The 72,089-nt window shown below is 38.9% G+C and overlaps 4 protein-coding genes across 4 annotated transcripts; 2 read left to right on the plus strand and 2 right to left on the minus strand.

Moving 5' to 3' along the window:
- Positions 1–22,983: 22,983 nt before the first annotated feature.
- On the minus strand, positions 22,984–23,445 carry LOC146873086 (uncharacterized). The gene is made up of 2 exons (XM_085655609.1): positions 23,185–23,445; positions 22,984–23,130 (listed from the first exon to the last, which is right to left on the minus strand). Exons 1-2 carry the CDS (start codon positions 23,443–23,445, stop codon positions 22,984–22,986), a joined length of 408 nt encoding a protein of 135 aa, XP_085511735.1.
- A 213-nt stretch (positions 23,446–23,658) lies between these two features.
- Positions 23,659–25,707, minus strand: LOC118450902 (uncharacterized). The gene is made up of 4 exons (XM_085655610.1): positions 25,677–25,707; positions 24,628–25,184; positions 24,279–24,575; positions 23,659–24,213 (listed from the first exon to the last, which is right to left on the minus strand). The coding sequence occupies exons 1-4, from the start codon at positions 25,705–25,707 to the stop codon at positions 23,659–23,661; spliced, it is 1,440 nt and encodes a 479-aa protein (XP_085511736.1).
- A 6,800-nt stretch (positions 25,708–32,507) lies between these two features.
- LOC118450900 (uncharacterized) lies at positions 32,508–32,966 on the plus strand. Its single transcript, XM_035886888.2, has one exon. It carries the CDS (start codon positions 32,508–32,510, stop codon positions 32,964–32,966), a length of 459 nt encoding a protein of 152 aa, XP_035742781.2.
- Positions 32,967–56,649: 23,683 nt separating this feature from the next.
- LOC146873087 (uncharacterized) lies at positions 56,650–60,265 on the plus strand. Its single transcript, XM_085655614.1, has 6 exons — positions 56,650–56,846; positions 56,961–57,167; positions 57,923–58,752; positions 58,864–59,072; positions 59,417–59,680; positions 59,738–60,265. Exons 1-6 carry the CDS (start codon positions 56,650–56,652, stop codon positions 60,263–60,265), a joined length of 2,235 nt encoding a protein of 744 aa, XP_085511740.1.
- The last annotated feature ends 11,824 nt before the right edge of the window (positions 60,266–72,089 follow it).

Consider the following 72,089-nt stretch of genomic DNA (forward strand, 5'->3'; position numbering starts at 1 on the left):
TTCACATGTAACCCGCATACCTTTCCACCGACTAGTCGGAATTTTCCAAATCCCACTGTCGCTTTGTTTTGATAAGCACTTTCTTAACTTTCCCTCGTCTAGTTGGAATATTTCCAAGTCCGAGTAATCGCTTTGGTTCGAGAGGCACTCGCACAACTTTCTCTCGACTAGTCGGTATCGTTCCAAGTCCGATAGTAACAATGGTACGAGAGGTTCTATCATAATTTTCCGTCGACAAGTTGGAACAGTTATAAGTTCGATAGTAGAATTGGTCCGAGATACAGCCACATAACTTTCCCATGACTAGTCGGAATATTTCTATAACTGATGTGCATTACTTCGATATGTACTTGCATAACTAACCCTCGACCAGTCGGAATGTTTCCAAGACCGTCTTTCGCATTGTTTCAAGAGACAAACTTATAACTTTCCCTCAAATAGTTGGAATACATCTAAGTCCGACGGTCACATTATATTACGAGGCACACCCATAACTTTCCTTTGACTCGTCGGAATATTTCTATGACTGATGTCGCATTGCTTCGAAATGTACTTGCACAGCTTTCCCTGTACTAGTCAGAATATTTCCATATACGATAGTCGCATTGATTTGAGGGGCACTCGCATAATTTCCCTCTACTTGTCGGAATATTAGCAAGACATGTAATCGCACTGGTTCGAGAGCCACTAGCATAACTTTTCATCGATTGGTCGAGATATTTATCAGTCCAACATTCGAACAGATTCACAAGGGATTCGCATAACTCACCCACGTCTAGTTGAGATATTATCAAGCCCAGCAGTCACATTAATTAACAAGTTTCTCGCATAATTTTCACACGTTTTTTAGGAATTAGTCTAAGTACGACAGTCGGATTGGTTCCAGATGCACTCGCATAACGTTCCCTCCACAAGTTGTGCTATTTCTAAGGCTGACAGCCGCATTATATCGATAGGCACTCACATAACTTTACCTTGACAAGTTGAATTATTTCCAAGTCCGCCAGTTTCATTGGTTCGAGAGACACTCGAATAGGTTTTCTCGATTATTCGGAATATTTCCATGTCCGACAGTCGCATCGGTTCACATGTCACTTGGAAAACTTTCTTTAGGCTTGAGGGCATATTATTAACTCCGACAATCGTATTGGTTCGTGGAGCACTCTCAAATCATTCCCACGAATAGTCGGAATATTGCTAGATCCGACAGTCGAATTGTTTCTTGATATACTCGCATGACCTTTCCTCGACTAGTCGGAATGTCTTCAGATCCAACAATATATAGTAAAGGTGGGAACTCGTAGCGTGCCTCCTCCTAAGCTACCCACTCCATTTGGGCATACACTATCGAACTATCTACTAGCTGCAACTACCACGGCTAAGTGACCGAACACAGAAAACATCAAAACTCCTACCGGCTGTGAAGGGTGAGTTGTTTAGCCACGACCAACTTCCTCGCTGCAACGCGTCACCTCGTTCATGCCGGCCGTGCCTACATGGAACAACGGGGAAGCCCACTCAAAGTGCAACGAGTCATAGCCCTCGTTCCGTAGGATGGAATGGGAATGGAAGAATATCAGGATATTTTGTGAGAGTTTGGTGGTGGAGAGAAGAAAGAAAAAAAAGGAAAAATAGCAAGATGAGTACGAGCATTTCCGTCCGTATTCTGTCCGAGAGTGGGCTAACCCTAGACGATAGCAGGCACCCATCCCCATCTCCGGAACGCTGACAATCCCGGCTGAACGGGATTCATGATTTAATGACCCTTTATGATGAGGGAATCTTTGCAAAATTCCGCGAATAGTGGAAGGCCTCGGCCGTGAAGGTAAGATATCTTGCTGCCAACCCTTTTTACGGAGAATTTCCTCCAGAGCCTCTCTCTGTGGTTTTAAAACCGGAATGTCGATAATCTATTGCGATCCGTGTCCTCTTCGCCATACTCGCACACTCCTTCCGTGATGATGTCCAGCGACGTCAGATTAGACTTGATGGCTTCGTGTCCTGCAAGAAGCTGACTTGTGTAGTTGTTAGGAGGGACGAAACGGGCACCCGTCCGGTTTTTGATGTTCGGGAGTAACGCGTATGTTGTCCTTCCTTTGGAGGAGTTCTCCCTCCTAGATTGCCATACCCTAGAGATTTTAACATCGACCTGTCTTGCTATCGCGCTTTAAATATTATCGTCTTCCAGTTTTCGCGTAGCTGTCTCGGTACTTCTATTTTTCTTAATGTCGTTTATTCCCCTTCGTTACAGTAACTGAAAATCAATCGTGGACTCCGCTGCGATATCGCAGAGGGATTCCGTTACAGTTCTGCGATCCCCGATGTGACCGAGATGAGGACCGATCGCTGGATCGCACTTAACTTGTCGAGATCTCATTCCGTGCAGAAATTAGACCATCTTGCAGCCTTGTCCGTGACAGTAGGTGTGAACACGCTTCGATAGATCGCAGTGAGGGTGCAGTGGCATTGTCCCCATTCTCTAGCTGCTAACCTACCTAGCTTTGCTAACTATCGGCCGACCTTGTCATTGAGGTAACGGCAGTGTGTCGTTACCCCCAGTCCTTTATCGTAATAAACCCCCAGGTATCAAACGGGATTACTAAGTTCATTATTATTATTCCCTATCTTTGTGGTTGGAGGCCTGCTTACTATGTTGGTTTCTTCGCCGTTTTCAGCTTTCTATCTGAACATTTTCCTCCTCCTCTGTCCATGGGTTTTCTTTAAGACCAACCGCCATTAAGGAAGATAGCCTCCGTCTTACGCTCCGAGATTGTCAATTGCGCAGACGTGCACTATCCGATGATACTGTTGACCAAGCGATTTTCTTTCTTTTCGAGTTCCTTCCATGTGTTTCTATCTACGATGACGAGTGCGACGCCGCGTACGCAATCGTGTTGACTTCCGAGGATTCCTCAAGGATTCTGAGGAGCTGGTCAAACATGAGTTTGCTCGGATGTATGGGCGGATAACCGATTCTTGTGGGCATCCTCTGGAGGCATACTTTGAAACCTCATTGTCTCCCAGAGAAATTGTGCGGTCTGCGAAGTAGCATTTCATCACTTTAAAGGCGTTCCTTGGACAGTCCCGATCTTGGAGTACCTTGAGAAGTAGAGACAACCAAACAATGTTGAAGGCTCCAGAGATGTCGAATAACAACGCTACGACACATCTCCATTAAGAGGCAGAATCGATTCGTCGCATCTCTACGATTGCGTCTTCTGTGGAGCGTCACTGGACAAACATAAACTGTCCGCCCGATATTTTTCTCGGCGCACGGGACGTTTCGGTAAGGCCCAGCTTCAGCAACCATTCCATCACATTTCCTATGACGGAGAGAAGGAATTTCAAACGGTAGGTCTCGAGGTCTTCCGTGTCTATGTTTTCGCCCTTCAGGAGTGCTCTCAAGGAGTCCTCTCTCCAAATAGACAGAAAGATACACCATTGAATGCATCCGTTGGAAAGGTCTACTAATTGGGATGGGATGACTGCTAATGCTTTTCTAAGCACACATATCACGATAAGATACGGCCTCGGGGCTTTCCCGTTTTCGAGGGACACTATAAACCACGCGATTTCTTCTTCCGTGAAGAGTGGAGCGTCTGCTGTTTCGAGAACGTTTCTTGAAAAATTCCGTATCGCTCGTTATTCTTGTGTGTCTTCGGTTAATCTGTCGTGCGGGACATGCGTATTGCACAGGTCTCTAACCGTTCCTTGGATGTTCGTGGTCTTCCCTCCGTCTCGTTTGAGAGTATTAATTACACTTTTGGAGCGTAGTTTGCCCGCCTGTTGTTTGTAGACATACTCCCACGGTTCCGCTTCACCATGTTCCGTAAAGAAATTCCTTCAACTAACTAATTTGGCACGTCGGACCACTTTGATGTACGCCCGCAGCATATATAGATACTCGTGCATTAACCCGAGGGGTGACTGATATTCATATTTTCTCTGGATCGCGCGTCTCAACCTAGCTACCGCATTCTACTTGTTTGTTACAGCTGATGTCCACCATGAGTTGAACTACCGGTTAGCCTTTTTCCGGAGCATAGACTGTGAATACGCGGTTTGCAGGACACTTGGGAGCATGTTCGCTCTTTCTATATTACTGATGCAGATCCTAAACTGCTTCCCTCTAGCATTGCCGCGGTGAGAGAGAGGAAGCGAAAATATCTCAGTTGGCTCTCCTGGTATTGAATCTCCTGTTCCCGTAGCCCCGAGCATCACCCCCCCCCCCGACACGGCCATCGTGGGTAGTATTGCGATGTGTTTTGAATCGTGGTAAGTGGACGTCCGCATGTTCATACTTTCCATTGAATAATAAGTCGGCTCATGGAGTGCGACGAGAGGGTTACGTCGATGTATGAGGAGTCTCTCGTGGTCTGGAATGTATGTGGCTACTTTACGTCGTTATTATCATTTAGTCCGGATGCCAGGATGAGGATTTCTAATTTAGAACCTCTTTCGTCTGTGACCTGATAATCCCAGAAAGGAGATCGCGCGTTGGCGTCCAGTGATAATATTTATTGCTCCCACCTTAGGGTTCGAAGAACTGATTCCAAGTGCCAAATGTGCTCCTCTGTTTTGTCGCTGTACTGAAAGTAGTGTGAGACGACGTCGATGGGGGAGCCGGGAGCTGACATTTTTGCACAGACGTAGTGCAAAGTGCAGAGCTGCATAATACACATGGGTTCTGTTCAACCAATCTATTATTCTAACTCGAAGGGCATATCGCGGCTGTTCTGATGCTATTTTCCCCTAAAATAATCGAGGCCGATTTAGCCTCAGTGGCATTTGTTTCACGGCCTTAGAAAATGGCCTCAGCAAACTCCTATCGCATCTTCCGAAAATTACTATAGCCTCTAGAAGACTGGCTACCATCTGAAACAGCGCGGGCAATGCAGGGGTAGGAGCGCAGCGGTGAGTCGATCGGTTAGCGGACAAGGACGACGAACGCGCACTCGCCAGACGTGTCAATAAGATCCTACACGAAGGAAGTGCATCCAACGAAGGAAGTGCATCCAATCGTCACCTTCGGGTTCGCGCTAGCTGCATTCAGCGAAGCAATGCGCGAGCTACTCCTCTCCACGCTAACCGCATCTGAGAAATTCTCCACCCGAAGATCCGAACGGGAGGCTAGTTTACCTCCGGAATATTTTCCCCATGGGCAGTAGTAATGGAATTTAAAGAGGCGATATTATATTATATTAATAAAATATAAGACATAAAGAAGCGGAAGAAAATCTTTTAAGTTGAAAGAAAACGTTTAAAAAACGTAATAATAATAATAATTTGTGAAGGAAAGTAGGACCTCTCAGCTATACTTCACATAATGATAAAGTGACGGTGCGATGATCGGACAACGGTTGAGGAACTTTAATGAAATGTTTTAAATGAAAGGGCTTAAAAAAGTAGGCGGAGATCATCTAGTCTAGCTGCTCTATTAAGAAAATTTAAGTAAAGTACTTAGGGGATTAGACAAGGAACGTGTAATCAACGTACTCTAAAAAGGGCACTTTAAGTAAGAGGGCATAGAGAAGAAAGAATGATATGAGATCCAAGTTCTTTCATAAAAGTACTTTAAGTAAAGGGATTCAGGAGGAAAATAGAGAATATATGATCAAGGTTCATATAGTATGACTTTAGGTAAGAGGGCATATTGAGGGAGGACTAGACATATAAACAAAGTTCTTAGGAAAAGTATTATGGGTAAGATGACTTGGTGCAACGAAACACATAATCAAGTACATTAGTAGAAGTACTTTGAATAAAAGGACCAAGAAGGGAAAGAATGATTTTGTAATCAAGTGCTTTGGCAACAGTACTGTGAGTAGAAGGACATAGGAACTAAAGAAAGAGCATATAGACATGGTAATTTAGTGAAAGTACTTTAGGTAGAAGAGCTTAGAAGAGTGGAGGAGGGTCATATAGACCATGTGTTTCTGTAAAAGTACTTTACGTAAGACGACTTGGTAGAAGAATAAGGAAAATATAATTATGTACTTTGGTGGAAATACATTACATGAAAGGTTTGGGAAGGAAAGAGAAGACACACAATCAAGATTCTTCATTAAAAGTACTTTGAGGGACAGGACTTGAAATGGGAGGAATATAATCAATCATAGTGGAGGTACTTTGGTAAAATACTTTAAGAGAGGATACTTGGAGTGGAACGATCATGCAATATAGATACTTTAAAAGTGCTTTAGATAAGGGGACATAGAAAAGAGAGGAAATAACACAAACAAAGTTCTTTAGTAGAAGTACATTAAGTCAAAGGACTTAGAATGAAAAGAAAGAACGTGTAATAACTGATTTGTTGCTAATACTTTAAGTAAGGGACTTGAAAAAGAAAAGAAGTACATATGATCATCGTACTCAGTAAAGGTACTTCTGGTTAGAAAGCGTAAAGAACATAACCAAGACTGTTGTATTAAGTACTTCAGTAAAAATACATTAAGTAACAGGAATTAGAAGAATAGGACAATTTCCAATCCGACAGTCGCATTGATACACACATCCTTCGCATGTCTTTCCTCGTCTAGTTGGAATAATTCTAGGACCATCAGTAGAATTGTTTCGAGAGTCACTCTCATAACTAACCCTCTACTACACAGAATATTTCTAAGTCCGACAAACTCATTGGTTCACAATTCACTCACATAACATTACTTCGACAAGACGGAGTATTGATAATTCCGGCAATCGTATTGGTTCTAGGCGCGCTCTCCACATTACCACTACTAGTCGGAATATTTCTAAGTACAGCTGTTGCATTGGTTCATGATGCACTCGCATAACTTTCTCTCGACCAAAATAAATATTGCCATGTCCGACGGTCGCATTGGTTCGAGAGGTACGCAAATATCATTCTCTCGAATAATCGGAATGAATCCAATCACTACAGTAGCATTGGTACGTGAGGCACTCGCATAACTTTCCCTTGACTAGTCGGAATATATCCACGTACGACAGTTGCATTGGTTGAAGTGGCACTCGCTCAAATTTCACTCGACTAGTCGGAAAGTTCCGAGTTTGACAATATCATTGATTCGAGAGCCACTCCCATTACTTTGCTTCGACTAGTCGGGTGATTTCTATCTCCATCAGACGCATTGGTTCGAGAGGAACTCTCATAACTCTGCTTCCTTGTGACATGTAGAAATATATCCTGGACCGACAGAAGCATTATATTGGGATACGCTCTTATATTTTTCCCACGACTGGGAATAGGTATAAACAATTACGAGTACGACGGTAGTATTGATTCGTGAAACACTCGCATAACTTTCCCTCAACCAGTCGGAATATTACTAATTCCGTCAGTCGTATTGTTTCGAGAGGCTGTCGCATAGCTTTCCCTCAATTAAGTGGTATGTTGCCGAGTCCGTTAGTTGAAATAATTTGAAAGCACACGCAAGAAAATCCTTCGACTAGTCGGAAAGTTTCGAGTCCGACATACGCGTTGGTTCGAGCAGCACTCTCACAACTTTCCCTTGACTAGTTGGAATATTTCCATATTCGAAAAACGCACTGGTTCATGAGGACGGCTCACAAAATTCTCTCGAGTAGACGGAATATTTCCAAGTCCGAAAGGTGCATTAGTTGGAAAAGCACTCCTATAACTTATTCTCGATTAGTCGCAATGTTTTGAAGTCACACAGTCGCATTGATTCGAGAGGCAATTGCATAACTTTTCTTCGACTTGTCGGAAAATTTCAAGATCTGACAGTCGCATTTGTTTGAGAACCAGTCGCATATCTCTCTATCGAAAAGTCGGAATATTTTACGGTGTAACTGTCGCAGTGGTTTGAGACACACTAGCATATCTTTCTAGAATAGTCGGAATGTTTCCAATTCCGGCAGTCGCAATTTTTCTAGAGGTCATCGGATATCTTTCCCTCGACATGTCGGAATATCTTCAATTGCGAATGTCACATTGGTTAGAGGGACTATCATATAACTTTCCATCGATTAGGCGTAATATTTCTTGGACCGACTTTCGCATTCGAGAGGCCCTAACACGATTTTTACTAAACTAGAATCCACATTTTTAAGTCCGACAGTAGCATTGGATCACAATTCACGTGGTTAACTCTCCCTGGACTAGGTGGAATATTTCCAACTACGACTGCCGTATTGGCCCGAGAGTCACTACTACAACTTTCGCCGACATGTCGAAATATTCCATGTCCGACAGACGATTTGGTCCTAGGCACTCTCATACATTACCCTCTACTATTCGTAATATTTCCAAATCCGACAGTCGCATTGCTTCGAGAGGAACTTCTATACCTCTTCCACTACTTTTCGGGATATTTCCAAGTCCGGCATTCTTTTTCGTTCGAGACGTACTCGCATAACATTCCCTCGATTAATCGGAATATTTCCTACTCCGACAGTCGCTTTGGTTCCATGGTCAATCGTATAACTTTCCCTTGACTAGTCATAGTATTTCCAAGTCCGAGAGCCGCATTGGTTCGAGATGCATTCGTATAACTTAAGCAGGACTAGTTGAAATATTTCCAAGTACGGCGGCTGCATTGTTTCGAGAGGCGCTCGCATATCTTTCCCTCGACTAGTCGGAATATTTTCGAGCACGATGATTTCATTGGTTCGGAAGGCAGGGGCATTGAATTCGCACGACTAATCGGGATATGTCCAAGTACGAGAGACGCGATGACTTAAGGATCACTCGCATAACTTTCCAACGAAGTATCGAAACTTTTCCAAGCCCGACGCTCGCATTCATATGAGAGACATCCGAGTAATCTTTTCTCGACTAGTCGGTATGATTCGAATCCCAACAGAAACATTTGTTCACAAGATACTCGCATAGCTATTCCTCGATTAGTCAGGATATTTCCAAGACAGACAGCTACATTCTTTCGAGATCCATTTGCATAACTTCCCTCGACTAGCTTAAGTATTTCCAAGCTTTCCTGTCGCATTCGATCACAAGTTACTCGCATAACATTCCCTCGACTAGTCGGAGAAATTTCATGCGAGTGCCTCTCGAACAAATGCGGCTGTCGGGCTAGGAAATAATACGACTAGTCGAGGGAGAGTTATGCGAATCTTTTCTGAACCAATGTGGCTGTCGCAATTGAACATATTTTGACTAGTCATGAGAAGGTAATGCGAATGGAACTCGAACCAAAGCTAATGTTGTACTTGGATTCATTCGAACTGAACGAGGAAAAGTTATTCGAGGGACTTAGAACCAAAGCGAATGACGAAATTTGGAATAATTCCAGTAGTCGAGGGAATGATGTGCGAGTGCGTCTCGAACCAATGCTAATGTCGCAGTTGGAAACATCCTGACAAGTCGAGGGAGAGTTATGGGAGTGACTAAAATACCAATGCGACGTCGGGCTTGGAAATATTTCGACTACTCGTTGAAATTTATTCGAGTGCTTTTCGAAAAATGCGGCTATTGGACAGGATAATAATCCGAATAGTTGAGGGAATGTTATACGAGTTATTCTGGAACCAATACGACGTTCGGATCTGGAAAAAGAACGACTTGTCGAGGAAAAGTTATTCGAGTACCCCTCGGAACAATGCGGTTGACAGACTTGGGAATACACTGACTAGCCGAAGGAAGGTTATGCGAGTGCCACTCGAAATAATACAGCTTTCGTACTTGGATATATTACGACTATTCAATAGATAGTTATGCGAGTGCTTCTCGAGAAAATGCGGCCGTCGGGTGAAAAAAATATTCGCACCTATTCGAGGGAATGTTATGCGAGTATCTGATGAACAAATGTGATGTCTGACATAAAAATATACCGACTTGACGAGGAAGAGTTTTGCGAATGACTTGTGAACGAATGCGACTGGCAGACTTCGAAATATTCTGACTAGTCAAGTGACTGTTATGCGAGTGATTCTCGATCCAATACAGCTGCTGGCTAGGAAAATTTTCTAGTAGTCCAGGAAATGCTATGAGAGTGATATTAGAACTAATGTATCGTCCGGACTTGGAAATATTCCGAATATAAATGGGAAAGTTTTGCAAGTAACACTGGTGCCAATGCGACGGTCAGACTCGGCAATATCACGATTAGTCGAAGGAAAGTTATGCGGGTTCTTTTCGATCGGCTGTTGAAGTTGGGAACATTCTGATTGGTCGGGGAAAGTTATGCGAGTGCCTCTCGAACAAATTCGAGTGCCTCTCGAACAAATGCGACTGTTCGACTTGGAAATATACTAACTAATCGTGGGAAAGTTAAGCAAGTGACTGCAGAACCAAAGCGATTGTCGTATGTGGAACTATTTCGACTAGTTGAGGTAAGGTTATTCGAGTTTCTTGTAAACCAATGCGGTTGACGGACTAGGAACTATTTCGGCAAGTCTGAGGAATTTTATGCGAGTGCCACTCGAAATAATGCGAATGACGTAATTGGAACTATTCCGATTAGTCGAGGGAATGTTATGCATTTTTTTTGTAAACCATTGCGACAGTCAGGTTCGGAAATATTCCGACTGGTCAAGTGAAAGTTATGCGTGTCTGTAGTGATCCATTGTTGCTATCGGACTTGGAAATATTCCGAATAGTCAAAAGAAAGTTATGTTCGATTCTCTCGAATCAATGCTTATGTCGGACATGGATCTATTCCGAAAAGTCGCGGAAAAGTTATGCAAGTGATTCTGGAACCAATGCGACGGGTCGGTCCTGGAATTATCCCGATTAGTCATAAATTTATCTAAGTGTTTTTCGAACCAATGCCCCTGTCGGACTTGGAAATATTCTGATTAGGCGAGGGAAATTTATGCAATTGATTCACGCACCAATACAGCTATAGGACTTAAAAACAATACTACCAGACGAGGAATAGTTATGCTAGAGTCATGTACACCAATGAGACTGTTGGCCATGGAAATGATCCGACTTGTATTGAGAAAATTATATGGGTGCTCTCGAACCAATTTGGCTGTTGGGCTTGGAAATATTCCTATTAGTCAGGGAGAGTTATGCGAAAAAAAGCGACTATCGAACTTGGAAATATTCCGACTATTCGGAGGAACTTTTAGCGAGAGGCTAGTAAACCAATGCGCTGGTAGGGCTTGGAAATATTCCTACAATTCGATTGTCGGACTTGGAAATATTCCGACTAATCGAGAGAAAGTTAAGTAGGTGACACAAGATACATTACGTCTGTCTAAAATTAGATTGTCGGATTGGAAACATTCCAACAAGTCGGGGGAAAGTTGTGCGAGAAACATCTGAAACAAAGCGACTGTCGGAATTGGGAAAATTCTCAGTGGACGTGGGAAATTCATGGGAGTGTATGTCAAAACAATGCGGAAGTCTCACTTGGAAATTTTCCGTATAGTCGAAAGAAAGTTATGCGAGTGACTCTATGACAAATGCGACGGTCGGACAACAGAAATATCGTGACAAGTCGAAAGAGAGTTATGCGAGTGTCTTGTGTACCAATGCGTCAGTCGTACATGGAAATTTTCCGCCTAGTTGGGGAAAGTTATTCGAGTTATTCTAGATCCAATACGGCGGTCTTGGAAATACAACAAATATACTAGGGATATTTAAGTGAGTGACTAATAATTCAATGCGACTGCCGGGCTTGGAAATTTTCCGACTAGTCGGGAAAAGTTACGCGAGTGCGCCTCGAACAAATACTCCTTTTGGAAAGGGAAATATTTCGACTGGTCGAGTGAAACTTATGCGAGTGCCACTCGAAACAAAGCAAATGTGGGACTTGTAATATTTCCGACTAGTCGAGTGAAAGTTATTCGAGTGTCATGTGAAACATCGTGGCTGTCGGACTTGGAAATATTCTGACTAGTCGAGAGAATTATGTTAGGGTCTCCAAAACCAATGCAACGGTCGGAATAGGAAAAATCCCGACATGAAGACAGATAGTTATGCGAGTGACTTGTGAAAAAATGCAACTGGCAATCATTGCAAATCTTTCGAATAATCGAGGAAAGTTATACGAGCACCTCTAACCACTGCGTCCTAACCACTGCGACTATCGGACCAAGAAATATTCCGAATAGACGAGGGAAAGTTATAAAAGTACCTCTAGAACCTATGCGGCTGCCAAAATTAGAAATATTCTGAATAGTCGAGGGAAAATTATACGAGTGTCGCTTGAATCAATGCGATTGTTGGACATGCAAATATACCGTCTGGACGAGGGAAAGTTGCGCAAGTGCCTCTCAAACCAATGCGATATTGGGACCTGGAAATACTCCTACTAGACGAGTGAAAAATATGCGAGTATTTCTCCAACCGATGCGACTATCGGACTTCGAAATATTCCGTCTAGACGTGGGGAAGTTATATGAGAGATTTGTAAGCCCATGCAACTGTCTAACATGGAATGTTCCGTCTTGTCGAGGTAAAAAAACGTCACGCAAGTGACTTGTGAATCAATTCGTCTGCCGACCTTTGCAAATATTCCGACTAGTCAAGGGAAAGGAAATAGAGTGCCTGTCGACACAATACGAATGTCGAACTATGAATATTGCGACTACTCGAGGGAAAGTCATGCGAGTGTCTCAAAAATCTTTGTGACTATCGGAACTAGAAATATTTCTTCTATCCGAGGACAAGTTATGCGAATGACATGTAAACCAAAGCGACTGTAGGCCTTCGCAAATATTTCGTTTGACCATGGGAGTGTTACGCGAGTTCCTCTCGAAAAATGTGATTACGAATATGAAAGTATTCCTTCTAGTCGAGGTTTTATTATGAGAGTGCCTTTCGAACCAAAGCGAAATTTAGACTTATCAATATTCCATCTAGTCGTGGAAAGTTATGCGAGAAAAATTAAAAACCGAAGCGACTGTCGGACCTAGAAATATTCCGACATGTCGAGTGAAATTTATGCGAATGCCTCTTTAACCAATGCGACAGTCGAACCCAGAAATATTGCGGCTATACTAGAGAAAGTTATCAGAGTGCCTCCAGAACTGATGCGAATGGCAGAATTGGAAATATTTCCTCTAGTCGAGGAAAAGTTATTCGACTGACTTGTGAACCAATGCGACTATCGAACTGGGAAATATGCCGACTTGAAAAGGGAAACTGCTAGTACCTCTCGAAACATTGCAAATGTCGAAACCGCAAATATTCCGATTAGTCGAAAAAAATTATATGACTGCATCTCGAAACAGTGCGTCTGCCATACTTGTAAATATTCCGAAAAGACAATAGAAATTTATACGAGTTCTTCTCGAAACAATGGGATTTCAATTATAGAAATATTAATACTATTCGAGCAAAAGTCCTGCGCATAGATTGTGATCCAATCTGACTATTGGACGTGTTAATATTCAGACCAGGCAAGGGAATGATACGCGAGTGCATTTCAGATCAATATGAATATTGCATTTGGAAATATGCCGACTAAATGGGGCAAATTGTTAAGATTTTTTTATGCAGACGTAATGCAAGATTTGCCTCTTACACCGATGCAACCGTGAAGTCTTGAGTTTGGAAGTATATATATAACGATAAGAATAACGACAATAATAATAATAATAATAATAATAATTATAACAACAATACTAATAATAATAATAAAGATAACAATAGTAACAACAATAACGATAATAAAGATTATAAAGATAATAACTATAATAACGATAATAACGATTATAACGGTAATGATAATATTGATAATTATAACAATATAATAGAAAGATGGATAATAATAAAAATTACGATTATAATGATAATAACGAAAATAATAATAACATTAATAATAATAACGATAATAACGACTATAATAATAATAATTATAATATCAATAATATCGATAATAAAATTAATAACAATAATATCGGTAATGGCGATAAAATCAATAATGAAGATAATAAGAATCATAATGAAACTATTAATAAAAACGAAAAAATGAAAATAATGATAATAATGATGATAATGACAGTTATTATCATAGATACAATAATAATGATAAAGACGATAATAGAGATTGTAACGATAATAACGATAATGACGATAATAACGATTATAATGATAATAACGATAATAAGGACAATAACGATAACAAATATATTAATGATAATAGTAAAAATAACAGTAACTATAATACAAAATTTAACTATAATAATTAATAAAAAGATAATATATAAAAACGATAACAAAGATAATAACGGTAATATAAATAATATTAATAATAACGATGGTAAGGTTAATAATGATAATAACTATAAATATGAATATAATAGTAATAGCGTTAATTACGACAATAAGAACAATTATAATAACAACAAAAGTAAAAACTATAATAATAATAATAATGATAATAATAATATTGATAATAATAGTAAAGATAAGAGCGATAATATCTATAATAAGGATTTTAACGATAATATCTAAAATAAAGATGATAAGTATTATAATGATAATAACGGTAATAATAATAATAAAATGATAATAGCAATAACTTTAATAATAAAGATATTAAAGATAATAACGTTAACAAAAATAATAACGATAATATCGATAATAATAATAATAACGATAATAACGTTAACAAAAATAATAACGATAATATCGATAATAATAATAATAAGAATATAATAACGGTAATGGCGATAGTATTGATTATAAGGATAATAATAATAATAAAAATTTTAATAATAATAATATCGAAAAAATTAATGATAACGATAAAAACGATAATAACGATAATAAAGACGATAACAATAATAATAATGATAGCAGCAATAATTGCGATAATAACGAATGTAACGATAATGTCGGTAATATCGATGATAAAGTTAATAACGATAATCGTAATATTAACTCTAATAACGATAATAGGGTTAACGACGACAATAATGTTAAAAAAGATAATAACGGTAATAATAATAATATTGATAAGAATAACATTAATAATAAAAATAGCAATAATAACAATTGTAAAGATAATAATGTTTATAAAGATCAAAACTATAATAACAATAATGACGATAATAAGGATAATAATATTATTAAAGTTATTAATAACAATAATAATAGTAGTAGAGTAGTAGAATAGTAGTAGTAGTAGTAGTAGTAGTAGCAATAATAATAATAATAATAACAATAATAATAATAATAATAATAATAATAATAATAATAATAATAATAATAATAATAATAATAACAATAATAATAATAATAATAATAATAATAATAATAATAATAATAATAATAATAATAATAATAATAATAATAATAACCATAATATCCTTAGTAACGATACTGACGGGAAAACCTATTATAACGGTAACAATAAAAAAGTTATTAACGAGTATAACGAATATAACGATAATTATAATAATAATGATAATGACGATAATAAAGATAATATCGATATATGTGTTAATAACTATAACAATAACGATAAAAACAGTAATAACGATGTTAATGTTAATAATAATAATAATGATGATAAAGATAATAACGGTAACAACAATAGTAATACGCATAATTATATTAATGACGATAATAACGTAGATATTAATAATGACGTTAATAACGATAATTACGATAATGACAACAATAACGATTATGAATTATTATCAGTATGAAAATTGTTCATTAATGAAAATAATAACGGTTACAAAAATAATAAAAATATTAACGAAAATAACGAAATGTACGATAATAATGTTAGTAACGAAAATAATAATAATAACAATGACAATAATAATAATAATAATGATAATAAATAACGATAATAAATTCAATAACAGTGATTACTATAATAACCGTTATGACGATAATGACGATTATAATAGCTATCCAAAGATAATAACGATAATAATAACATAAACAATAATGACGATAATAACGATAATAACGATTAGAAGGATAATAAAGATAATAACGGTAATAAGATAATAACGATAAGAACGATGATAATAGTAATTACGATAATAATGATGGTAACGAAAATAACGATAAAAACGATAATAACGATAATCATAATAATATTGGCAATATGATTAATTATAATAATATTAATATTAATAGTAACAACGATAATTACGATAAAATTAATAATAACAATAATAACAATAATAATGGTAATAACAGCAATAACGTTTAAAACGTTAATAACGATAATAACAATAATAAGGTTAATAACGATAATAATAACTATTATATTAATTATAACGATAATAACTATAATAACGATAAGAACGATACTTACGATAAGAATAATAAAAATAATACTTACAATATTATCGATAATATCCACAATAAACCTAATAACGATAATAACGATAAAAGCGATGGAAAGGATTATAACAATAATAGCGATAATTGAGATAATAACGCTAATATTAATAGTAACAATAGCAACAATTATAATGAAAATAACGATTATGACGTTAATAATATTAATAATAATAATAAGAATCAGAACAAAAATAACGATAATAACGGTAATAACAATAAGCAAGGTAATAATTATAATTATAGTAATATTATTAATAATGATATTAAAATTAATATTAATGGTAACAACAATAAAAACGATAATAATAACATTAATAATAATAATAAAAATAATAATAATAATAATAATAATAATAATAATAATAATAATAATAATAATAAGAATAATGGCGATAATGGCGATAATAACTAATACTGATAATAAATAATACTGATAATAAATACTGATAATAAACAATAATAATGGTAATAACGATATTAATAATAATATTAGTAATAGTAACATTATTAATGTTAATAATATTAATAATAATAATTACAACGATAAAAATGGTAATAAACATAATAACGATAATAAAATAATAATAATAATAATAAAGATAATATCAATAATAGCATTAATAGCGATAATAATGAAAATAAGGAGAATAACAATTAAAACGAAAGTACTAAGGATAATATTAACAATAATAATAATAAAAACAACAAAGGAAATAACTATAATAATAATTATACCAATAATAACGGTAATAAAGGTAATAAAAACGGTATAAAGGTAGTTAGCGCAATAATGTTAATAACGATAATGGTAATGATAATATTAATTATAACGGTAATTAAACAGTAACGATAATAACGATAATAACGATAAGAATAATATCAATAATAATAATAATAACGGTAGAAACTGCAATAATAATAGTAATAATAACAAAAATAATAATATTAATAATAATAATAAAAATAATAATAAAGAAATAATAATAATAATAATAATAGTAATAATAATAATGATAATAAGGCTAATCGTGATCAGAACGACAACAACGATAATAAGAATAATAACGACAATAGGTATAATATCGATAATAGCGATAATAAAGAAAATTATAATATTAACTAAAATGATGAAAATATCGTTAACAGCGATTATAAGCATACAAACTATAATAATGATAACAACGATAGTAACGATAATAACGATAATAACGCTAATCATAATAATAATAATAATAATAATAATAATAATAATAATAATAATAATAATAATAATAATAATAATAATAATAATAACGATAAGGACATTGATAATAATAACGACAATAACGTTAATGACGGTAAAAATGATAATAACGATTGTAACGATAGTAACGACCCTACCGATAATAACGATAATAATAGTAATAATAGTAACATTATTACTAATAATAATAATATTAATATTAATGGTAACATTGATAATATCGAAAATATTAATAGTAACAATATTAACAATAACAAAACTAATAACGATAATATCGATAAAAACGATAATAATGATATTAACAATAATAATAATAATAATGGTAATAATAGCGTGTATAACGATTACAATATCAATAACGTTAATGACGAAAATGACTATAATAATTATTATGACGATAATAACGATAATAGTGATAATAACGATAATAAGATTAAAAACGTCAATAACCATAATAATTATAATGATAAAAACTGCAATAATTATAATAATTGGAATAATAATAATAATGATAATAATAATATTAATAATATTAATAAGGAAAACTACTTCAATAGTAGTAATATCGATTATAGCGATGATGATGAAATAACAGTAATAGTAATATTGATAATAATAACGATAATAATAAAAATAACGATAATAACGATAATATATGTAATAATGTTTGCAACGATAATTACTATATTAATGATAATAACGATAATGGCGATAATAGGGATAATGAAATTATTAACGATAATAAGAACAATAATAATAATAATGATGATCAATACAATAATAATAATTATAATAATAATAATAATAATAAAATAATATTAATAATATTTTAAAAACGACAGTAACTTTAATAATATTAGAAACGATTATAACAGTAATAACGTCAATAACGATAATAATTGTAATAACGATAATAACGTTAATAACGATAATAGCGATAATAATAATTATTATAACTAAAATAATAGAAATTATAATAATAATAATTACGAAAATAACTATAATAACGATAGTAAAGATATTAACGATAATTATAAAAACATTAATAATAACTATTATAATGGTAATGACAATAATAATACGATAATAACGTTTAAATATATAATAACCATTATAAGGATAATAACGATAATAACTATTGTAACAGTAATGATGATAATAACGATAACCATAATCATAATATTAAATTTAACCATATTAACGATAATTTCGATAATTACGGTAATTACGTTACTAACGCTAAGAACAATAATAATAGCAATAATAATAAGAGTGACAGTAAAAACAATAAAACTAATGTAACTATAATAATAGTAATAATAATAATATTAACGATAATAACAATATTAGCGATAATACCGATAATTATAAAGATAATATTTATAATAATAAAAATAATAATAGTAATAATTACGATAATGACTACAATAACGATAGTATAGATAATAACAATAATTATAAAAACAATTATAATAATGATTATAACCATAACATGGAAAATAACAATAATAATAATAACAATAATAACGATAAAAAAGAAATACTGTTATTAACGGTAATAACGATAATAACGATTATACAGATAATAACATAAATAATTATAATAATAATTATAACGATAATAACGCTATTAACGATTTTAAGGATAATAGCGATAATAAAAATAAAAACGATAATAACGATAATAACGATAAAAATAATTATATTAATAATAACTATAATAATAAAGAAAGAGTATAAAACGATAATAACGATAGTAACGATAACAACAATAATAATATTGATAATAATAATAACAACAGTAATATCGATAATAGTAATAAATTTATAATAATAATAATAATAATAAAAATAATAATAATATTAACGATAATAATTATTGTAAAAATACTAATATTAAGAATAATATTAATAATAATAAGTGTAAAGATGTTCATAACGATAATAATGATAATAATGAGATATGATAATATCGATTAACATAATAATATTAATAATAACGATAAAAACACAAATAGTGATTATTAGGATAATACCGATAATAACGATTATAACAATAATAACAATAATAACGATAATGATAATTATAATAATAATAAGAATAATAAGAACGATATTAACGATAATAACGATAATAATAACGATAGGATAATTTATAATAACTATTATATCCAAGATAATAAAGGTAAAAACGATATTATCTACAATAACGATGACAAAAGTATTAATTGTAATAATAATAACGACAGTAACGGTAAAATTTATTAATAACTAAAATAACGATAATGACGCTATTAACGATTATAATTATAGTAACTAAAATTACGATAAAAACGGTATTAACGAAAATAACGATAATAACGATAATAACGATAAAAATGATTATAACGAAAAAATGAAAATAATATCGATAAAAAAGATAATATCGATAAAAGTAATATTAAATATAATAACGAAAATAACGATAATAGCGATTATAAGGATATTAACGATTATAACGATAATAACAATACTTACTCTTATAATAATATTAACGATAATAACAATATCAGAGATAATAATATTATTAACTATAATAACGATAATAACGACAAAACGATTTATGATAATAATAATTATAACATTAATATTAATAATAACGATAAAAATAAAAAGAACGATTATGACAACATCCGTAATAGCGATTATAACAATGATAGTGATAATAACGATAATAATATTAATATTAAAAGTAACAATAATATCAACTATAATAACGTTAATAATAATAATAACAACAATAACGACAAAAACGTTAATTACAATAATAACGAGATAACTATAATAACAACTAAAAGAAAAATAACAAAAATGACAATAATAACTGTTGTAACGGAAATATTGATATTAATAATAATATTAATAATAAAATCGATAAGGATGTAAATAGCGAACATAACGGTATATACGATAATATCGATTATAATGATAATAACGATAATAAAAATAATAATTACAATAATAACGATAATGACGTTATAATCGAAAGTAACCTTAATAACAATAATAACGATAATAACAATTATAACGATAATAACGTTAATAACAGTAATAATAATAATAAGTAGAAGAATATTAATAATAATAATAATATTAGTGGAAATAATAACAACGATAATATCTACTATAATAATAGCAAATATAACGAGAATAACGGTTGTAAATATAAGAACGATATTAATAACGATAATAATGATAATAAAGACAATAATAGTAATAACATTAATAATAAAAATAAAAGCGATTTTAACGAAAATAAGTATAATAATAAGACTAATCATAATAATAATAAAAATAACGATAAAATTGATAATAACGATAATAAGGGTAATAATAATAATAATATTAATAATAAATCAAATATAATACGATACTAATAGCCCTAATAGTAAGAACATTGATAACGATAATAACATTAATAACGATAATAATAATAACAACAGTAATAATAATAACAATAACATGAGAAAAAGTGATAAAAATGTTATTAACAATAACAGCGATTATAATGGTATTAGCTATAATAACGATAATAACGATAATAACGATAACAACGATAATAACTATAATAATAATAACAACGATTATATCGATAATAACTATAAAACGATAATAACGATAATAACGGTAATAACGATAATAATAGACAATAACGAAAATAAATATAACAATGATGAGAATAAAATTAATCATAACGAAAATATTAAATTTAACGATAAATACGGTAATATCCGTAATAGTGACAGTAAAGATAATAACGATAAATATAATAATAGTAATAATAAAGATAATAACATTAATGACGATAATATCGTTAAAAATAATAATAAAAATAATAGCAATAATAACGACAACAATAAAAATAGTGATAATGACGGTAATAACGACTACAACGAAATTCACTGTAAAAACGATAATAACGCAAATGACGACAAAAGCAATAGTAACGATTAAAACGATAATAACAATAACAATAATAATAATAATAACAACGATAATAACGACAATAATAATAACTATAATAATGATAATAACGATAATAACGATTGTAACGACAATAGCGGTAATAACGATTATAGCGATAATAATCATAATAACGATAATAGAAAAAATAATAATAATAACGATAATAACGATAATAACTGTAATAAAGGTATAACGACAATAATGGTAATAACGGTTATAAGGAAAATAAAGCTAATAACGATAATAATAACCATAATAATAATAATGATGTTAAGAAATATAATAATAATAATAATAATAAATGTAACAATATTAATAATAATAATAATAATAATAATAATAATAATAATAATAATAATAATAATAATAATAATAATAATAGTAATAATAATAATAATAATAATAATAATAATAATAATAATATCGATAATAATGATAATAATAACAAAATTAACGATAATGACGACAATAACGATAAAAACATTAAAAACAATAATAACGATAATAACGACAATGACGATAATAAGAATAATAATATTATTAACGTTATTAATAACAATAATAATAATTATAACGGTAGGAACTATAACAATAATAATAATAGTAATAATAATAATAATAATAATAATAATAATAATAATAATATCGATAATAATGGTAATGATAATAATAAAAAAATTAACGATAAAGACGACAATAACGATAAAAATGTTAAAAACGATAATAACGATAATAACGATAATAATAATAATAGTAAGGATAATTATAGTGATAATAACGATAATTATAATAATAATAACAATAAATATAATAATAACGATAATGACGATAATAACGATAGTACTTTTTTTCTGATGGTCTGAGAATGCCAAACTTTACGCACTCACCCCGGAACCATGCCAACAAAAGAACCCCTCATTATTTGGTTTCCCCATTAAAGTCCCTGGAGTGTCGGGCTCAGCGGTGTAATACGCATTATCGACTAAACTCATATCCATCCTAGTGGCATAGTGTTACCATTCCGGCACCGCCATGTGGCATTATGTCGGGATGGAGCCACAGCATCAGGTCCCATTATGGGACTCTCCCTTCGGCTCTATGGAGCAGGAGCCTGCAGCAACGTTGGGGGCAGGTATATGTGCCACCGATCCCCATCCTTTTTCTGCGCAAGGTGGTCCTGACGTACTGGGCCACCTAGTTCTACTCCTCCTGACCTCGGAGCATTTTCTCGACAATGTTGTCTGGCGAGATTTTTCCGAGGTCTTGCTCCAAGGCGAGTCGTTCGACGCTCTATCTATCACATTTGAAGAATGTGTGGTGGGCATTGTCGACGGCCATAGGGGCATTTGGCGTCTGCTACTGTCCTCATTTTTGCGAGGTAAGAGCAGAACAGACCATGCCTTGTCAACAATTGGTTGAGGTAGAAGTCGATTTCTCCCGCCTCCCGGTTTAGCCAGCTTTCTAGCCGACTGATGAGTCCGGCCGTCCATCTGCCCCTAGGCTCCCGTTTCCATCAGCTTTGCCAGGTATCGGTGCTGGTAGCCCAGGCGAGCCTTGATGCCTCCTCATTTCCCAGAACGGGCCTTTGCTGGAGGATGAATTGTTTCTCCTGGGCTAGTAAATCGATCGTAATTACCCCCGCGACCACCAGTACAGCGGGCTGAGAGACCAAGTGGTAGGAGCACGCGATTCAGAGAACGCCCCTCCTGTATACCGCGTCTATGCGCTTGCGGTATTTTTCGTGTAATAGCTCCTCGGAACAAACATACGCGCCGTTCAACATCACTGCTTCGGTAGCGCGCATCAGAGGTCGTCTTATGCACGATCGGGGACCGTTTACGTTGGCCATCAGTATGCCGAGCATGGCTACTACTTTTGCCGCCTTTTCGGTCGCCCTAATTATGTGCTCTCCATAATTTAGTTTGTTGTCAAGCATTACACCTAAGTAATTGACAGCCGACTTAGGCTGGACCATCGTGACTCCTACAATGAAGCTGCAAAAGTTGTAATTGCCATTCGTCGTCTTAGCACGATCTATGTCATCTGAGCTGCTAGAGATAGCCCGTGGTCATCCATCCTGGAGATTACTCTGCGTATGACCTGGTTGAGCAGCTGTTGTGCTCACTCGGTGTCTCTTGCAGTTATGACAACTGCAGTGTCATCTGCGTAACAAACCAAGAAAGCACCTTCAAGGACTGCCAGGATGCCATCGTAGAAAATATTCCAGATCCATATCCGATCCCATTATGGTGCCCAGGGCTATCCCCGATATCAACTCCAAGCTTCTCGGACTATCGCCAGTATTGTGATCTAGGAAGCGCTCGTTTAGGTAATCCCCGAGAATTCGGAGTAGGTACTCCGGGACGCTGAAATTGTGTTCGAGCGCTTCCATTGCCAAGTCCCACCTGTCGGAGTTGACAGCATTTCTCACGTTTACGGTGGCCAGCGGACACAAAGGACGAGTTAGATGATTCCCTCGCTCCGTCATTTTAGCGGCCGCAAAAACCTCCTGGACTGCCTGGATGATGGAGAGGCCGGATCGAAATCCATACTGGCGAGCGAAAAGATCCCCCGCTGCCCCGACGGCTGCGTGCAGCGGTTGCCGAAGCAGCTTCTCCAGGAGCTTAACAGCAATATTGATGATACAAATAGGCCTGTATGATGAAGCGGCATCTGCTGGACAATTGCCCTTGCTTATGAGCACAAGTCTGACTTTCTTCCACAGGGCTGGGAGATTCCCATCCTGCGGCACATGTTGTACATGTTTAGTATGGGCTTGGGGTGACTCTACGCGACAGCTTTTATTACTTCCACCGGAAGGCCGTCTGGTCCTGGATTTTTCGTGTCCTGCATGGTAGGTGCGGCCCTGAATAGCTTCTCCTCTGTAAATTGTGGCCATTCTGGTCTGCTCATTGGCTCAGGGGAATGTTTTCCAAAGTCCTCGCGTCCTGCGGGAATCCTTGAGTGTGCGTCACTAGCTTGCGAGTGACAATCTGGTACCCTAGTCCCCACGGCTTCTGGTCGACATCCAGGCACAGCTCCTTCCTGCACCGTCTCTGGTTGCCCTTGAAGGTCCACTTCAGTGTTTTTTGGCCACATGGTACTCTGCGGCCAAGGGAGCACCGTCGAGATGGCATTTCTCGCTCGTTCTACACACCGGCAAATCCTTAAGCACTTCTTGCAAAGATCTGCGATCTCGTGCATCCACCAGTATAGGACGACTATGCCGTTTCGTGCTCTTCTCTGGTACCGCTATCGCACAAGACTTTTGGATGAGCTGCATAGTTGCTGCAATAATCATTCTGGCTTGTGCAGTTGGCGATGTACTCGCGGAAACAATTTGATGGAGTCTACAACCTACATCTATGACAGAAGACAGCCTCTCTCCATCCATTTTTGCGATGTTCCACCGGGGGGATGGAGCTCCACTTGTCACGGCTGGCCTCCTATCGTGTACGTCGAGTAGGATGTACTGATGAACGCTCCCGATGTAATCGATTACCCACCAGGCTGCTGATCTTGCCGCAATGTGTTCGCTGGCTAGGGAGACTTCCAGAATAGCCTCTCTGTAGCCAGGCCTTCGGAAGGATGACGTTGAGCCTTTTCTGGTTTCGTCAGAAATATTTACCGTAATAAGCCCCCTACGAGCGATACTCAGGGGAGTGTCGTATTCAGCCCGTCTGAGAATACTCCCAAGGTCGGATCGCCTACCACCTAAAAAATCTCACGATTCTTATAACAAACACGCTGAGATGAAAGGGGGTGGGTGGGGAGACGCAAATGCATATTACAAATTCACCCAGCAACCCTCCTCGTTGAGCCAGGCCGATATTCGCCTTGCCCTCATTCATTCATTCATCTCCATTCACATCAATACGCCGCACACGACAAGAGCCCACGAGCCCCTGGTATTATAAATACTCCCTAACTATATACATATTAGCCCGATTCCCACTCCATGGAGCTCTGACCGGGCCCATTCACGTTTGTATACACACATTCACGTCTAGAGGGAAGTGACGCTTGGGGAAGGCATCGCCTGTGGCGCTCGGAGCCTTGCCCGAGGTAGCTGCATTGGATCTACTCTCTATCCGGCCTATTGCTCGCAGTCCTGTCAATGTACACACCCGCACGTTCACTCACACATCCTTCTTCTCTTCGCGACCGTTCCCTGCGCTTCTCAGCGTCCTCCTCTGCACGCGTTACCCGTCCAGCGAAGGTCCGACAGGCCACCCATTCTCCCGGGACAGTATATTGTAAAGGTGGACAACCGAAGGGTGCCTACATCTATGCTACCTCGCCCATTAGGCCATACGCTGTGGAACTACCTACAGACCGGAGCCACCACAACGAAGACACTGGAATCGGAAAGAACCAAAACTCATGCCGGCGGGCAAGATGAGCAGTTTAGCCACGACCAATATCCTCGCAGCAACGAATCACTGCGCTGATACCAGCCGTGCCAACGGGGAACCACGGGGAGGCCCACTCACAGTACCACGACCATTGACAATCGTTTCGTAGGATGAGATGGGATTGGAAGGATATCAGGTTCTCGGAGGGAGATGGATGATATATGAAAAATAAAATAGGGAGCTTTTCCGACCCTATCCTGTTCTAGAATGGGCTTTTCTGAGAAAATTACAAACACCCACATCCAGCGCCAATACTCCGACAGTCCCAGCCGAACAGGACTCACGATGTAACATCGCTTGACAAGGAGGGTTTCTTTGCAAAACTCCCCGAAGAGGGAGAAAGCCTCGGCTGTGGAGAAAAAATGTCTCGCTGTTTCCGGCTAAATCCTTTCGCCGAGAATTTCCTCTAGAGCCACCGTCTGGGATTCAAAAACCGGACAGTCGACGATGTGATGCAAAACCGTGTCTTCCACGCCACACTCGTACGTTCCTTCCATGGTGATGTTCAGCAACTTCAGCTTGGCCTTGAAAGCTCCGTGTCCTGTAAGAAACTGAGATATGAAGTGATTAGGAGATACGAAACGAGCACCCATCCTTTCCTTGATGTCCGGGAAGTACGCGTACGTATTCCTACCTTCTGAGGAGTTCTCCCTTCTGGACTGCCATACCCTGGAGATTTTCACATCGACCTGTCTTGCTATCGCGCGGTTATGCTTCGTGCCTTCCAGTTTACACGTCACTGTTTCGATTCTCCTATTTTTCCTGATATCATATAGTTTTCCACGCTTCAATAACTGGAGATTTATCGGAGGTTCCTATGCCACGACGGACAGGGATTCCGTAGTTGTTGTACGATACGCGGATGTAACCGAAATGAGAGCTGATCGATGGATCGTGCTTAACTTTTTCAGAACTCCTTCGGTGAAGAGATCCGACCATCCCGCTGCGGCGTACGTGACCGTGGGGATGATTAGGCCTAGATAGATCGCCCGTAGAGCGCAGAGGCGGAGTCCCCATTCTCTGGCCGATAATCTACCTATTTTCGCGAACAATGGCACGACTTTGTCCTTGAGGAACCGGCAATGCTTCGTAACTCCCAGCCCTTTATCAAAGTATACCCTGAGGTATCTAACGGAGTTCCTAAATTTTACAGAATTATTCCATATCTTAATAGTGGATGGCCAACTAGCTAAGTCGGTCTTTTTTGATGTTGTTTTCTGCTTCCCATCCGGGCGCTGTCCATCTCTTCTACCTATGGCTTTCCTCTTAACCCAATCACTTTTCAGGACGATAGCCTCGGTTTTACGTTCGGAGATAGATTATTTAGCAGTTGAGCACAATCCGGTGATGCATTTAACCGCGCGATTTCCCTCTTCCTCTAGTACCTTCCTAGAATCTCCATCTAGGACGATGAGTAGGTCGTCCGTGTACACGATCACGTTGATTTCTGATGATTCCTCGAGTATCCGGAGGAGTTGGTCAAACATGATGTTCCAGCAGGAGGGGCCAAGGACCGTTCCTTGTGGGCATCCTCTCGAAGCCTGCTTAGAAATCTCATTATCTGCTAAAGCGATTTTTACCTTACGGTCCGCGAAGTAGCTTGTTATAACATTGAAACCATTTCTCGGATAATCCCTATCCTGGAGTTCCTTAAGAACTAAGAGCCAACAAACATTATCGTAGGCTCTCGATATATCGTATTACAGTGCAATGACATATCTCCGTGAGGAGGCAGAAACGATTCTGCGCAACTCTACTATCGCGCCCACAGAGGAGAGTCCCGGGGCAAAGCCATAATGCTTGTCCGAAAGTTACCCGGTGCGAGGGAATATTCATTAAGCTGCAACTTAAGCAGCCTTTAAGTGATGCTCTTAAGGAGCCCTCTTTCCAGATGGATGGGAATATACCCCACTAGAGACATCCGTTAAAGAGATCGACGAATTGGGATGGGATGGTGGCAATTGCTCTCTTGAGCACGCATACCTCGATAAGATCGGGCCCCGGGGCCTTCCGTTTCTAAGGGATCCCATTACTCACGAGACCTCTTCCTTCGTGAAGAGAGTGGCATCCTCGGATTGAGGGACGTTTGGGAAAGTGCTACGCACCGCGCGCTGTTCCGTCGTGTCTTCGGACACCCAGTTATCCGGGACATACGTGTTGAGGAGGATTCTTGCCGTATCGCGAACATTCGTAGTCTTTCCGCCTTCTCGTTTGAGGATGTTGATCACCCTTTCGACGCGGAGTTTTCCTTCATGCTGCTTATAAATGTATCCCCACGGTTCCGCGTTACCATGCTCTATAACGAATTTCCTCCAAATCTCACAATTAGCACGTCGTACTACTTTACTATATTCTCGGAACGAAGAACGGTATTCACGCATTAACCCAAAGCGTACCTGGTGGTCTTTTTCTTGCTGAAACGCGCGCCTTTGTCGGGAGTCCGCTTTCTTCTGTGTCGTTACCGCAGACGCCCACGTCGGGTTAGACTCCCTATGGGTCTTTTTGCGGAGCATCGATTCGGAACACGCAGGTTTTAGGACACTGGTAAGCACATTGGCTCGTGTCTCTACCTCTAAAGCGGATCCTAAACTGCTTCCCTTCAGCCTTGCCGCGGAGAGGGAGAGTAGATGCTCGGCGAACAGATCCCAATCAGCTCTCTTTGTATTGAACCTCTTGTTCCCCACGCCACGCGCGCCCCCCTCGACCCGACTCAGCCTTCGTGGGATGAATCACGATATCAATCGAGTTATAGTCACTGGACGTCCGTCCTGTTCTTATTTCCATTGGCCTATGGATCTGCTCATGGATTGTGACGACAGGGTTTCGTCAAGAGGAGCCTCTCGTCGTCCAAATCGTGGGTGGCTGCTTCACGTCGGTAATTACTCTTAACCCGGATGCCCGGATGAGGGCTTCTAATTTCGAGCCTCCCTCATCAGTGCCCTCAGGGCCCCAGAGAGGAGATCGTGCGTTGGCGTCCAGTAAAATAATTACTCTCTCCCCCCTTAGGGCAAGCTTTATTGATTCCAGGTGCCTAAGGTGCTCCTCTATTTGGTCGCTATACTGGAAATAATAAGATACAACGCAAAGGGAAGAGCTGGGTGCCTGTACTTCCGCAGAGACGCAATGTGGAGTGCTGAGCTGTGAGATGAAATGCAACGCGATGTTCGGATTGGTTGCCGCAACCGCTGATCAAGGTCTTTCGTCGCGAGTGGCAGCTATCCTTGTTCCACTGCCTCATTCTACGATTTCGTAACCCGTCCCGTACCTTTGGACGTACGGCTTTTGCAAGAGCAGCACGTTTAGGGTCTTCTGACTAATCAATTCGTGAACTTCGCCTTTTACCGTTCTAGAACGCCCCATGTTGAGTTGCAGAAGTAGGATTTTCGAGAATGCGCAATTTGCCGGGAGGGGGAGGTATCGGTCGAGAACGTGTTGTTGCCACAGATTGATACGCAGGGTTCGGTAAAGGTAACTCGAGGTGCATTCATTTCGATATCCACGCCTATCGCGTAAGTTGTGTCAGGGAATACACGTGAGTCGTGTTCTTCAAGGGTTTCCGATAGTGCGATGTCTACCTTTCCTGCCGCTTCCGACAGTGGGGGGTTAGCTCGTGCTACCTTGCTCAGCGTCTAGCTCAGTAATAGGTGGTAGGGGAATATTTCATCGCGTTATTTGAGACCTATTGTTACGGGGGTTGCGCTATCCCTAGGGGCAGGGAGCAAATGTTCTCTTTTCGTGGAGGATTCTACAGATTGCATACGAGAGTATGTGCGCTATCGCGGTCGCATGGTAATCGGTAAGCACTCTAAATTCTGTTCGGCCTGTCTGTCACCCGAATTAGGACATATCGCTCCTAATCCGGTATTCACGACAGATGGAAAATCCACGGCATTCGCTTGCGTGGCCATTAAATATGGCCTTGGTAAATTCCTATCGCACCATTCTAAAGCTACTATAGCCTCTCGAGGACTGGTTATCACCTGATGCAGACCGGTTTGTGCGGGAAACGGAACGCAGCGGTGGGTCGCACGGTGAGTAGCCTTGGACGAAGTTCGCACAATCGATCGGCGCGCTGTTGCGTTCCTATGCTGCCTACGCCGAAAATGCATCTGCTCGTCACCTTTGGGGTCGCGCTAGTTGCATTAAGCGAAGCTATATCCTCTGTTTTTCACAAATAAACGTGAACGACGCGCGCCATGCACAGAACGTGCAGGAGTAACGCATGCGCGACGACAGGGTGAAGCTCGCTGACATTGCGGAACCATGGTGGTTTCCTCCGGGGAATGAGAGGTGGTTTTCATCCATAGGAGGGACTCCACTTTACGCGGTTCTTGTGGGCGAGTGTAGAGGAACCTGTAGCCTGGTTCGTCGGGTTTTCTTACGTAGCCGTTAACTGGGTGGACTCGCTGGTAGTTTCTGTCAACTTTCCTCCCAGCGAGAACATGATCATGCTTAGTAGTCTCCTTGATGAGATTGAAGAGCTCTTAGGAACATTCCCCGCTCTCTCAGCGCAGGTGGCTGGCGATTTTAATGCACGGTCCAGAAGATGAGACACGGTAGGCAGTAGTAACCATAGGGGTGAGTTGCTCTGCGTCTGGGCCAACTGAATGGACCTGGAGCTGCTGTACCGGGTTGGCTGTCCCACGTTCGTTCGACTGCAGGGTTCGAGCGTAATAGATTTAACGTGGGGCACGTCGGCGCCTGCCGTCCAGCTCCCGTACTGGAGGATGGAAAATGCTGAGTCACTATCGGATCACCTGTATGTTAGTTATAGCTACTGGCACGAGGCTGCAGGGGTCCGAAATTCTCCCCCGCAAGGTAAGAAGCTCCCTCGCTGGAAGGTTAACTACCTGGATGAGGACTACTTGGCTGCGACCCTTATTTCATGGGAGTGGATGGTCGGAACTAGGTGCGGAATGAGTGCGGCCGGTGCGGACTGTGTGGACAAGATTGTGAAGTGGGCACAGTCTACACTGAAGCAAGCGTGCGACATGGTTTTGTCCCGAGTGAGGAGACAGTACCACGGTAGAGAAAGTACTTATTAAGGACGGTTGCGACGGCCACAGTAAGGAAACTTCCCAGAGTCAGGAAAAAAAGAACAGTGAGGAAATAGTGCGGTGCCTGGACGCTCAATGGGACGCAAGATGGGTACTGACTATGGCTATTAAGGTAGCCAAGAAGACCTCATGGAGGGACCTGCAGGACTCCATAGAGGAGGATCCATGGGGAAGGCCCTACAAACTGGTCATGCGGAAACTAAGGCCTAATGCCACAACAGTCACTGTAACCATGGAGAATGAGGTACTAGAGAATATCCTCTCTGAGCTATTCCCAGAAGGTCCGGGAACTAATGAGCCGCAGGAACGCTTTCAGTGGTGACTGTCTCTGCGGAGGAGATCTTGACCGGAAAGGAAAAGGAAGAGAGGCTCCTGGAATGGATGGAATATCGGCTGTGATTGTGTGTGCTGCGTCGACACACTGTGGAAAATGGTTGGCGCAGTACTTCGCCTTATGCTTGAGGATAGGAAGGTTCCGGACAGCGTGTAAGATAGCAAGGCTCATCTTGATCAAATAGAAAAGGGACGCGCACCCGGATTCACCGGGATAATATAGACCTATATCCGTGATTGGGGAACTGGGGAAACTATTCGAGCGGGTAAATGTTGACTGGATCAACAGCTTCTTAGAGGAGACTCGGACCCTTTCGCCATCACAGTATGGATTTAGGTCGGGAAGATCCACCGCGGATGCTGTCCTAGATGTTAAAAACTTCGTGGTGGCATCGACGCGGTTCAGGAAGGTGGTTATCCTGGTGAGCCTCGATTTCTCGGACGCTTCCAGATCCTTGCCGTGGGCCGTTATCGTTAGGGCGATGGAGCGTGAAAATTGTCCACGCTACCTGGTGAACATTATCAGGAGCTACATGGAAAATCGCGCCATCGCGTTTTCGGACAAGTATGGACGCGCTGTGGAAAGACACGTGTATTGTGGGGTCCTATAGTGATCCATTTTGGGCGCTACGTTGTGGAACATTACCTATGACAGTTTCCTCTGAACCTCGATGCCAGGTGGCTCCCGTGTTGTCTGCTATACGGACGACACTGCCCTCCTGTTATCAGGATGGGATCTGTCTCAGGTAATTATGAACGCCGAGCGGGACTTGGACGTTTTGGTAAGGGAGATCAAGGGATTGTGTCTTAAAGTGGCGCCGCAAAAGACGGAGGACATGGCCTTCCCTGCCTCTATCTTCTGCAGACGCAGGAATGTCCCACCCCCTAAAATTTGCTTTAAAGGGGTTTGCGTAGAGATTAGAACCAGTGTTAAATACCTGCGCATAGTGATAGACCCAAGGATGTCGTTCAGGCCCCACTTTGAGGCCCTGATCCCTATAGCCGAGGGTATCCTCCGGAACCTTAGGAGGTTCCTTCCGAACCTTCACGGACCGGGAGAGAGGAAGCGGCGCCTCTATGGCGGCGTGATCCACTCGGTGCTCCAATATAGGGCGACGGTGTGGTATCGCGCCCTCGTGGAGAACATGATCGGGTGGGCTGTTCGAAGCTTCTAAAGGAAGGTGGTGGTCCGGGTGTGTTGTGCATATAGGACGGACACCTTCCATGCGGATATGATGATTGCGGGGATTATTCCTCTCGCTCATTTGGCACCCCAGCTGGCGGCGTCGTATGAGACTGTTAGAGACGCGGAGGAACCTGTTCCTCCGCGTGTTAAGGCTGTATTGCGTGCTCTTGCCAGAAGGAGGGTAATGGAAGCTTGGAGGACTGAGAAACTAGAGCACGTAGGTGCACCAGAGGCAACAGGAGTGCGCACGAGGGCAGCTATTGCCGAATGGTTGGCTGATTGGATTGGGAGGACGTTCTCTATCGGAGCGACATTTCACACCACACAGCTGATGTCCTGCCTATGTTGTTTCTCGGAATATTTAAATGAGATAAAGAAGTTTCCCTCCACACGTTGTTTCCACTGCGAGGGGAGTGAGGACACGGCGGAACACAACCTGATTGACTCCCCGGCGTGGACAGATGCCAGGAATGAGTTAATCGACGCGATGGGGGAGGACAGTTAATCCTTCCAGTGACAATCAGGATTTCACTGACTGTCCCGGGAGGATGGGAAAAATATTCAGAAGGTAAACTATCCTCCCGTTCGGATCTGCGGGTTGAGGCTTCCCAGGGACTTCCCAAGATGCTCGTGCGCTGGGGGCGAGTAATCTCCTCTCCTTGGACCTTAAGGCCTCCGCCAGCAGGTCGGCCTTCTGAATTTGCCCCTTTGCCTCGTACCTGCGATTTAATGGCAGCCGTGAGGCCTCTCCTACAGGACATTGTAACGATTCCCAAGTCATTGACGTTGATCCTCTCCGTGGCCCGGACGAGTGCGTCTTTGTACGTCGGCTCCTCGGTATAGGATAGGGAAATTGCAGCTACTTTTCCTTTCCTTTGCATTCCCAGCTTTATTCGCTGCGCGCCGCTCCTCCCCTTCCTTCTTTTAGAAAAGACAGGCTGGGCGCCTGTCCCCGGGAGGGTTAAGAGCTGTTCATCCTTTGATGTAGCCAGGGAGAGTGTATTCGCTTCTCTCCTCTGGACCCGTCTCCTCTTTCGGACAAGCAACTGTAGAAAATCATTTTGCGGGGTTAGTGTCTTACCTACACTTACCTGTTATGCAGGGGATCTAGTGGACCCAGCACGGAATGTAGGGCCTTTGTGCGGTCCACTAGCTCCTGTCGATGCGCCACTCGATGTCTGATGCCGCTGTTGCTGTTCACGCTGGTTTTGCTGTTGCAGTTGCTGCTGTACTTGCTGCAGATGTTGCTAATGCTGCTGCTGTACTAGCTGCTCCGGTTGCTGTATACTGCGGACACCCTCTGCCAGGATCCTTACCGACTCGTATGAGTGGTTTGGTTTCGGGGACCTTTCTTGGTTTTTCACATCCAAGGGATTTTCCAGAATTTTTTGTCTCATCTTAATTACCATTTTGAGGCGAATGTCCTCCTGCGTGATTTCCCTATTGCGCAGATCCACGGCCCTGAGTTCCTCCTTCAACTGCTTAATGGTCTCCTTGGCTGACGGAGGATCATCTGCTCGGGCTTGTAGCCTCACCCTTAGAGTCTTGATTCCCTCCATGGTTACTCTATGGGAACGTTTAATGATCACCGAGATGTACTCTTTAAGTTTGCGACCTCTCACCCTAGCACTTTCGACCTTTATGGAAGCTCCCCTCAGAGTATCGATCACCCTACCAGTCACTACCTGAGACTAGGCGGGGGACTCCGCTGGTCTTCCCTCACCCAGCACGGTTCAGTCTAACGCGACTTTTCCGTCTCGTACGTGTAGACCACGGCCCTCGCGTTAATTCTTCCTCAATTGCTTTGGTGAATTCAAGCCGGAGAGCCTTGTGCTCTAACGGCCCTGGCAGCCTTCTGCCACTCTGCTGTGAGGCACCCTTCCCTTCCTACACTTCCTGGCGCATTAGATACACTTCAGGCCGGGTCGTCTACCTGTGGTGCCCTTGCTGACTCATTCAAAGCTGGGACCAGGTTGCCTACCACGAGCTCCTGGCAGTCGTTAGTTGGCTACGGCAGGTGTCCTGTCCTAACACCACCTGACACTGCCGTGGCATTGGTATCCCTCACACGCCAGCTTATTCCTTTGGTCGTGTTATGCATGTTAGATTGAATAAATGTTAATGAGAGCCGGTCTCCCCAATGAAAGTGAACGTAATGGAAGGAAGCCAGAGAGAGAGAAAGAAAGAATAGAAAACGATATGACAGAAGAGCAAAGAAAGCGACGGCCATGCAAGAACATTCATAAACCATTCACATAATTCCTTTTGGTCGCTCCTTACGACAAGCAGGGAGTACTGTGGGAGTATTTTACACCCCTACTCAGGGGGGTGGTTGACATTGAGGCTGTGTTGAGCGCTACAAGCTCCAGTCTCGACACCACCTCCATGATTCGCCTTACTCTGGAGTCCGGCTTGGCCTCCCCCTATTCGAGAGCTTTGGCATTGAGGTCTCCAACCACAATGAGATCCCCTTACTTACCCGTAGTGCGATTTCGAAATCGAGCAGTATGTTCTGGAAGTCGTCTATCCCGTCGTTCGGGGTGAGATATACGCTGACATATGTCGTCAAGTTATTTCTCACCGAAACGTAACCGCGTCCGGATCGTTGATCCGACAAATGTATCTGTCGGGTATCTGGGATCCAGATGGCCGCGGTGCCCAATTCGTCTGCGTACCATCCTACTCCTGCTCTGTCCTGGTACTGTTCGCTGATTAAAACAATATCAGCTTTTTTCTCAGAGCAGAGCTGGGTCAGTAGGTGTTGTGCCGTTCTTCTCCTATTGAGGTTACCCTGAAGTACTCTCATCCTTTTTTCCACTTGTTGGCTGTTGCAAGGCCCACCTGGAAAGCTTTGCAGGCCCTTGATCCCGCCAAGTTCTTCTTAGGTTCAGCAACGCTATTGGAGCACTAGAGGCAAGTAGGCTCGCTGATCATACAGTCTTTGATCTTGTGCCCCGTGCCGCCGCAGAAATGGCAAAACTTACTGCAATTATGGTCCTTACACGAAGCGCTATGGTGTCCATAGTCGAGGCATTGGTTGCATCGCCTCACTGTTCTTCGCCTGACCCTGCAGCTGTCGAAGCCGACCAGCACTCAGCCAGCCTTCAAAAGCTTCGCAGCTGCTTCCTCTTCAATTTTGGCGAGGGCCAGGCGTTGTTGTCTTGCGTTCGGTTCGGTCATTTTAACTTCGAAATTCCCCGCGTAGTCTGGCAGGGTCCTTTTTAGGGCCTCCTCAACTTCTACTAACGATGTGCGGCAGTCGCATTCACGTATCTCCCGTTCTGATCTGCCGGACCGATCCAACGTGTACCCCTACAGCGCTGGTCTTGATACGCTGGTGGATGGCTCCGACTACGTCTGCACAAGTTTATCTTGCACAAGCTTCAGGAGGATCGCGTCCGGCTTCGTTCTCTTTCTCGACCTGTCCACCAATTTGCTCGGCTTCCTTTTCTCCTGCTGTGGATTTATCGTCCCCTTCTTCGCTGGTTGTTCCTTATTTTTTCTCTCCTTGACGACCTCCGTCCACTTGGTGGCTTCAGTCGTCGTCGCATCTTGGCACGGTTCTTTGAGGCTTTCAGCAGGCAACTGTGGCGGACTTGTGGTTACTCTCTTAACTGCGCCAGCATCTTTTATAGAATTTGCCCAAAGGATCAAAGAAACTCGGGCAAGGGTCTTCGTTCCCTTATTGACCTTTTTTCGAGATTTACACATGAACTCGAGACTGTCAATGATGTCCTCCATTTCTGGGAGACCTTGCTTAATAGCATTGTTTACGTTTGGCTGTTTAGTAACAGCCAACCTCATTTTGGCAATGAGGATTTTTGCTTGCGAGAGTTTCTCTCTCTCTATATCTTGTTGTATCTCCTTCGCAGGCTGGATAGGTGACGTCAGGCCGGAGTAACAAATGCTATCAACGGCACTGGCAGCCCTTTGCCACTCCACCAAGTGTCCTTCCTCATATCTTACCTTTCCTAGTGTTTTCGTCATACTGTAGGCCAGGTCGCCTACCTGTGGTGCCCTTCCAGATGAATTATCTAGAGCTGAGTCCAGGTCGTCTAACCCAAGCTCCTGGCACTTAAAGAATGAGGACGGCAGGTGGTCTGCCCGCCCACCACCTGACACCGCCGAGGAGTGGGTGTCCCTCCCACGCCCGCTTTTGCCTCTCGCTGTACTATCCATCATGAGTAATATATTTATGCTAGGCAAGTTCCACAAAACGAACCCCTGAAGGGAACGGAAGGAAGCTTGAGAGTGAAAGATAGAATAGAGAGAGATATGACAGAAGAACAAAGGAAGGAATAGCCGTACAAGGACATTCATACACCATTCACACAGTCCCTTTTAGACGCCTCTTACGACAAGAAGGAAGTACTGTGGGAATATTCTACGTTCCCCTACACACTTGGTGGGATAAAAACGATAATAAGAATAATAATGATAATATTAATAATAATAATTATACCGATAGGAACGATGATAATATTAATGACGATAATTAGGATAATGACGATAATAACGATAATAACGATAAGAATGATAATATTAATAACAATAGTAGTATTATTAATAAAGATCATAAAATTAATTTTAATGGTCACAACGATAATAACGTTAATGAAATAATAATAATAATAATAATAATAATAATAATAATAATAATAGCGATGATTATAAAAAACGATAATGGCGATAATGACGAAATTAACGATAACAACGATAAATATAATAATAACGATAATGACGATAATGACAATAATATCTATAATAACGTTAATGTCGATAATAATGTCGATAATTTTAATTTTAACTACAATTACAATAATAACAATAATAACAATAATAACAGTAATAATAATAATATTAATAATAATAATAATAATAATAATAATAATAATAATAATAATAATAATAATAATAATAATAATAATAATAATAATAATAATGATAATAATAATAAGGATAATAACGATGATAATCATGATAACGATAATAACGATAATAACGATAAGAACGATAATATCAATAATAACGATACTTGCGAGTATGACGATAATAATAACACATTTTTATTATTTTTTATAGTAAAAATAACCACAATAACGGTGATAATAATAATAACGATAATAACGATATAGACGGTTATAACTATAATAACTATAATAAAGGTTATAAGGATAATAATGATAATATTAATAATATCGATGATAATGGAAGTAATGAGAATAAATATAATAATGATAATCATACTAATGATAATGGTAATAATTAAATTAACGGTAATAACGAGAATAATGATAATGAAGGTAATTAGGATATAATAAAAGTAATGATAATGATGATAATAACGTTAATAGCGATTGTAAGGTTATATACGGTAATAACGATAATATTGATGATAACGATAATTGCGATAATGATAACAATAATAATAATAAATACGATATTAACAATAAGAATAATAAGAACGATAATAACGTAAATAACGATAATAACTATGAAAACAAAAGTAATAACGATAGAAATAACAATAGTAATTAATAACATCAACGGATATAATCATAATAATAATTATAACAATAAAAGCTATAATAACGGTAATAACGGTTGGAACAATAATAACGATTATAACGATAATATTAACAATAATAATAATTATAATGGTAATATTAATAATAACAACAGTAATAACGATAATAAAAATAAAAATAATAGTAACGATAAAAACGATATTAAAGTTAAATACGATAATAACATCAATTAGGATAATTATAACGATAATATGAGTTATAACGGCAATGGCAACAATAATGATAATAACGTTGTTAAGGGTAATAATAATGTCAATAATATTGTAACAAAAATAACGATAATAACGATAATGACAATGATAACGATAATGACGTTAATACGATAGTAATATTAATGACAATGATAATAACGGTAGAAAATATAATAATAATAATAATAATAGAAATAATAATAATAATAATAATAATAATAATAATAATAATAGTAATAATAATAACAATAACAATAATAATAATAATAATAACGATAATAAGAGTAATGGTGATCACAACGATAATAACACTATCAAGAATAATATCGATAATAGCAATAATAACGATAATACCGATAATAACGATAATAATATTATCTATAATAACGATAATAACGTTTTTAAGGATAATGGCGATAATAACGATGATAATAATAATAACGATAGTAAAAATAATGATGATATTAACGATAGTAACTATAATAAAGACGATAATATTAATTATAACGATAATAACGATAATAACATTAATGATAACGATAATAATATTAATAATGATGATTATAATAATGATAATAAAGGTAAAAACGATAATATCGATAACAATGACGATAAAAAAATTAATAGTTATAATAATAACGATAATAACGCTAATAATGTTAATTACGATAATAAAGATAATGGCGATAAAAACGATAATAACATTAATTTTACAATAATATCAATACTAATAATAATGATATTAGAAATTATTAAGTTGGTGTGAATGAATTATCGGATACTTAAGTAAATATATTAAACTGCATTTCTTTTTTCAAAAGCAGCTTATTTAATCAAAATATGCTCCATTTACTTCAATACACTTTTCCAAGCGAGATTTTAATGCATAGATGCCTGTCTTGAAGAAATTCTGGTCTTTAGAATCAATGAACTCTGATATGGCATTTCTCAGTCTGTCTTTATTTTCGTACTGTTTAGCCCGTAAAAACAGTTCTAAATGGTTAAATAGATGAAAGTTGGTTGGCGAAAGATCCGGTGAATAAGGTCGGTACTGCAAAATTTCATATTTTAATTCATTTAATTTCGCAATTGTTTTGTACAATATATGCGATCGAGCGTTGTCGTGGAGAAGTACTGGGTCATGCCGATTAACAAGTGATGGTCGTATAATTTTAATTTATCATGCATTTCTTCAATGTACTGGCAATACTTTTCGGCTATAATTGTCATTCCAGTTCGAAGGAATGAGTAGTGTATTACTCCCGTCACATTCCACCAAACTGTGATTCAAATTTTCCGTGGATGAAGTGATGGCCGTGGAGTATGAGCACAAGCCTCATCCCCATCAACCCACCGAGCACACCTTTTTCTATTGTCGTAAAGAACCCATTTTTCATCACAAGTAATGATCCGATCGAAAAATGGATCTCGATTAAATCGGCTAAGCACTGATGAGCATATGTTCAAGAGATCCAGCTTATTTCGCACGGTTAATTCGTGCGGTATCCACTTATTGTTATATGGTCAACTTCCTTTCTGGCAGCAAGTTCCCTTGAAGAAACAGTTGGATTCGTTTCCACCAATGCATTCAGAGCATCATTTTTCACAGACGTTTAGGGTCATCCACGCTGTTAATTTTGCAGGGAAAAATCACCAGGCCGAAATTTTTCAAACCAATGCTGCACTTTTCGATCGTTCACAGAATTCTCCCCAAACTCCTGTCTTATATTACGTGCAGCATTTGCAGCATTATTACCATGTATATACTCATAAGAAAATTACACGAATTTCAGTTGAATTCATATCGGTGCAAAATTAAATGCAAATAACAAAATGGAACACTTTTGAGAAATTCTTCTTTGCTAAAATGGGACTCTAGCAATGGACAGTAGGACTATAAATCAGATTATGTCAGAAACAAAAGGATAACAAAAACAGGGAAACAAACGTTCACATTTAGAGAAAATCGGACATTTCATACGCACCAAATAAATATTAACGATTAAAATATTGATAACGATAACGATAATTATAACGATAATTATAATGGTAATAATTACGGTAATAATAGCGATAATAATTAGGATAATAATAGCAATAATAATAACAACTAAATTAACCATAATAATATTAATAACAATAATAGTAATGATAATAATGGCGATAATAATAACAATTATAATGAGGATAACAATAAACACAGTAATAACAATAGTAATGAAGATTATTAAAAACGATAATAATAACGATAGTAATGAGGGTAATAAGAACGATAATAACAACAATAATAATAATTATAATAATACACATAGTAATAACGATAGCAATGAATATTAATACTAACGATAATAATAATAACGATGATAAGTAGGGTAATAAAAACGATAATAGTAGGGTTAATAAAAATGATAATAATATCGGTAATAATAACGGAAACAATAGCGGAAATTATAACGATAATAATAACGATAATAACAACGATTTTAATAATTACAATAATACACATAGTAATAACGATAGTAATGAATATTAATAATACTAATAAAAATATCGATATTAATAGCGGTAATAATAATGGTAATAATAACGGGAATAACTACAATAATAATAACGGAAATAATAACATTCATAATAACGGTAATAATAACAGTCATATTAACGGAAATAATAATGATATCAATAACGATAACGATAATCAATTTAATCATAGTAATATTCATAATAACGAAAAAATCATTCTAATAACCATTATAATCATTTTAAAAATCATAATAATCAAGATAATCGTAATAATATATAATTATCAAAATAATTATCATGATGTTCATACTTATAATCATATTGACTATAATACTAATAATTGTAATCATAATATCAATAATAGTAGTAATAATAGTCATATTGATACTCGCGATAGCCATAATAAGCTTAATAATAATCATAATAATATTCATAATATCCATGATAATATTGATAATTCATATAATAATAATAATAATAATAATAATAATAATAATAATCATAATAGTATTAATTATAAAATTTATAACAATAATAAACATAATTTTAATCACAATAATCATGATAATAAACGTAATATTCATAATAATCATACTAACAATCATTATAACCATTATAAAAATTATAATTAGCATAGTAATCGTCATAATAATCATAATAATCTTAGTAATCAAAATAGTCATAAGAATAATTAAGATATCATAATAATCATGATACCATTATTAGTAATCATAATTATCTAAATAATATTCTTAATAATATTATAATCATAACCACAATGACGATATTCATAATAATGATCATAATAATAGCAATAATAGTCATAATAACCATAATAATAATCCTAATAATCATAATGACAAACATAATAACGATAATATTCATTTTAATTATCATAAATATCATAGTAATTATAATAGTAATCAAAATAATAATCATAATATATATAATCATAATAATAATCATAATAACCGTAGTAATAATCATAATAGGCATAATGATAATTATAATAGCCTTAATAATCATAATAATATTCATAATAACCAAAATAAATACCATAATAAACCTAATAATGTTAATAATAATGTTAATAAACATAGTAAATATAATAATCGCATTAATAATAATAATTACATTAATAACAATCATAATTACCATAATAATAATGATAATAACAAAAACAAGAATAATGATAATAATAATAATCATAATAATAATCATAAGAATCATAATGACAGGAATAATAACCTTAATAATAACCATATTATTAATCATAATAATAATCATAATAACCACGATGATAATAATAATCACAATAACAATCATAATAACCATAATAATCATAAAAACATCCATAAGAGTCATAAAATTAATCATAATAATAATCACAATAATTCACATAATAAAAATAATAATAGTCATAAAATACTTTATAATAAACATAAAAACCACAATAATAACCATAATAATCATAATAGCAATCATAACATGCAGAATAAACTTTGTAAAATTCTTGATAACCATAATAAAAATCATAATTTCCATAATAATTGTAATAATAATCATAATAATCATAGTAATTAAAATAATCATAAAAATTATCATAATAAAAATAATAATAGTTATAATAATAATAAAAATGACTATAATAATCATAATAATTACAATAAGTATAATTATCATAATTAATGACATTCATAATAATATTGATAAGATTAATAAAAATCATAATAATTATAATAATACTAATAATAATCATAATAATCATAATCATAATCATAATGATCATTACTAGAATCACAATGATTTTGTTAATAATAATGCTGATAATAATCATAAAAATAATTATAATTAATATAATAACTTTAATAATGTTGATAATGATAATAATCTCAATAATCATAATAGTTATACTAACAATCATAATAATCATAATAAAAATCATAATAACATTAACACTAATAATTATAATCATATGTACCATTTTAATCATAGTAATAATCAAATAATCAATGTAATCAAAATAATAATCATTCTAACAATCATGATAAATATAATAAAAATCATAATAGTCATAATAATAATCATAATAATCATAATAATAATAAACATAATCATAATAATAATAATCATAATAATACTCATAGTAATCATAATAATCTTAATAATAATCATAATATTAATAATAATTACAATAGTGTTCATTATATTCGTAATCATATTCATAAAAAAAATAATAATATTCATAATGTTCTTAATGATTGTAATAAATCTGATAATTATAGAAATAATAATCATAATTATAATCATAATAACCATATTATTTATAACATAACCATAATAAATATAATAATAATAATAATAAAAATAATAATCATAATACTCATAATAATAATTAGAATAATCATTATGTGCAATATAGTACTAATGGTAATCTTATGATCATAATAATATTTATAATGATAGTAATTATCATAATAAACATAATAAAAAAAATGAATTGTCCATAATAATCCACATGAGTATAATAATAGTCATAAAAATTATAATAATCACAATAATAATCATTATTACCATCAAAATAACCATAAAAATCATAATAATATTTATAATAACCATAATAAACATAATAATCAAAGTAATAATCATAATAACGATAATAATTATAATAATAATTATAATAACTACAAAAATGTAGGTAATAATAATACTAATCTGAGTAATAACAATAACCATGATAATAATCATAATAATAATGTTGATATTGAAAAAAAATCATAATTATTGTCATAAATAATAAAATAACCGTAATAATCTTAATAAGAATAGAAATAGTCATAATAATTATAATAATAAACATAATATTCTTAATAAATATTATAATAATCATTATAATTATAGAAATTATCAGAATGGACATAATAATAATTCTAATATCTATAATAATTATAATAATACTCATTATAACTATAAAAATCCTAATAATCATATTAATAGTTTTAACGATTATAATAATCATAGTAATCATAATATTCATAATATTGTTCAACGGAATCACAATAGTAATCATTATAAACAGAATATTTACCGAAATAATAATAATAATCCAAATAAATATAATAAGAATCATAATAATTATATTAATAAACATAATAACACCACTAATCATAATACTAATCGTAATAATGATAATAAATGCAAAAATCATAATAATATTAAAAGTAGTCTTTATACCCTTAAAAATCATAATAATAACTATAATAAACACAATTATAATATTAAAAGTTATAATTACAATCATAATCTTAATTATAATTATAATAATTGTAACAAAATAATAATAATCATAATAACCATATTAATAATAAAATATATATACTAATAATCACATTAACAATAATAATCATAATAATCATAATAGAAGTCATAATACAAATAAAAATCACAATAATAACCATAATAACCACAATAATAATAATAAAAATAATAATTACAATTATAATGATAATCTTAATAATAGTTATAATAATAATCACAATAAAAAGCATAATATATGTAATAAACTTAATAATTACCATAAAAACCATAATAAACATAATATTGATAACAATTATCATAATAAATATAATAATTGTAACCATAATCATGCTTAACATAGTAATCATGACAATAATCATAATAATCATAATAATCATTCTTATAATCATAATAATAATAATAATACACACAATGTTAATAATAATCAAAATAAACATAATGATTATCATGAAGGTTATAATAACCATAACAATGCTAATAAGAATAATATAACTCATAATAACTTTAATGAACATATTAATTATCATGATAATAATAATAAGAACAATAATCATGAAAATAATAAAAATAATCAAAGTAATCATAATAATAACCATATTAATATTAATAATCTTATTACTAATCGTAATAATATTTACAATTACCCATTGAGTCCCAGACGGTATTGAAGAAACATTGTCGAAGAATCCCAAACGCAACCGCACTGTCCCTATATATGCTTGAAGATATCCAAGCAGCGTGATGGCGCTAGTTTAATTTTATGTTGAGAAATACCGAGCAGCGCGATAGCGCTTCATGTTTGAGGTAAGAAACGTGATTCTCGTATTTTTTTCATCACTTTGAAAAATTTGACAATCCCCACCGTCAGTTGTCCACAATGATCGAAATATGCTGGGATTTCTCGACATAAAATCTGTACAGCGCTATCGCGCAGCTTGGTTAAACATAATATAAATAAAAGCCATAATAATGATCATAATATTATAATAATCATAATTATAATCATAATAATCTTAATGGTCATAATAATGATCACAATAATGATAATAATCATAATAATAATTATCATTATAAATATAATAAAAGAAATAAGCTTAATAAGAATAATAATAGCTATAATTACTATAATAATCACAATAGTAATCATAATAATCATAGCCATAATAATAATGATCCTAATAATAATAATAATGATTTTAATAAGCGTAATAATACAGATAATAGATATAATAATAATATTAATAGTAATCATTATAACCATAATAACCATAGTAATATTCATAATAACAATAAAATTCAAAATAGCATTCACACTAATAATTATAATAAGCATAATGATAACCGTAATTACCAACATAATAATCATAATAATCATAATAATGAATATAAAAACCATAATAAACATAACTTGGGACTGTCAGATTTAGAAATACCCCAACGTGTCGTAGGAAAGTCATGCGAGTGTCTGTTGAAACAATGCAACCCTCGGACTTGGAAATATTTCAACTAGCCGAGGGAAAGTTATGCGAATGACTTGTAAACCAATGGGACTATAAGACTTAGAAATATTCCAACTAGTCGAGGGAAAGTTATGCGAGTGAGTTGTGAACGATAGCGTTTGTCGGAGTTAGAAATGTTCCGACTAGTCGAGGGAAAGTTTTATGAGTACCTCTGGCAACAATGTATCTAACGGACCTAGAGATATTCCACTAGTCGAGGGAATGTTATACGAGTGTCTCTCAAACTAATGCGACTCTCGGAATTGGACATATTCCTATTAGTCAAGTGAGAGTTATACGAGTGACTTGTAAACTAATGCGACTCTCGGATATAAAAATATTCTGACTTGTCCAGGGAAAGTTATACGAGTCCCTCTCGAACCAATGTCGATCTGGGAAATATTCCAACGAATCAAGGGAAAGTTATGCGTGGCTCTCTTGAACCAATACCACATTCGAACTTGAAAATATTTCGACTAGAAGAGGTATAATTATACGAGTTCCTCTCGAACGAATACGACTGTTGGTATAAGACATATTTTCTCTTGTCGAGGGAAAGGTATGTGAGTGATTTGTGAACCAATGCGACTATCGAATTTGGTAATATTCCTACCAGAACGGGGAAATTTGCAGGAGTATCTCACGATTCAATGCGACTGTCGTACTTGAAAGTTTCCGACAAGTCGAGGGCAAGATATGCGACTGCCTGACGACCCAATGCGTCTGTGTAAATTTGAAATATTCCAACTAGTCGAGGGAAAGTTATGCAAGTGCACTCAAATCATATTCACTATCAGACTTGGAAATATATCGCCTAGCCAAGGGGAATTTATGCGAGTGCCACGCGAACTAATGCTACTGACGGATCTAGTAATATTCCGAAATAGTCGAGGAAGATCTATGCGCTTGACTTGTGAACCGACGCAAAAATCGGATATGGTAACATTTCGACTGGTCGTGGGAATGTTATGCGAGAGCATCTCGAACCAATGCAGCTGTCGCTCTTGCAAATATAGCGACTAGTAGAAAGATAGTTATACAAATGCATCGCTATCCAATGCGTCTTCCGGACTTAGAAGTATTCTGTTAAGTCGTGGGGATGTTGTACGCGTACCCCTTGAAACTGTGCATCTTTTGTACCTGGAATTAATCCGACTTGTCAAGGGAATGTCGTGCAAGTGCCTCCCAAAACTATGCGACAGTCGGTACTAGTTATATTCCGAATTTCCATGGAAATTTATACGAGTGACTCGTAAAACTAATGCAACTGTCCATCTTACAAATATTCCGACTATTCGAGCGAACACTATGCAGCGTCTCGCGATTCACTGCGACTATCGGATTTAAACATATACCGTCTACTTAAGGAAAATATATGCAAGAGCCTCTACAACTCCTGAGACTGTCGGACTTAGAATTATTCCGACAAATCGGGGAAAATTATGCAAATGCATCTCGAATCATTGTAGCTGTCTGGACTTGAAAATATTGCGACTAGACGAGGGAAAGTAATGCGAGTGCATCCCGAACATATGCGACTATCGGATTTGGAAATATTCCGTCTAGTCGAGTGGAAGGTATACGAGTGCTACACGAACCATGCCACTATCAAACTTGAAAATAATCCGACTAGAAGAGGGATAATTATACGAGATCCTCTCGATCCAAAACGAATTTTGGAATAAGATATAATCCCACTTGTAGAGGGAAAGATGTAGGAGTGTCTCTCAATCTAATGCGACTGTCGGACTTGGAGATATTCCGATTAGTCGACGGATACTTATAAATGTGCCTCTCGAAACAATGTGACTGTCGAAGCTATACACTTTCCCCCTTGTCAAGGAAAAGCTCTGATAGTACCCCTCGAACAAATGCGACGTTCGGACTTGACAATATTTCGACTAGTCAAGAGAAAATAATGAGAGTTCCTCTCGCACCATTGCATCTTTCGGTCATGGAAATATTCCGACTAGGCGAGAGAAAACTATACGAATGCTTCTCGAACTAATGCAACTGTCGAATCTAGAAATAATACGATTACTCGAGGAAAGATATGATAGTGCCACTCGAACCTATGCGACTTTCGGGATTGGAAATATTCCGACTAGTCGAAGGAAAGTTTTGGGAGTTCCAGTCAAACCAATGCCACTGGCGTACCTATAAATATTACAACTAGTTGACGGAACATTATGCGAATGCCTCTCGCACCATTGCGCCTTTCGGGCTTAAAATTGTAGCGACTAGTCGAGGGAAGTTTAGCGAGTTCCTCTCGAGCGCATTCGACTGTAGAAATGAGAAATAATCTTACAAGTCGAGGGAAAGTAATGAGAGAGAACCTCGAACCAGTAAGACTGTCCAACTTAGATACACTCCGCCAGGTCGAAAGAATGTTAAGCGAGTGCCTCTCGAACCAATGCGACTGTCGGATCTAGTAACATTCCGATTAGTCGGTGGAAAGTTATGGCAGTGACTTGTGAACAAATGGGTGTGTGGGATTTGAAAATATTCTGAATTGACGATGGATAGTTATACGAGTGCCCTCGAAACATTATGACGGTTGGACCAAGATATACAACGACTAGTCAAGAGAAATTCATAAGAGTGTTTTTCGAATTAATGCAATCATCGGACTTGGAAGAATTCCGTCGAGTCGAGTGAAAGCTTTAACCGTGCTTCCCGAACAAATGAGACTGAAGACCTTAGATATAATCCGACTAGCCGGGAGAATGTTATGAGATTGTCACTCATCACAACCAATGCACCTGTCAGACTTGAAAATATCTCGAGTAATGGAGTGATAGAAACACCTATGCCTCTCGAACTAATGCTACTGTCAGACCTAGAAACATTTCAACTAGTCAATGGAAAGTTATGAGAGTTCAATTTGGACAAATGCGACTATCGGACTTGGAAATATTCCGACTAGACGAGGAAAAATTATGCGAGTGCGTTTGGAACCAATGCGACTGTCGGACCTAGAAATATTTCCACTATACGATTGAAAGTTATGAGTGTGCCACTCGTACCAATGCGACTGTAGGACTTGGATATATTCCGACTAGGCGAGTGATTGTTATACGAGTGTGCCTCGAACCAATGCGAATGTCGTACTTAGAAATACTCCACCTGTTAGAGAGGATTTTATGGGAGTGATACTCGAACAAATGCGACCGTCGGAAATAAAAATATTTAGACCAGTTGAGAGAACATTATGAGAGTGCATTTCCTACCACTGAGATTGTTGGACGTATAATTGTTGTGTCTATTGTCGAAAGGCTTTGCGTGTTCCACTCGGATCTGTGCGTCTTTCGGGCATGGAAATATTCCGACAAGTCGTGGAAAACTTATGCGAGAGATCATGGAGCCATGCATCTGTGGAACTCCGAAATAAACCCACTAGTCGGGAAAAGTTGTGCGAGTGATTCTAGCACATATGTGACAGTCGGACTTGGTCATACTCGTAATAGTCGGGGATATTTATGCCAGTGCCTCTCGAACAAATCCTTCTGTCGTACTAGGAAAATATTCCGACTAGTCGAGAGAATGTTATGCGATTGCCTCTCGCACCAATACGGCTTCCGGTCTTTAAAATATTCCGAAGTGTCGATTGAAACTTATCCGAGTGCCTCCCAAACCAATGCGGCTGTCGGACATGGAAATATTCTGGCAAGAATAGTGAAAATTATCTGAGTGACTTCCGACCGTTTGAGACAAGGAAGTAACCCGACTAGTCAATAGAAGGTTATGCACTTGCCTCTGGAATCATTTCGAATGTTGGACTTGAAAATTTTCCAACTAGTCGGGCAAAGTTACATGAGAGCCACTAGAATCAATGCGGCTGTCGGACTGAGAAATATTCTTACTAGCCGAGAGAAACTTATGAAAGTGCCACTCAAAAAAAGCGACTGTCGGATTTGCGAAGTTTCCTGCAATTCGAGGGAGACTAATGCGATTGACTTGTGAAACAATACGACTGTCGGGATTGGTAATACTCCGACAAGTCGAATGAAAGTTATCTGAGTCATTTGTGATCCAATGCGACTGCCGAGCTTGGAAACATGTCGACTAGTCGATAGAATATAATGCGGTTGCTTCTCAAACCTATGCGACGGTCGCACTTGGATATATTCCTACTAGTCGGGGTAAAGTTTTGCGAGTGACTATCGATCCAATGCGTCTATCAAGCTGGGAAATATCCTAACTTGTGGAAGGAATGCTATATGAGTGCCGCTCGAATAAGACTGTCGAACTTCGGCATATTCCGACTAGTCGTGAGAAAGTTATGCGAGAAACTTGTTAACCAATGTGACTGCCCGCTTTGAAAATATCCCTCCTAGACCCGGGTGAGTTGTGCGAATAACTTGTGAACCAATGTGACTGTTGGGCTTATAAATATTCCGACCAGTCGAGGAAAAATTTATGCAAGTGGCTCTCGAAATAATGCTGTTATCGGACTTGCAAGTATTCCGAATAGTCGCGGGAATTTTATGAGAGTGCCCCACAAATAAATGTGGATATCGGTCTTGGAAATATCCCGACTAGACGAGGGTATATAATGCGATTGCCATTCGGATCATTATAATTGTTTGAATTGGAAATATGCTTCGTAATCGAGGGAAAGTTTTGCGAGTGCCTATCGAACCAATTCGTCTGTCGAACTTGGAAATATACGGAATCGCCGAGGAAAAGTTATGCTAGTGACACTAGAACTAATGCGACTGCTGGACTTGAAAATATCTGACTAATCACGGGAAAAGTTTGCGAGTGGCCCTTGAACCAATGCGGCCGTCGGTCTTGGAAATATTCCGGCTACTCGAAAGAAAGTTATGGGAGTGCCACTCGGACTAATAAGACTGTCGCACAAGAAAATATTCCGACTAATCGAGGGAAATTTATCCGATTGACTCCCGTACTTTTGCGACTGTCGGACTTGGAAGTAACTAGACTAGTCGTGACAAAAGTTATGAGAGCACTACACGATACTGAGTGACTGTCGATCTTGGTAATATTCGGACTAGTCGAATTATATTTATTCAAATGATTTGTTAACCAAAGCAACTGTCGGGCTTGAAAACATTCCGACTAAACGTAAGAAAGTTATACGATCTCCTCCAAACCCGAAGCAGCTGTCGGACTTGGAAAAATTCCGACTAGTCATACAAAAGCTGTGCAAGTGCCTCTCGAAATAATGCGGCTGTCGGACTTGAAAATTCTCCTACTGGTGCTGGTAAATTCATGCGAGTGTCTCTTGGAACAATGCTCGGACTTGGAAATATTCCGATTAATCGGGTGAAAGATATGAGAATGACGCTCAAATCAAAGGGACTGTCGGACTTGGTAATATTCTGATACGTTGAGGGTAAGTTATAAGAGTGACTTGTGAACCAATGCGACTGTCGGACATGGAAATATTCACACTAGCCGAGTGAAAGTTTTGCGAGAGACTCTCGACCCAATGCGACGATCAGACTTGGAAGAAACCCGACTAACCGTCGGAAAGCTATGCAACTGCCTCTCGTACCAATGCGGCTGTCAGACGTGGTAATATTTCGACTTGTCTAATGAAAATTATGCGAGTGTATACCGATCCATTGCGACAATCGGACTTGGAAATTACCCGACTAGTCTGCGGAGAGTTAAACAATTGCCTCTCGAACTAATACGGCAGTCGGAATTAGATATATTTCAACAAGGCGAGGTAAAGTTATATGAGTTTCCTTGGAATCAAAGCGCTTATCGGTCTTGGAAATATTCCGAGTAGTCAAGGTAAAATTATGCGAGTGCCTCACGGGACTATACGACTGTCGGGCATGGTAACATTCCGACTAGCCAAGAGAAATTTATGCAATCGAATAGTGAACCAATGCGACTGTCTGGTTTGGGAATATATGCACTAGTAAAGGAAAAGTTAATCGAGTGCCTCTCGAAACAAAGCGACTGTCGGACTTGGTAATATTCCGACTTGTCGAGTGAAAGTTTTGCGAGTGACTCTCGAACTAACGCGACATTCGGAATAGGTACTATTCCGCCTAGACGAGTGAATGATATGGGAGTGCTTATCGAAACAATGCGGCCGAAGAACTTGGAATTATTCCAACTAATCGAGGAAAAGTTATACAAGTGACTCTGGAACCAAAGCGGCTGTCTGACTAGGAAAAATTCCGACTAGTCGAGATAAAGTTATGCAAGTACCTCTTAACCGATGCGGCTGTTGGACATGGAAATACTCCGATTAATAGAGGAAATATTATAGGAGTATCTCTCGAACCAATGCGTCAGTCGTACTTGCAAACATTGCGACTAGTCTGGTGGAAGATATGCGAGTACCAGTCGAAACAAAGCGACTGTCGAACTTGGAGTTATTCCGACTAGTCGAGGGAAAGTTTTGCGAGTGACTTGTGAACAATAACGACTTTTGGTACTGGAAACATTACGATTAGTCGAAGGAAAGTAATACGAGTGACTCTGGAACCATTTGGACCGTAGGATATCCAAATATACCGACTAGTCTGTGGAAGCTTATGGGAGTGCCTCTCGAACTAGTATGGCTGTCGGTCTTGGAAATATTACGACTAGTCGAGGGAAAGTTATGCCAGTACCTCTTGAACCAATGCGGCTGTCGGTCTTAGATACATTCCGAATAGTCGAGAAAGATTATGCAATTGCCTTTCGAAACAAAGCGGCTGTTGCACTTGGAATTATTCCAGTTAATGTATAGTTATGCGGGTGATTTGTGAACCAATGCGATTAACAGAATTGGAAATATTCTGACCGGTCGAGAGAAAGTCTTGCGACAGTCTCAAAAATCAAAGCGGCCTACGGATTAGGATGTATCCCGATTAGTAAACAGAGAGCTATGTGATATACTTGTGAATCAATTCGACTGTCGGGCATGTAAATATAACGACTAGTTGAGGGACAGTTATGCGAATGCCTCTCGTCCAAATGCACCTGTCGGAATTGGAAATATTCCAACTGGTTCGGAGAAAGATATAAGAGTGACTCTCGGACTAATGCGACCGTCGGACTTGGAAATATTCCGACGGCGCGGGACCGTTATGCGTGTACCTCTCTTATATAAAAGACTGTCGGAATTGGAGTTATTCCAAATAGCCAAGAAATTGATATGTCACTTGAACCACTGCGATTGTCGGACTAGGTACTATTCCGACTAGTCGAAGGAAAGTTATGTGAGGGACTGGAGAACAAATTCGATTGTCGGTCTTGGAAAAAATCCGACCAGCAGTGGAGAATTTTTCGATTTCCTCTCGAACCAATGCGACTGTCGGAATGCAAAGTATTCCGACTTATAGGGAGAAGTTATTGGAGTGCCACTTTTATCTATAGGACTGTCGGACTTAGAATTGTTCCGATTAGTCATGAAACAGATATGCGAGGCATTATTAAAACAATGCGGTTGCCGGGCTTGGAAATATTCCGACTAGCCGAATGCGAATACCACTCGAACCAATTCGACTGTCGGACTAGGTACTACTCCGACTAGTGGAAGGAAAGTTGTGCGAGTGGCTTATGAGTTAATGCGAATATCGGGTTTGGAAATATTCCGACTTGCCGGGGGAAGTTATTCGAGTGCCTATCAAACAAATGGGGCAGTCCCGCTAGTTACTATTCCACCTAGTGGAAGGAAAGTTAGGCGGGTGACTTGAGAATCAATGCGGCATTCGGACTTGGAAATAATTAGTCTAGTCTAGGGAAAGTTTTTCGAGTACCTCTTCAACCAATACGAAAGTCGGACTCAAAAATATTCCGTCTAGTCTCGAAAGTGTTGAGCGATTGTCTCTCGTTCCGATGCGACTGTCGAACTGGGAGAGATGTCGAATAGTCGACGTTATGTTATGCCAGTGCCATTTGTACCAAAGCCACTTTTGTACCTACAAATATTTCGACTAGTGAAAGGAATGTTGTGCGAGTTCCCCAACATCCAATGCGACTGTCGCAATTGGAGATATACCGACTAGTCGAGAGAATGTTATACTAGTGAATTTCGAATCAATACGACTCACGGAAATAGTAATATTCCGCCTAGTCGAGGGAAAGTTATGCTCGTGACGTGTTAACAATCGCGACTATCTGATCTGGTAACATTCCGAATAGTCGAGGGAGAGTCATGCGTGTGTCTATCGAACCAGTGCGACTGATGCACCTAGAAATATTCCGAATAATCGAGGGATAATTGTACGAGTGCATTTCTAACCAGTGCGTAAATCGGACCTAGAAATATTATTACTAGTCGAGGGAAAGTTGGGCGAGTGCCTCACGAAACAATGCGATTGCCTGACTTGGAAATAATGCGCATATTTGAGTGAAATTTATGAGTTGCTCTCGAACCAACACGACTGGCGGATTTGAACCTTTCAGACTAGTCGAGGGAAAGATGTACGAGTGTTTCTTGCACCAATGGGACTGTTGCAATTGAACATATTCCTATTATTCGAGCGAAAGGTATGCAAGTTCTTTTAGTACAAATGCGACTGTGGGGCTCGTTACTTTACGACTAATCAAAGGAAAGTTGTGCGGTGCCTTTACAAACAATGCGACTGTTGGACTTGGAATTATTTCAAATAGTCGTGGGAATGTTAAGCAAGTGCCTCTCGAACCTGGAAATATTTCGACTAGTCAAGGGAAAGTTATTTAAGTGTCTCTCCAACCGATGCGGCTGTCGCAATTGTTATTATTACGCATAGTCGAGAGGAAGATATCCAAGTGCATTTCGAACAAATGCGACTGTCGGACTTGGAAATATAATGACTAGTCAAGGGTAACTTATGCGAGTTCCTATCGAAACAATGCGGCTATCCGACTTGGAAATATTCTGACTAGTCGAGGAAACGATAACCGTGTGGTCTTTTAAACAAGGCGACTATCGGACATGAAAATATTCCAACTTGTCGGGGGAGAGTTGTGCGCGTGTTTATCGAACAAATTTAGCAGCCGAACTTGGGAATATTCCGACCAGTCGAGAAAAAGTTATGCAAGTAACACTGGAAATACTGCGACTGCCGGAGAAGGAAATGATCCGCCTTGACGAGGGAACGATATACAAGTGCATCTCTAAACAATGCGGCTGTCGGACTTTGAAGTTTTTCGACTAGTAGAGGGAAAGATATGCGAATGCCACTCGAACGAATGCGACTATCGTACCTAGAAATTCTCCGACTATGCGAGGGAAAGTCATGCGAATAACTTGCAAGCCAATGCGAATTTGAGACTTGGAAATATTCCGACTAGTGATGGAAAGTGATGCGTGTGTCGTTGGTACCAATGCGACTGTTGGACGTAGTAATATTCCGAATTGAAGAACGAAAATTATGTGAGCGCTTCTCAAACCAAGGTAACTATCGGACGTGGGAGTATAACGAAGAGTCGAGGGAAAGTTATGCGATCGAATTGGGAACCAATGCGACCTTGGGACTTTGAAATATTTCGACTGGTTGTGGGAAAGATATGCGAATGAAATGCGAGCCAATGAAAATTTGGAACTTGGAAATATTCCGACTATTGAATGGAAAATTATACGTGTACCGACTGCACCATTGCGACTGTAGGACCTATAAATATTCGTGGGAATATTACACGAGTGCCTCTCGAAACATTGCGAAGGTCGGACCTAGAAATATTCCATCTCATCGAGGGAAAGTTCTGCGAGCGACATGTGAACAAATTGGACTATTAATCTCGAAAATATTTTAAAAGGACGAAAAAAATTTTGCATGTATCACTCGAACCAATGCGACTGTCGGACTTGGAATTCTTCCGACTAGTCGAGGGAAAATTATACGCGTGTCAATCGAACCAATGCGACTGTCGAACGTAGATGTACTGCGAATGGAAGAACGAGAATTATGTGAGTGCCACTCGAACGAAGACGACTCTTGGACTTAGAAGTATATAGCATAGTATTAGGAAGGTTATGCGAATGATTTGGGAACCAATGCGACTTTGTCAATTGGAAATATTCCGACTAGTCGAGGGAAAGATATAAGAGTGCCGCTTGAACCAATGCAACTGTCGTACCTAGAAATATTTCGACTAGTCCAGGAAAAGTTATGCTAGTAACTTGTGAGATTATCTGATTGACGTGCTGGGAAATATTACGAATAGTAGAGGAACAGTTATTCGAGTTAATTTTGAAACAATGCGACCACCGGTCTTGCAAACATTGTGACTAGTCGAATGAAGGTTATGCGAGTGCTTCCCGGACCAATACGATTGTCGGACTAGGTACTATTTCGGCTAATCAAGGGAATTATATGCGAGTGCTTCTCGTAGTTATGCGACTGTAGATCTTGAAAATATTCTGACTATTCTGGGAAAACATATACTAGTTAATCTGGATTCTAGCGGCTGACCGACTTGGAAATATTCCGACTAGTCGAGGGAAGGTTATGCTAGTACCTTACGAAACTGCGCCTGTGGGGAGAGTTTTAGGATACTTCCACAGTACACCCTGCAAGTCATAAGAGGCGACTAAAGGGACTGTGTGAATGGGCTTGTACGGCTATTTCTTTCTTTGTTCTTCTGTCATATCTCTTTCTATTCTTTCTCTCTTTCTAGCTTCCTTCCGTTCCTTTCCCTTACTTTGAGGAGCTTGCCTCCTACATATACTGCTTTGTAACCATGGACAGTATAACTAAATATATAAGCGGCCTTGAACGGACACCCACGCCACGGCGGTGTCAGGTGGTGGTAGTGCATGCCACCGGCCGTCGTAAACCAGCAACTACCAGGAGTACGGGGTCGGCAACCGGGTCCGTGTGGCAAGCAACTCTTGATACTGCATCAGGAAGAGCACTATAGGTAGGTAACTATGCCTGCGGTGTACCTTATGCGCAAGGAAGGTTAGGAAAGAAGGAAGCCACTTGTTGGAGTGGCAGAGGGCTGCCAGGGTCGCAGAGAGCTCGCAACGATCCGGCTTGAAATCACCTACCTTGGAGAGAACGCTGAATTGTGCGAGGGCCCTTATCTACTCATCATAGGAAAATGAGTTAAGGGTAGACATGGCCTGGTAAAACAAGGTTGTACCGGCAGAGATCACCTTGTCTCAAGTGAAGATGTGCAGGCTACTGGAAATCGCCACCTATCGTATCCTAGTAGCCGATAATGAGAGGAGAAAATCTACCAACATTGAAGGCTCTGTTTCACGAAATATGAAACGTTCCCATAATGATGTGCTAAAAATATTGGAAACTATAATGGAGTGGTTTCAAACTGGAGTAGGAGATCCTCACTCAACCAAGGAGGCCATGGCGTAGTTATAGGCAGAACTCAAGTCCTTGGAACTGCGCAATAGCTAATTCACGGATGAAGTTACCCGTCTCAAAAAAGATAAGAGGAAAGCACGGGTAAACCTCTTGGCTGAGAGGAGCCAAACAACGACTCCAGAAAAACAGCAGCTAATCGAGTCGGTGAGAATGATTACACAGGTCCATTGCATTATCCAACAACAACTGCATCAGCAGCAGCAGCAGCATCGGCTGCAGTTGACATCGGGTAGTGCAGCGACTGCGGCTGGTGTTCTACAACAAGGCCCCACATTCTGTGCTGAGTCAATCGACCACCTCCTAAACAGGTCAGTGTGAGGAAAGCACAAATCCCGAAGGAGAATTTTGTGGAGATTATAAGCCGCAAAAGGAAACGAGTCCAGTGGAGGGAAGCGAATGCACCCCCATGGCTTCATCAAAGGAGGGTGACTACGACCCACAACCATTGCGAAAGCAGGTGGTCCCCAGGAAAAGGGGAAGAGGAGGATTGACGCACATGGAAGAAAGAAGAGGAGGCAAAGGAAAAGGGAGGTCGCTGCATTTTCCCTATCCTGTGCCGAGGAGACGACGTACAGGGACACACTCCTCCGGGCCAGGAAGAACATAAACATTAACAATTGGCATGCGGGTATTCTTCGCCGTCAATTTACGCCCGCAGCGGCCGTTTTTTCCTGAATTGCGCCGATATTTGGTTATTCAGAAAAACCAAAGTAAATCGAAAACAACTTCGTTTTTATGAACTAAACTTTTTTTATTTTATACATAAATGTATACTGTATGATTATTTAACAAAAAAAACGATATTTTTACAAGATCACAAAAATAAACGATTTTCGAAATTTTACAATGTATTCAAAAACAAAGCAAACGACTTAAACAAAACGCATACGTATATTTATACGCATTTAGTAGATTTATGGTGGTTGGCGGGTATTATCCCTAAATCTTGTAAATACGAATTTTTACGTGACCCGCACTCCCGTGACAGAATGCAAAAAACATAAAAATACGTTTCGCTCATGCCAAGTGTTAAAGACCTAGGGATTGGCGGCATGTCGTGCAGGAAGGGCCTCACGGGTGCCTTCACCTGGCAGGTACGAGGCAAAGGGGCAAATGAGGAAGCTGACCGGGTGGCAGAGAGATTGAGGAATACCGTCCCGGGAGCAAGGGTTACGCGCCTTCTACGCACAAGCACCATGAAGTTTGTAGGACAGAATACGGCTACAAACAAGACCGTCATCGGGAACGAGCTGATGGAGGTGCATTCCGGAACGGACCTCAACCTCATAAATGTAAGGGATGTAAGAATATGTAGGGGTAGATTAGGCAAGGCCACTGTCTCGGCTCAAGTGCCCATCATCCGGGCTGCCCTGGAAAAGGGCAGAATAAACGTGGATTGGACATGGGTGAGATTGCACGGACTCAGGCAACAATACCTCAGATGCCACCGGTGCCTGGCGCGAGGACATGTTGCTGTAGTGTGCCCGGCCACGAAGCATAGAACAGAGCTATGCTATATTTGTAGGAATCTGGACCACCTGGCCAAAACTTGCACGGATATACCTGAGTGTCCAGTTTGTGCAGACGCTGGTCGGAAGTCGACCAACCACCGTGCCGGTTCTTGGGGGTGCCCGGTAGTGCCTCCTAGAAAATGGTTAGACAAGATTTTCGGGAGGGCACCAAATGTTTGTCTTGAGAGAATCCAAGAAGACCCGCATAAGGTCGTTGAAAATACTGCAGCGAGGAGAGTGAGAGTGACCGAGAGGAGGGGAGTGCATGAAGACATGGAGGTTGAACAAAGTGAACCAAGCTCCTCAATAGGTGTAGAAGCAGCAGAGGGTCAATGGACAATGTCCTCTGCTATTCTACAGATAAATATAAACCATGCTCAACGTGCGTAGCACTTGCTAGCACAGCGCATACACGAAGACAGAGTGGAGATTGCGGTCATTGCGGAGACATATTGGGTTTCTCCTGGGGATGAGAGGTAGTTCTCGTCTCTAGGAGAGACATTGATCTCAGCGGTGCTTGTGGACGAATGTGAAAAGCCCTGTAGCATGGTGCGTCGGGGTCTTTTTTATGTAGCAGTTAAATGGAGGGACTCGCTGGAAGTTGCGGTCTACATTCCTCCCAGCGAGAACATTAAGATGTTTTGTAGAATCCTTGATGAGATCAAAGAGCTCTTAGCAACATTTCCCACCCAACCAGAGCTGGTGGGTGGCGACTCTAATGCCCGGTTCAGCAGATGAGTCCTGGGAGGCAGGAGTAACCGTTGGAGTGAGTTGCTCTGCGTCTGGGCGAACAGAATGAAACTGGTTCTGCTGAGCTGGATTAGCTGTCCCACGTGTGTTCGACTACTGGGGTCGAGCGTTAGAGATCTAACGTGGTGCACGCCGACAGCTGGCGACCGTCTCTCGGACAGGACGGTGGATGATGCTGAGTTCCTGTCGGACCACCTGTATGTTAGATTTAGCTATAATCTCGAGGCCATGAGGTCTGAAATTCTCGCCCACAACATAAAAAGCTCCCTCGTTGGAAGGATAACTCCCTTAATTAGGACTACTTGGTTCCTGTCCTCATTTCAGGGAAGTGGACGGATGGAAAGATGTGCGGGGAGAATACGGCCAGTGCAGACTGCGCAGACAAACTTGTGAAGTGGGCACAGTCAATATTTAATCAAGCGTGCGACACGACCATATCCCATGTGAGGATACAAATGTTCTTACTGGTGGTCGGACGAATTAACGAACCTTTGGGCCGTTGCAAGGACCACAGTAAGAAACTTTCCAGAGCCTGGAAAAAGAAGAATATGGAGGAAATTGTGAGGTGCCTGGACTCCTGAAGCAATGCAAGGAGGGCACTGACTAGGGCCATTAAGGAAGCCAAGGAGAACTTCTGGAGGGACTTTTTGGAAACTGAGGAGGATGATCCATGGGGCAGAACTTACAAATTCGTCTTGGGGAACATTATTCTTTATGCCCCACCAGTAACTGAAACCCTGGAGGATGAGGTACTAGAGAATATACTCTCTGAACAATTCCCAGGAGGACCAGGAACTGATGAACAACAGGAACCTCCACTCTCAGAGATGACTATCTCTGCGGAGATGTTCTTGGCTCCTGTCAGGAGAGGAAAAGGATGGAAGGCTCCTGGACTGGATGGGATAACGGGTGTGGTTGTGCGTGCTGCGTCGACACACTGTTGGAAATGGTGGGCGCAGTGCTCCTCCGCATGCTTGAGGAGTGGAAAGTTCCCGACAACGTGGAAGATAGAGAGGCTTGTCCTGATCAAAAAGAAAAGGGATGCGCCCTCAGACTCACCAGGATCATGTAGTCACATACGCGTGATTGGTGAATTGGGGAAACTATTCGAGCATATAGTTGTGGCCGGATCAACAGATACTTAGAGGAGATTAAGACCCTGGCGCCATCACAGTATGGATCTAGGATTGGCAGATCCACTGTAGATGCCATCTTCCATGCTAATAAATTTGTGTAAATATCGATGTGGGACAGGGAAGTGTTTATCCTGGTTATTCTGGATATCTGCAACGCTTTCAACCCCTTGCCGTGGGCCATTATGGTTAGGGCATTGGAGCGGAAAAACCTTTCAAGCTACCTGGTGCACATTACCAGGACTTACTTAGACAATCACGCTGTAACATATACAAACAGAAATGGACGCGCCATGGAAAGAGAGGCGTATTGTGGGGTTCCACAGGGTTCCGCTTTGTCCCTACGTTATTCAACATTGCCTATGACAGTGTCCTCCGAATTGCGATGCCAGGAGGCTCCCGTGTTGTCTACCTTGCGGATGACACGGTCTTCCTGTCATCGGAATAGAACCTATCTCAGACTATCATAAACGCTGAGCGTGGCTTGTACGTTTTGGTAGAGGAGATCGATGGGTTGGGTCTTAACGTGGAGCTGCAAATGCCGGAGACCGTGGCCTTCCTTGCCTCTGCCTTCTGCAAACGCAGAAATGTCCCGCCCCCTAAGATTTGCCTTAGTGGTGTTTGCGTACAAATTACTACAAGCGTTAAATACCTGGGCATAGAAATAGATTCAAAAATGTCGTTCTGGCCCCACTTCGATGCCCTAATCCCTAAAGCGGAGGGAGTCCTCTGGTCCATTAGGAGGCTACTTCTGGTCCTTCACGGACGGGGGTGATGAAGCGACGCTTCTACATCGGCGTGCTCCACTCGTGCTCCGTTATGAGGCGCCTGTGTGGTGGCGCGCCGTCGTGGGAGACATGAGAATAGTGCTGGCTGTTCGATGCCCCCAGAGAAAGGTGGCGATCCGGGTGTGTTGTTCCTATAGAACGATCTCCTTCCACACGGCTATGATGATAGCGGGGATTATCCCTCTCGCACATCTAGTACCCCGGTTGGCGGAGACGAATGCGGCTGTAAGAGACGCGGAGGAACCTGCTCCCTAGTTTAGTAAGGCTGTATTGGGTACTCCTGCCAGAAGGAGGGCAATAGAAGCGTGGAAGTATTGGGAACTTGTGCTCGTAGGAGCACCAGCAGCAACGAGAGTGCGTGCGAGGGCACGTATTGCTGAATATTTAGCTGAACGGATTGGTAGGCCGCTCTATATCGGAACGACATTTCACACCACACAACTGATGATTGAACATGTCTATTTCCCGGTGCACTATAATAAGATAAGGATGAGTCATTCCGCATGTTGTTTCCATTGCGGAGAGAATGGGAATATGGTTGAGCACAACCTGGTTGGCTGGCCGGCATGGGTGGATGCCAGGTATGAGCAGATCGGTGCGATTAAGGTAGGGCAGCTAACCCATCCCGTGATTGTCAGGGTCTCCCCTGTCCCGGGGAGATGGGCGGCCTTCCAGACCATCGCAGGGTGGATCATGCGTGCAATGGAGGACGCTGATAGACACAGGGAACGGACGCAAGAAGAAGGAAGTATGAGTGAGTGTGCGGGTGTGTATGTGGCCAGGTACGATAGGCCGCATAGAAGTGTAGCTCCTGTGCGGCGACCTCGTGCAAGGCTCTGAGCTGCTCAGGCGGTGCCTGGCTTACGTGTCGCTACTTTCTAGGTGTGAGTATGTGTCTACATACAGTGTGTGTATACGGGCGTGAATGATCCTGGTTAGGGCAAAATGGGGTGAGGATCGGGTCAATATGTACATAGTTATGGTGTAATTGCGTCTCCGGGGGCTCGAGGGCCCCTGTCAAGTGTGCCAGATTTGTATGAATGGCGATGAAATGATGAGATCAAGGCGAATACAGGCCTAGCTCACCGAGGAGGGATACTGGGCGTATTTGTAATACGCTTATGCGCGACCCCGCCCACCCCCTCGCTCCTCAGGGTGTTAGTAATAAGGATCGGGAGGTTTTTGATTGGAAGGCGATCCGAATTCTCAGGCGTGTTAAATCCAACATTTCCCTGTGTATCGGGCTCTGTGTGTCTAAGCAGGATTTTCATCCTGACGAAACAAAAAAAAGTACTTTGCGTACCAATGCGTCTGTAGGACTTCGAAATATACACAATCGTAGCGTGAAAGTCATGGGAGTAACTCTCGGTCCAATGCGACTGTCGGTCTTGGAAATATCCCGACTAGTCCGTGATAAGTTTTGCGAAAGACTCTCGAATCAATGTGGCTGTCGGACTTGGAAATATTCCGACTAATCGAGAGAAAGTTAAATAGGTGACACAAGAAACATTACATCTGTCTGAAATTACATTGTCGGATTGGGTACATTCCGTCATTTCGGGGGGAAGTTATGCAAGAAAGTTCTGAACCTAAGCGACTGTCGGAATTGGGAATATTCCCAGTGGTCGTGGGAAATTCGTGAGAGTGTGTATCGAACCAATGCGGAAGTCCCACTTGGAAATTTTCCGTATAGTCGAAAGAGAGTTATGCGAGTGTCGTGTGTACTAATGCGTCAGTTATACATGGAAATTTTCCGACTAGTCGAAGGAAAGTTATGCGAGTGTCATGAGAAACAACGTAGCTGTCGGACTTGGAAATATTCTGACAAGTCGAGAGAGTTATGTTAGGGTCTCCAAAACTAATCCAACGGTCGGAATTGAAAACTCCCGACAATAAGATGGATAGTTATGCAAGTGACTTGTGAAAAAATGCAACTGGCAATCATTGCAAATCTTTCGAATAGTCTAGGAAAGTTATGCGAGCATCTCTAACCACTGCGTGCTAACCACTGCGACTATCGGCCCTAGAAATATTCCGAATTGACGAGGGAAAGTTATAAAAGTGCCTCTAGAACCAATGCTTGTCGACGCAAAAAAACGTCATGCGTGTGACTTGTGAATCAATTCGTCTGCCGGCCTTTGCAAATATTCCGATTAATCAAGGGAAAGAAAATAGAGTGCCTGTCGACACAATACGAATGTCGTACTATGAATATTCCGACTACTCGAAGGAAACCCATATGAGTGTTTCAAGAACCTATGCGATTTTCGGAACTGGAAATATTTTATTTATCCGAGGGAATGTTATACGAGTGCCCCTCAAACAATGTGAGTTACGAACATGAAAGTATTCCTTTTAGTTGAGGCTATATTATGAGAGTGCCCCTCGAACCAATGCAAAATTCTGACTTATCAATATTCCGCTTAGTCGTGGTAAGTTATGCGAGAAAATTTAAAAACCGAAGCGACTGTCGGACCTAGAAATATTCCGACATGTCGAGTGAAATTTATGCAAATGCCTCTTTAACCAATGCGACAGTCGATCCCAGAAATATTGCGGCTATACTAGAGAAAGTTAACAGAGTGCCTCCAGAACTGATGCGAATGGCGGAATTGGAAATATTTCCTCTAGTCGAGGAAAAGTTATTCGACTGACTTGTGAACCAATGCGACTATCGAAGTGGGAAATATGCCGACTAGAAAAGGGAAACTGCTAGTACCTCTCGAAACATTGCGAATGTCGAACCCGCAAATATTCCGATTATTCGAAAAAAATTATATGACTGCATCTCGAACCAGTGCGTCTGCCATACTTGTAAATATTCCGAAAAGACAATAGAAATTTATACGAGTTCTTCTCGAAACAATGGGATTTTCAATTATAGAAATATTAATACTATTCGAGCAAAAGTTCTGCGTATAGATTGTGATCCAATCTGACTATTGGACGTGTTAATATTCAGACCAGGCGAGGGAATGATACGCGAGTGCATTTCAGATCAATGTGATAATTGCATTTGGAAATATTCCGACTAACTGGGGGAAAATGTTAAGAATACATCTTGCACGAATTCAACTGTGAAGTCTTGGATTTGGAATAATATATATAATGATAAGAACAACGATAAAAGTAATAATAATAATAATAATAATTATAACAACAATACTAATATAAATAATAAAGATAACAATAATAATGATAATTACGATAATAAAGATTGTAACGATAATAACTATAATAACGATAATAACGATAATAACGGTAATGATAATATTGATAATTATAACGATAATAATAAAAAGAACGATAATAATGAAATTAACGATTATACCGATAATAACGAAAATAATAATTACATTAAAAATAATAACGATAATAACGACTATAATAATAATAATTACAATATCAATAATATCGATAATAATACTAATAACAATAATATTGGTAATGGCAATAATATCGATAATGAAGATAATAATAATAATAACGAAAATATTAATTATGACGAAAAGATGGTAAGAATATTAATAATGACGATTATAATAGTTATAATCATAAATTCAATAATAACGTTAATGAAGATAATAACGATTGTTACGATATTAACGATAATAACGTTAATAATGATAATAACTATAAATACGATTATAACGGTAGTAAAGTTAATCCCGACAATAATAACAATTATAAAAGTAGCGACCATAAAAACAATAATAATAATAATATTAATAATAAAATTGATAATAATAGTAACGATAATAACGATAATATCTATAATGAGGATTATAACGATAATAACGAAAATAACGATGATAACGACTATAATGATAATAACGATAATAATAATAATTATAACGATAATAGCGATAACTATAATAATAAAAATATTAAAGATAATAACGATAACAATAATAATAACGACAATATCGATATTAATATTAATAACGATAACGGTTATGGCGATAATACCAATTATAACGATAATAATTATAATAATAAATATAATAATAATAATATCGAAAATATTAATAATATAAAAATAGTGATAAAAACGATAATAATGATAATAATTACTATAATAATAATAATAATAATAATAACGGCAATAATGGCGAAAATAACGTTCATAATGATAATAAAGATAATATAACGATAATATCGATAATATAGTTTATATCGATAATAATAACTGTAATAATAATAATAACGGTAGAAACGATAATAATGATAAAAGTGAAAAAAATAATTGTAGCAATAATATAATAATAACAATAATAACGATGATAAATATAATAACGATTATATGATAATTACGATAATAACGATAAGAAAGATAACAATAATAATGATAATAATAATAGTAATAACGGTACTAATAAATTAAAGGATAATAGCGATAATAACGATAATAACGAATATAACGATAATAATAACGGTAATAATGACAATAATAATAATAATAATAATTATATGAACGATCCTAACAATAATAATAATGATAACAATAATAACATTCATAATGATAATAGCGATTGTAAAGACAATAACGGTATTAACAATTATAACGGTAAAAACTCTAACAAAAATAATAATTATAATAATAATAATAATAATAATACTAATAGTATTAGTAATATCGACGATAATAACGATGACAATAATAATAAAATAACATTGATGATATCGATAGTAATGATAAAAACGTAAAAATAGATAATAACGACAATAACTCTATAAATAATAATAATAATAATTATAGTATTAATAATAATAACGGAAATAACGATAATAACGATATTAACAGTTATAACGATAATAACTTTAATAACGATAATATCTATAAAAGCGATAATAACCATAGTAACGTTAATAACGATTATAATAGTGAAAATAATAATAATAATGATAATAACGATAATAAAGGTAATAGAGATTATAACGATCTTTTTTTGATGGTCCGAGAATGCCAATCCTTACACACTAACCTGAGGACCCCGCCCGCCAGAGGAACCCTTCACTATTCGGTTCCCCCATTAAGGTCCCTGGAGTATCGGGCTCACCTTTGGAATAGGCACTACCGACTAAACACATATCCATCCTAGTGGCATAGTGAAACCATCCCGGCACCGCCATGTGACATTACTTCGGGATGGCACCACAGGATCAGGTCCTTTTACGGGACCCTCCCTTCGGCTCTACGGGGTAGGAGTCTGGAGCAACGTTGGGGCAGGTCTATGGGCCCGCGCATCTCGTTCGTTTTTCTGCGCAATGAGACCTTGAAGTACCGGGCAACCTTGTTCCATACAGGGACAACCCTGTTCCTTGTTCCATGAGCTCAGAGCATTTTTTCGACAATGATGTCTGGCGAGATATTTCCGAGGACTTGCTCCATGGCGAGTAGTTCGACACTCCACCGGGCACATTTGAAGAATGTGTGGTGGGCGTCGCCGACGGTCGAGTCGCCATACGTGCAATTGCCGTCTGCACCCTTCCTAACTTTTGCGAGGTAGGAGCAGAAAAGGCCATGCCCTGACAAGATTTGGTTGAAGTAGAAGTTGACTTATCCCGCCTCCTGGTTTAGCCAGAAGTCTAGTCGACTAAAGATTCGGGCCGTCCATCTGCCCCTATGTTCCTGTTCACATCTTCTTTGCCAGTCCTCGATGCTGCTAGACCTGGCGATCCTTGATGCCTCCTGCTTCCACAGAACGGACATCTGCTAGTGGAAGAATTGTCTTTTCTTGGCTAGTAGATCGTTCGGGATTGTTCCCGCGAATACCAGCACCGTGGGCTCCGAGAACGTACGGTAGGGCACGCGATTGGGAAAGCGCCCCTCCACAGTATAGCAGCTATGCGCTTGCAATATTTCTCGTGTCGCAACACATCGGCACAGACTTCAGCGCCATAAAGTACAACTGCTTCTGCGAGATGCATTAGTAGTCGCCACATGCACGTTCAGTGACCGTAGACGTTGACCATGAGAGTGCCAGGCAGGGCTACTACTTTTGCCGCCTTGTCGGCTGCCCTAATTATATGCTATACGAAATTGAGCTTGCTGTCGAGCGTTACTCCTAGGTATTTTGCCGCCGATTTAATCTGGACCGTCACGTCTCCTACAGTTAAGCTGCGCAAGGTGTTGATGCTCCTCTTCGTCAGTAGCACGATCTAAGTCCTCTGGACTGCTAGTGACAGCCCGTGGTCCTCAATCCAGGAGATAACGCTTCGTATCATCTGTTTGAACAGCAGCTCAGCCTCCTCCGTTTCTCTTGCGGTTATGACAACCGCGATATCATTAGCGTACTCCACCATGAAAGCAGCATCAGGTACTGCCATACATAGGATACCGTCGGAGAAAATATTCCACATATCCGGTCCCAGTATGGAGCCATGGGCTGCCCCTGATGTTAACTCCAAGCTTCTTGGACCATCGCCAGTATTGTATTCTAGGAAGCGCTCGTTCTGATAGTGCCCGAATATTCGGAGTAGGTACTCCGGGACTCTGAAATTACGTTTGAGCGCTTCCATTGCCAAGTCCCACCTGACGAAGTTGAAGGGATTTCTCACGTCTAAGATGGCCAGCAGACACAAAGGGCGATTTAGATGGTTCCCTCGCTCCGTCATTTTAGTGGCCGTGACGACCTCCTGGACTGCCTGGGTGTTGGAGAGGCCGGATCGGAATCCATACTGGCGGGCAGCAAGATTCCCCGCTGCGCTTAAGGCTGCGTGGAGCCGGCGCCTAAGCAGCTTCTACAGGAGTTTGCCAGCTGTATCGAGAATACAAATAGGCCTATATGACGAAGCCGCATCTGCTGGACCCTTGCCCTTGCTTATGAGCACAAGTCTGGCTTTCTTCCACTGGGCGGGGAAGTTGCCTTCCCTAAGACACAAGTTGTAAATGTTTAACAAGAGCTTGGGATGACTCTGCTCGACGGCATTCATTTCTTCCTCTGGAAGGCCGTCAGGTCCTGGAGCTTTCATGTTCCGCTTGGTAGATGCGGTTCTGAGTAGCACCTCCACCGTGAATTGTAGCGCTTCAGGGCTACCAATCGGAGCCGTGCCAATCTCTCTCAACGGCTGTGAGGCGAATAGGGTATTAATTAATTTATCCATCGTCCACGCATCCTGATGGAATCCCTCAGGATGCGTGGACGATGGATAAGTGCGAGTCCCCCGCTTGCAAGTGACGATCCGCTATCCTAATCCCCACGGATTCTGGTCGAAATCCAGGCACAGCTCCTTCCCGCAGCGTCGTTAACTGGCCTTGATGATCCTCTTCAAACCTTTTCTGGCCGCTTGATACTCTGTGGCCAAGGAAGCAGCGTCGAATTCGCATCTCTTATCTCGTTGTGCTAAACGACGAAGCCTTAAGCACTTCTTACGAAGATCTGCGATTTAGTTTGTCCACTAGTATGCAGGACGCCTCTGCCGTTTCTTGCTCTTCTTTGGCACCCCTATCGCGCAAGCTCTCTGAATTAGCTGCATGGTTGCTGCAGTAATCTTCTTGCCTTGTGCAGGTTGCGGTAGACTCGCGGAAGCACTTTTTGGGATCTCCATCCTTCCTCTACGGCCGAAGACAGCTTCTCTCGATCGATTCTTGTAATATTCCACAGGGGGGTCGCTCTGCACTTGTCGTGGCTGGCTTCCTATCGTGTACATCGAATAGGATGTACTGATGGTCGCTGCTGGTATAATCCTCAATTACCCGCCACCCTCCGACTCTTGCCACTAGGTGTGCGTTGGCTGGAGAGACATCGGGATCGTCTCTCAGTGGCCAGGTCATCGGAAGGTTGAGATCGAGCTTGTGTTGAGTACTGATAGTTTCAGTCTCGACGCTACCTCCATGTTTCGTCTTCCTCTGGAGTCCGGCCTGACCTTCCCCCACTCGAGAGCTTTGGCATTGAGGTCTCCAGCCACAATGACATCCCCTTGCATTTCCCGCAGCTCGTCTTCCAGATCGTCCAGTTTGGTCAGGAAGTCGTCTATCCGGTCGTTCGGGGTGAGATATACGCTGATATAAGTCATCGACTTATGTCTCACCCAAACGTAACCGCGTCCCGATCCTTGGTCCGATACATGTATTAGTCAGGGATCTGGGATCCAGATGGCCGTGGTGCCGAATTCGTCTGCGTACCATCCTACTCCTGCACTGTCCTGGTATTGTTCGCTGATTAGAACAATATCAGCTTCTTTCTCAAAGCAAGGCAGGGCTAGAAGGTGATGCGCCGTCCTGCTCCTATTCAGGTTACCCTGAAGAACTATCGTCCTTTTATCTACTTGTTTGCTGTTGCAAGGGCCACCTGGAAAGCTTTGCAGGCCCTTGATCCTGCCATGCGCTACTTAGGTACATCAACGCAATGTGAACACAAGAAAAAAGTGGGCTCGCGGACCTTGTATTCTTTGATCTTGTGCCCCGTGCCGCCGCAGAAATAGCAAAATTTACTGCAATCAGGTCCCGTGCACGAGGCACTATAGTGACCATAGTCGAGACAGCGGAAGCAACGCCTCACTTCTGTTTTTCGCCTGACCCTGCAGCTGACGAAGTCCACCAGAACCCGTCCGGCCTTTAAAAGCTTCTCAGCTGCATCCTCTTCTATTTTCACGAGGGCCAGGCGTTGTTGTCTTGCGTTGGGGTCCGTAATCTAAATTTCGATTTTCCCCGCGTAGCCTGGCAGGGTCCTCTTTAGGGCCTCTTCGACTTCTATCGACGATGTGCAGCAATCACAGTCCCGTATCTCCAGTGTACCTCTAGGGACCTGTTCCGTGATACTGCTCGTTCCTCGTACATCTTTTCTCAGGGTTTCCGCGAATGAGGCCCTGATATCCACAGTGGTCTTCTTTAGTTCGAGGAGAACCCTTGTGGTTCTAGTTTGCAGGACAGATCTAATGTCTACCCCTGTGGCGCTGGTCTTGATGCGCAGATGGATAACTCCGACTACGTCTGCGTAAGATTTTCCTTGCGAAGGTATCAAGAGGATCACGTCCGGCCTAGGTCCCTTTCTCGGCCTTTACTCCGATTTGCTCGGCTTCGTTTCTCCTGCTGTAGGTGTTTCGTCGCCTTCTTCGTTGGTATCTCCTTATTTCTTTTCTTCTTGACGACCTCCGTCCATTTGATGGCTTCGGTCGTCGTCGCCTCTTGTCTCGGTCTTTTGAGGCTTTCCTTGTGTAACTGCGGCGAGCTTGTGGCTAATCTCTTAACCGCGCCAGCATCTCTTTTTGAGTTTGCCCTAAGGCTTGGTAAAAATTGGGCGAGGGTCCTCGCTTTCTTATTGACCGTTGTTCGAGATTTATACATGAACTCGAGACTGTCAATGATGCCCTCAAGTTTTGGGAGCCCTTGCTGAATAGCGTTGGTCATGTTTGGCTGTCTAATAATGACCGCCTTCATTTTGGCAAGGAGAAATTTCGCTTGCGCGAGTTTCTCACGCTCTCCTTCTTGGGTTGTCCACTTCGCAGGCTAGATAGATGCGGTCAAGCCAGAGAACTGAAAGCCATCAACGGCACTGGCAGCCCTCTGCCTCTCCTCCAAGTGGCCTTCATCATATTTTATACTTCCTGGCACTTTCGTCCCGCAGCAGGCCAGGTCGCCTACATGTGGTGCACTTCCTGATGCATCATCCAGAGCTGGGGCCAGGTTGCCTACACCAAACTCCTGGCAATTCCTGGATGACGACGGTGGGTGGCCTACCCTACGATCACCAGACACCGCTGTAGCGTGGGGATGCCTCCCACGCCAGCTTTTACCTTTTGCTATACTATCCATCAGGTGTAATATATTCTTAGGAGGCAAGACACCCCAATAGAAATGAAAGGAACAGAAGGAAGCTAGAGAATAAGAGAAAGAATAGAAAAAGATATGAAAAGAGAAAAAAGGAAGGAATAGCTGTACAAGAGCATTCACACACTATTCGCACGGTCCTTTAAGACGCCTCTTACGACAAGCTGGGAGAACTGTGGGAGTATTCTACTTCCCCTACCCACTGGGGGAATATTATAATATAAGGAATATTATAATATATAATAATAAGAATAACAATAAGAATAATTATATTAATAATAAGAATAATAATAAGAATAACAAGTGCAATAATAATAATAATAATAATAATAATAATAATAATAATAATTATTATTATTATTATTATTATTATTATTATAATAATAACAATAATCATAACAATAATAATAATAATAATGATGATGATGATGATGATGATGATGATACGAATAATAAGAGCAATAATAATAATAATAATAATTATAATAATAATAATATTAATAATAATAATAATAATAAAAATTATAACAATATTAATTATATAATAGCAATAATAACAATAATAACAGTAAAAATATCAACAATAACAATAACAATAAAAGTAAGGATGGAAATAACAGTGGCAATATCAATGACAATATGAATAATAATGCTAATAACAATTATAATAACTATAACATTAACAGTGATATTTAAATCGACAACTATAATAAGAGTAACAATGAAAATAACAATTTCAGTAAGAAAAGCTTTTGTAATGAAAATAACCATAACAATAACTATTATAATACAATAACAATGACAATAAAATTCACAATTGTAATAACAATTGCAATAACAATAACAATAACAATAAAGATTACAATGATAGTAACAATAACAATGATAATAACAGTAACAATAAGAATAAGAATGACTATTACTATGATAGTAACAATAACAATGATAATAACAGTAACAATAAGAGTAAGAATGACTATTACTATGATAATAACAATGACAATAAAAATAACAATAACAATAGAAATGATAAAATTAAAAACAATAACAATAACAATAACAATAACAGTAACAATAACAATAACAATTACAATAACAATAACAACAATAACAACAATAACAGTAACAATAACAATAACAATGAACATAACAATAACAATAACAATGATAATAACAATAACAAAAATGAAAACAATAACAATATGAAAAACGTTGACAAAGAAGAATGACAATAATAATAACAACAGCAATAACAATAACAATTACAATATCAATA

This window comes from Vespa mandarinia, chromosome 3 (assembly GCF_050613455.1).
Source record: "Vespa mandarinia isolate Hongniang chromosome 3, ASM5061345v1, whole genome shotgun sequence".
NCBI lineage: Eukaryota > Metazoa > Arthropoda > Insecta > Hymenoptera > Vespidae > Vespa > Vespa mandarinia.

Excerpts from the sequence above, each read along its gene's own strand:
- LOC118450900 (XM_035886888.2), top strand. The coding sequence starts at position 32,508 with ATGATGATTGCGGGGATTATTCCTCTCGCTCATTTGGCACCCCAGCTG.
- LOC118450902 (XM_085655610.1), bottom strand. The coding sequence starts at position 25,707 with ATGGGTGGCCTGTCGGACCTTCGCTGGACGG. Across the intron at positions 25,185-25,676 it reads GTCGGACCTTCGCTGGACGG|GTGGTAGGCGATCCGACCTT; the intron begins GTAACGCGTGCA and ends GAGATTTTTTAG. Across the intron at positions 24,214-24,278 it reads CAGACGGCCTTCCGGTGGAA|GATGGGAATCTCCCAGCCCT; the intron begins GTAATAAAAGCT and ends CATGTGCCGCAG.
- LOC146873086 (XM_085655609.1), bottom strand. The coding sequence starts at position 23,445 with ATGGTCCAGCCTAAGTCGGCTGTCAATTACTTAGGTGTAATGCTTGAC. Across the intron at positions 23,131-23,184 it reads ACCGCAAGCGCATAGACGCG|CCCGCTGTACTGGTGGTCGC; the intron begins GTATACAGGAGG and ends TTGGTCTCTCAG.
- LOC146873087 (XM_085655614.1), top strand. The coding sequence starts at position 56,650 with ATGTGCAGGCTACTGGAAATCGCCACCTATCGTATCCTAGTAGCCGAT. Across the intron at positions 57,168-57,922 it reads ATCGACCACCTCCTAAACAG|GAAGGGCCTCACGGGTGCCT; the intron begins GTCAGTGTGAGG and ends CATGTCGTGCAG. Across the intron at positions 58,753-58,863 it reads AAATATAAACCATGCTCAAC|GAGAGACATTGATCTCAGCG; the intron begins GTGCGTAGCACT and ends TCTCGTCTCTAG.